This window comes from Symsagittifera roscoffensis, chromosome 1, assembly GCF_963678635.1.
Source record: "Symsagittifera roscoffensis chromosome 1, txSymRosc1.1, whole genome shotgun sequence".
Taxonomy (NCBI): domain Eukaryota; kingdom Metazoa; phylum Xenacoelomorpha; order Acoela; family Convolutidae; genus Symsagittifera; species Symsagittifera roscoffensis.
In genome coordinates, this window is record NC_087062.1 from 82,919,768 (window position 1) to 82,991,856 (window position 72,089).

Consider the following 72,089-nt stretch of genomic DNA (forward strand, 5'->3'; position numbering starts at 1 on the left):
GAAACATCTAAACATTTAAGAGTACGACATGAAATCACACTACTCTCTAGTTATTTAAACATTATTAAAGAAAATTTCACGAAAGACGACGTTTCACAACATACCAAACACGATTTACAAAAAATTTTAGCATGGTTCATAATAGATTATTTCACACACAATATTGATTTAATTGCACAAGCAAGAAAAAATTTTAGACCCCAAAATTCGAACGATGATACCGCTATCACAGAACAATCAGATTATGTTTGGGACCCCGAATGGTCTCATCCAGCATTTATAAGCTTCCCACAATCAATCTCAAGTCAAGCAATAAGTACAATATCTTACATAAGAGATTATGTAAGAGTAATACCATTAACAATTGATGCAACACCATTAAACTATAATACATTTTTACCCGATACACAAAATAATAGTTTAAACTCTACAGTCATACACAATGAAAACCTCAATGGAACTAGGAATCTTACTCAACAAGATATCCAGACACCATCACACTTCATAAATGAAGAAATTGTACACACAACAACTACACAACAAAGTATTTCACCAATACGCCCAAATTTAACAACACCAAGAAATACAAATCCTTCACAAACACAGGTAACCTTACAATCAACCGTTAAACCTTCGGTTGCCCCTAAATATTCACATATGGATTACCAAACATACAAACCCATGACAATACCATCAAAAACACGCAAAACATTCACTAGAAACAACTTTGCAGACCATAATTATAATTATACACATCCATCAAAAACAAATTATCAACCACAAAGGAATTTTAATCAATATACAAAACCTCGAAACTGGGATAACCCAACGGCCCAATATAATTCCACAAATTTTCAACCAAATCCTCCACAGGATCGCAGTGGAAATTACCCATTTTTTCAACAAAATAAAAATAAAAAACAAACATCTTATCAAATGGATTATTTATCCTCAGATGAAGATTTCTTACAACCAGATATATTTGCACCAAATACTCAAGAATATCGTAGACAAGGAATACAGAAAACACGTACAAATCATAGAAATTTTTCTCCACAATCAATAGATGCACAATATCAACAACCAATTCAACAACAAAATCCAATTAATACACAATCTTTTCAACCAATTCAACAACAAAATCCAATGACTACACACTCGTATCAACCATCACAAATGCAAAATGAAATACCACTCCCGTATTATCTTCAACAACATGAAATAACAAGAAACCAACTTTCAAATTTTTCTCAAATGCCAAATGCAGCTGAATCATTACAAATGACAATGAATCCATACCTTATGAGTGGATCATCAATAACATCAAACAAACCTTTAATGGTTTTCACAGGAACAGACCCTGAATACTCTGTAGAAGATTACTTAAATGCAGTAACAGCAAATTTGATTTTAAATATAGGACCTGAACCAATTAATACGCCACTACATCAAAACTGGATACATCGACGCACAGCGTTGATACAAACAACCTTAGATGGCGCAGCACAAAAATGGTTTTCAGTACTACCTCAAGAAATAAAATCAAACTGGAAAAGATTTACACAAGAATTTTCAAAAATGTTTGACTCCGAAAGAAACAAACAACAACAAAGAGTTTTATGTAATGAAATTCGCAGATTACCAAACGAAACCATCAAACAAATAGCAGTAAGAATCGAAACACTAGTTCGAAAAGCATATTCACTAAATACACACGACTATAAAAACACTAAGATGACAGAAATCTTAATGATGACCTTAACACCACAATTAAGGAAAATAGCAATAAAAAAGAGAGCATCCCATCCTTCTTCAATTCGAGAACCCGATTTAGATTTTAGAAAACTAGTAGACAAACTAGAACAAGCAGAAATCACGATGAAACTAGAAGAAACGGAGAATTTGAAATTACAATACGTTAACAAAATTGAAACGACTCCCACTAATATTAATAATATACAAGAATCAGAAACAGATCTCGTTGAAAAAATCACTGAAATACTCAATATTTACGAAAAGAACCCGAACTTTAAAGGCAAACCATCTTTCAAGAAATGGTGTAATTATTGCCGACGATACGGACATAGTATTTCCGAATGTAGACAAAAACAGCAAGATAGTCAAAATAAACCTCAAAAATACAAAGAACCAAATAAATCATTTTATCAATACATGAAAAAAGATCAAAATCTACCAAACAAAAATGTATACAGCAACAACAGTTCAGGAAAACCACTCCCGAACAATACAAGCTATACAAGAAATCAATCTCCATATAACTCAAGTTATAGAGGAAGATCACCAGAACGAAGAAACACGTATAATTCATCACAAAATCACTACAATAGACCGAATAGTCGAAATAACTACTCCAGATCAAATTCAAATACACAACGATTTGTTTCTAGATCTAATTCCCAATCAAGAAATAACTACTATCCAAACAACCAATCACGAAATTCATCATACAATAGGAATAGAAACTACTCCTATAATCGAAATAGAAGTTATTCAAACAACCGAAACCAGAATTACCCGAACAATCGATCAAGGAATAACTCATATAATAGATCGAACTATAACAGACCAAACAATAATTACCAAAATAGATCGCGAAATAATTCACAAAATCGACACCCAAGTTATAATAATCGTTATAGAAATTATTCCCAATCACCACACCGGAATAATAATCACTACAATAACTCTAATAATCGTCATAGAAGTAGTACACCTAAACATCAAAGACAAATCAATCAAGTACAAGCTAACCCAGAAACAACATCAGACCCCCCAGGTATTGATGACACAGTAACTGATACGTTACAACTCAATCAAATAAACTGTACATCATCAGATTCAGAAAGTGATACTGAAAACACTCTTGCTATCAATATGATAAAAGTCGAAAATGACTATGAATCTGTCATATATGAACAACCCTTTCCATCACACATATATGAAAATCAATCAGAATTTCTTCAAAATCATTACACTACACCCATAAATTCCACACCAACGACGCAAGAAACAAACGAGATTAACACTACAGATCAAACCAATAAAAATACCAAAACAAAATGCTTGAATACAAACCACATTTATCAAAATATACAAAAAGAACAACCCAAAGAAAAAATTTGGACAATACCATTTCTATTAGAAAGCCCAAGAAATAAAGAATTTCAACCACCAGACCTTGAAATAGATTTTTTAATTGATTCAGGAGCAGAATCAAACATAATAAACATTCCCACATGGAATGAAATAAAAACTTTACACCCAAAGCTAACACCTCTTGAAACCTCCAGTAAGTTAGCGACAGCACAAGGATCAACATTGATAAACTACGGAAAAATCCAATTATTTCTCCTCCCTACCAGAACAATGGAGTAAAGCAAACTTCTAAACAAGCCATTTAAACAAATATTCCATATTACTGATATTAAATATAACATCATTGGTATACCATTTATTTCAAAGTATATACCAACAATTAACATACTAAATAGTAAAATATTAATCAAAGATAAATATACAAAAACAAAAGAAACATCATTAACATTTTTTCAAAGATTAAATAAACAACCACCATTCTTTTCAAAATTTTATCCGATATTTAATCAACAAAGAAAACACCTGAAACCACTATCAGGAAACATCTATAATTTTTCAATAAAACAAGTTCATCAATATGATAAAGAACAAAACAAACAAAAATTTTATATGTCAGATTTTGAATTCAAACCTATTCATAAATTTTTCAAAATTACAATCTCTTCAATAAAATATTTGAAAAATTCGAATTCAGATATTATTTCCTTACATGTTTATAACAACACACCTTACCAAGTAACATTACCTTTAGGACTTTTAGGATATTGTGAAACTAACGCTACAATATCACCAATACACGAAAAAGCCTATCGCGTAAATAATATACTCCAATTACTAGATATTTGCCAATCTACAATTCTTAATGAAGAATTATCTATAAATAATATAATAAGTAACGAAAACAGAAACACGGATTATTTCACAAAAACTCCATATTTCAAACCTACATTCAACATCAGTAACTACACAGAGGACCAACAGAAATTTTTAACAATGTTTAATTTCCAACATTCACAAATAACACAAGACGAATTCGAAAAATTAGCCAAACAGCTAATTAAATATTCATCAGTCTATGCAACATCAAAATTCGATGTTGGCAAAATCAGTTCATCACTACATCTCCCATTAAAACCAGACGCAGTTTTCAAAAAACAAAGAGCAAGTAAAGTACCAATTCACTTACATGATAAAGTAAACAGATTACTCGATATTTTAGAACAGTACAATATTATATTACCAGTTAATAAAGAAGAACAACCAAAAGGCAACACATTCATCAACCCCGTTATCATTCTAGCTAAAGGAGAATCATTAAAAATCGTTCTCGATGCTAGATACCTCAATTCACTCATAGATGAATCAAAATGTAATTGGCCCATTGAACCAATACAAGTTATTTTAACAAAAATAAACGGCAAATACTTCACAACCGCCGACATGAATAGTGCATACAATCAAATGCCACTAGATGAACAATCACGACGTTTAACACAATTTGTTATCGGAAACCAACAATATGAATTCAACCGCTTATTCTATGGAATATCCATAGGACCAGCAGCATTTTCAGCCTTTATGAGCAAAATTTTTAGACCACTAATACTCAAGAAAAACGCAATCACCTATTTAGACGATGTTTTTATGCAATCACAATCAAAAGACGAAATGTTCAAAGTTTTAGAAACATATCACCAAATACTTCAGAATGAAAATCTGAAGGCCGCCCCCGATAAATCACATTTCTTTTTGACAAGAGTTAAATTCTTAGGACATAACATAGAAAGAAAAACAATAACTCCACTGAAATCACGCATTGACGCTATTCAAAAACTTCAACCACCAACAAATAAAAAGAAAATCCAAGAGTTCCTTGGAATGTTAAACTTTTTAAGTAAATATGTTTATAAAATGCAATTATATCTACGACCATTTTACAACATCCTTAGACAACAAAATAATTTTGAATGGAATACAGAACATCAAACACGATTCGAAGAAATAAAGAAACTTTTAACTGAACAAATTTCAAACACAATTCCAGACCCTGATCAACCATTTTATGCAATGTGCGATGCTTCGAACTTTGGCATCGGCGCAGCATTATTACAATCACATAATGGTACAAATAAAATGAACCTAATATCAGCAAATTCTCGATTATTCACTCAAGCAGAGCTACGACTCTCAACTCTAATGAGAGAATGTACAGCCATAATATATAGACTTACAGAATATGAATTTCTGATACTTGGATCAAAACATCCCACAGTTTTATTCACAGACCACAAACCAATCATCTTTCTTTTTACACAGAAATCTAACCCAAACCACCGAGTTTACAGATTTCAACTAATTCTAATGAAGTTTCCAAACTTACATATAGTTTGGACTGCAGGAAAAAATCTTGCATTACCAGACACCTTAAGTCGAAATACACCACCTGAATTACTTACACGAAAAACAACAGTTGAAATACCCAAAAACATAAAATTCTACCTTGCAGAAAACGAAACATCACCTCGATTAGAATGCAAATATGCAGTTAAAACTGATATTGAACAATCACAAATAAATAATTTACAACATTTCCCACTTTATTTAGATTGTCAAAATAATCATTATGAAGTTGACCTACTTGGAACATCAACTTTTAAACCAATTCCATATTCTCAATGGATAAAAAATAACACCCAACAAAAACGAACAAAACAACACCTACCTAAAAAAGACCATTTTCCACTAATTGAAAAAGAAGATTTAACTGATAAAATAAATTTATCAGGACCACAAACAAATGATTCAAAATACACAATAAATCAAGTTTTTGACCTTCACGACCCACTCGATACAATACCCTTATCTAAATTCGAAGTTGAAAACATTTTTCTCCCCCCAACAGATACGATTACAATTTCAACACTGAAACAATATCAAAATCTTGACCCGATAATTAGACAACTGAAATCATGGCACAAATATAAAACTAAACCTATCAAAGCAGATTCAACCATTCTAGGAAACAAAACACTCCTCCGATACTTTCGCAAATTTAACAACACAACAATTAACGAAAATACAGACCTTTTAGAGTATAACCTGAATGAATCTACAGTTCCATGTCTCCCTATAAGTATGATTCTTATAGCTTTTAATATTTCACATACACAAAATATTAAAGGACACTCTGGATCAGAAAAAACATATTCAAATTTTATACAAAATTTTTACTTCCCAAATGCACCAATTTGGATAAAAGTACTATGCAATGATTGTATAGTGTGTCAGCTAAATAAACCTTACCCAAATCAAAAACAAGTAGCACAAAAACAAGATTTTAAAGGACAAAGTTTATACTTTAATCACCGTATCTCATTTGATACTAAAGGACCAATTTCACCCTCATCAGAAGGAAACTCCTACATTATGGTAATTGTTGACGCATTTACACATTATGTAGCACTTAATCCAGTACCACATTGTAACGCTTATTACGCATACACAACACTCTATGAACACTGGATAGCAAAATTTGGACTACCAGAAATTTTAGTTACAGACAATGGTACAGAATTCATAAATAATGAAATAATAACACTATGTCATTTATACAACATTAAACACAAACCACGTACATCTCATGCACCTTGGACAAACGGCTTAGTCGAAGGTATGAACCGTTCATTACAAGAATATCTCAGATGTATCATCAACGGAAATGATACAAAATATACCGAATGGTCAGCAGATGTAAAATTATTTCCCTTAGCATATAATTCACAAATTACGACAACTTTAGGAATGTCACCATACGAAATGGTTTTTAACCAAAAGCCACGCAAACCAATAATGTTTACAGCAAATTCACATAAAAACGCACAAGGTTATTGTCAACCAAATAAAGACTCAATTTGTTATAACCTACCTTTACATACACACGATGAAGATCATTTTCATCACCCACAAATTCTTAAATTAGCCTCCGGTACACACACCGAATGGATTTTAAATAGAGATAAAAAACACAATGAAATTTATCAAAAAATAACAAAAAAGTTATTACAAAGACAAAATATTAATGAACAAATCAATTCACGTTTTACACCAGCTTCCGATTTAAAAATTGGAACATTTGTTTTAATACCTAATTTTAATACTCACAAAGGAATTTCTAAAAAATTACAACCCCTCCGAAAAGGACCCTATCAAATAATTGCAAAACCCACAGATGTCACATATAAAATTATCGACTCAAACAAAAAAGAAATCGTTCAACATCGAAACAACCTATTACCTTATTACCCAAAAGAATACGCACTCCGCGAATTAACTCAATTGTATTCTTTCACAGGATTAAAAATCATTCAAAATGAACCACATCTAAAAAACACAGAACAAAATGATAACCCCACCGAAACTCAAAACACAAAACCAACCGCCACCAAAAACAATACACAAAATCATAAAGAATCTCCAAAACAAAGAAAAAATAGAAAAATGACAGAACAAATAATACCCCAAGAAGAAATAGACAAATCAGAACATAGAAAGACAACAAGACTCCGAAATCAACCACGTAAAAACTACAAAATGTTCATCCCCCAATCTAAAATATTAAAGAAAGTAGAATTTAAAAAGTAATTTTAACATTCTATACTTCACAATCTTGAAACCTCCGTAACATTTTTCCTTTCCATTTTTCAAAATAACATGCTCACAAAGTACGCAATAATTCTAGTTCAAAATAGACCAATAGGATTCATCCAATCCGCCACTTTCTCTAACTCAAACTAAGATCAATTAGACGAATAATCTAGAACTCCAGGCACATCTCTAACTATAACTTTACAACCTCCAGGTCAAAAATAAGCAAACCACTCCAACTTGACAGCTAAAATAAATATCACCATAATACCGTACCCCTCCCTTATCTAATAACCCAAAGATCAACAATATTTCCCCAACTCAGACCACGAATACCCCCAAAACAAATTTGATAACTTAGCCTAAAGTCACAAAGTGAAGATTTTAATTAGCCTAAAGTATAAAAATCTCACCATACCCCGGATCATTTGACAAACAAAAATAAAGAAAAAGACGACCTCCCAGTCACCATGAAAATTGCCCCCAACAATTTTTTACGAAACTCAACCCACTTGTCAAAAAACTAATAAATAATTCGACCACACTAGAAAATCGCCTCAAACAGCAAAAAAATATTCGACCAAGAGATCATTTCTTAAATGCTTTTCTCTCAAACAGTCGCTCAAATATTTATCAATTTTAAACATTTTTTTTCAATACTTCAAGCCTTTATAATATTTCTTTTTGATATCATTGAATCTTTTCTAATAATCATAATAATTTTTTGTAACATTTTTTTAATTTTCTACACAATAATTGAACTATTCCTCCAACTTTCCAAAACCCTTGAATATATCCACAGGTACGATTTTAACAACTTGTCTAAATGATACGAACAATTTTCAGTAGAACTGATATTTTTTTATTGTTTGTAATTTTCATAACATTTCTATTATCCCTCATTTTGACAATATGTAAATGTATAAAGAAAGCAATCATCACATTTGCCCTAGCAACAATTTTTCTAATTCTTTTTTTAGAAGAATATTATAATAAACATAAACCTTCCCACTAAAGTAACAATTTAAAAATCCATCAAAAATTGCTACCCAACAGTCACAGAATCAATCTTCACCGACATCATCCCAAGATAATCCAACACCACCTTCAACTACTCAAAACCCTCAAACATCTACACGAATTTCTTTTCAAGACAATCCATACACTTTTGAAGAACGGCACGCTCGTTTATCTGAACCACTAGAACCAGTTCAACGACAGGCATCCCTAAGTGAACCAACATATAATCTTTACCCAACACTACCACAAGAACTAAGTAGAATACGAAACCTTAGTCAAAACCAAAACACAGCAGAAATAAATAGACAAATTATACATCCTCGACGAAATAGAAATTTTCAAACTCCCCGAGTTCATTTTGATATACCTCAATCCCCAACACAAACCACTCCAGAAAACACCACTGGTATCACACCAGAAACTCCTACACTTTTTTCACAACGAAGCACTTCCAGTCTACCTTCAGACTACTTAGGTTCAACACCAACATCTGAACAGATACGTGAAAATCCCTTTAACCCCCCAAACCTAACATCACGACTACCATATTGGACTACAAATTCATTCACACAAGGTGAACCAAATTTAGTCAATGACCCCATAGATATTTCTACGGATACAACAACATCCTCATCACTACCAGAAACATTATCACTACCATCAACACCATCAATAAGTCAATTTTCACCACTACCCTTTAACTTAAATTTTCCAAATAATCTCGACGCCAGATATCGAGAACAATCATCTATAAATATTCCTTTAAGATTAGATTGGAATACATTCACAGCACCTCCACCATTATTTGGACAACATCAAGAAAGTAACCGCCTTCATAACTGGGCACTTAATAGATTACAATATCGCCAAGATATTCACAACGATATCCGTGATCACAATATTCAAATACTCCAACAAAACAGTTTACAATTAAAATTTGAAATCACAGTTAAGTTAAATAATATTACCCAACATCCCTACCCATTAAATCCACCTAACATAACAGCTCAATCACTACCACCACCGTTTATAACTACTGAAGTAATATACAAATACGACAGATACACCAAAAACACAATTGGTTACATTACATTTTATAATCCATACTCAGGATTATCATACACATGTATATTCTAAAATTATTAATTTTTCTCCAAACCCTTTTCCTAATAACCTCAAATCAAAACATAAACCCTTCCCCTCGTACAGGACCACAAGATTTATTAGTAACACATTACGATTGCGAAGAAAATGAACAAAAAACACTACATAAATATGCAATCAATCAGGTATCACAATGTGAAACAGAACCACAAGCTATAGAAACCACAGATATAATAGCAACACTCTATTCAAAAGCCCGAGCTACAACAGTTACAGGTTATAAATTCACAGCAACATTTTCCGAAAAGAAAGTACATTGTTCACAAGTCTCGAACGGAAACAAAAACCGACTTGACCATGAATCATTCTACCAAAGTAATATAGAACGTCTTTTACATCTCAATCCCGACGATTGTAAAAATGAATTACTTAGACTAAACATCACACAAAATAAAAACTCCCAAAGAAAATTAGTTAATTTTCAAGTTTTTTCAGACTCTGTACATCAATCACAACTTGAAAGACACCAAGGACATATAAAACTAGACGAAAAATACCCGTATAACGGCGCACACGGACGATTAACCTATGACCTACACGATAAACATTGGATACCACACATTGGTATAAATAACCCATCAAACTGCAAAGCAGACACGAAAAATAAAGGATACCAAGAAATAATGTTTTTCGATTGGAAAATACAACTCGAAAAAATACAACTCACACGAGATTTATCTGATAATACAATGATCTATCAAGGAATCCGACTACCTTGTAAAAATGATCAAGGATATTGCGACCCTACAACAAGAACACAAGCAACAATTGTTTGGTTCCCCGAAGACACATGTACAACATTTCAAGTAGCAAAAATACACGCTCGTATGATAAAATTTCACGAAAAATATTTCATACAATCAATTCCATATGAACAAGTCCATCCATCACGCAAACTAAGTTCCGATTTTAGAAACATAGACAATATAGAAAATAAATTGACACGTTTTCAAATATATCAAGAAACAGAACTTGCATGTAAATACAGGAATCCACTTCACAGAACACAATACTCTGAAATATTAGTTGAATATGAAAAAGGATTCGACATGACCACTGGTAAAGTAAAAATCGACCCATACGCCACAGGTCATCCTCTAAACGAAGGAACATCCTATATACCAGTTAATTTTCAAAAAAGCAACGGACAACCTGGTGGACATCTAAAACCTTCTGACACCAGAAGCACACGCTTACAAGAATTATCACTAATGAATACTACATATTTTGGTAATATCCACTATGATATTCATTTGGATATGAAACTAGACTATACAATTAGCCGCATTTTTCAAGAAATGTCACTCTCCGAATTAGAAACACTACATCAACTATGCGAATTAGAACGAACACAAATACTACAATCACTTGCACTAGCAGTATTAAAAATACCCTACGCAGGATACTTATTATCAGGAAATAGATCAAATTTTTTAGACTACGAAGGAAACATTTTATGGTTTTATACTTGTACTAAAAAAGTATCACCACTATACGTTTTTGAAGATAAACGATGTTATAAAAGAATCCCTATCTTTTATAAGAATAAAGTACATTTCGTGGATACACTTTCACGAAGAACCTATTTCTGGGATACCGCAGTCCCATGTGGATCAGAAAATAGCCACAATGTAGTACAACTAAACCCTGATGAAAACAAATACTATCTTCTCACTCCATATCCCACATTAATGCAATCACTCAAAAAATTTTCACCAGAAAGCATTCGCGCTATTGCTCGAAACCCAAATATAGACTTACAATCAATAGGAATCTATTCAAAATCAGATATTCAACATCACATTAGAACACAACAATTCCAAGAATTATTAACACAAATGGACACTATACAAAGACAATCAATAGACCAAAATTTACGCAAACTTGCAGAAACTGCAGGATTTGCCGATATCTACACGCAAGACTATAGCGGATATTTTAAAGACATTAAAGATTATATATATCTAAACGGCGAAAAATACCGTCCCCAAGATATATCACCAATTAACATTTTTAGCTTTGTTACACTCAAAAATGAGATCCTCGATTTTCTAGGATGGCCCTACTACATCTTAGAAAAATTGACTATTTTATACGCAATGTTTAACTTTATTGGATTTCTTTTCTCACTCTTAAAAGGAATCTACAATACATGTGCTATACACACACAAGTAAACAGACAAGCAAGCGTAGCACGCATACTTTTTGCAGGATTTTTTGGAATTTTTTCCACATCTATAAACAAAATTCTTTTAGACGCACAAATAAAAGAATATAACACAAAAATAACAACACGACAAAATACATACGACGAAGAACATAACAATGTCGACCCACAGCCAACGGCACCACAATTACCACCCCTACCAAATAACCATCCACTATCCCTAGTCCCACGAAATTTTAGAAATTTAGCAATCACACATAATCCAAACTTTAGACTCACCACATTACAAAGTCCCGTCCAACATATAATGACACATCAATCACAAGATGATAATACTTACGAACAAATTATTGAACAACCACATACCACCGCTTTTCAATCTCAAAATAATAATTTTTTTAGCCCACGATGAGCCGCCAACTTGGATCACTCCATCGATCAAATTCCCATCCAACCAACCTTACCTCTTCAATCCCAATAATACCACTTTTTGCTTTTCCGCCACCCGATTTTCCATCTAGCAATGTAACATCAGGCATGAATTCCGACACTAACTCACAAATTTCAGTTTTATACTCCATTTCACAGCTAAATAACCCGAATATTGAAACCCCCGACGAATTTGCCGACTCAGAACCATCTCCATCCAATAATTTTCATAACCCTTCTAATTTTTCTCAACCTCCTTTTCAACCCATATTGTCCAATAACCCTGACCCAATCACTCCGACACCCTCTTATGCTTCCCAAGTTACCCCAACCTACTCCTCATCCCATTCTGACCAATCATCTCCAGACACCCCCCGAATCTCCCCAGAGCTAGACAATTTTATTACCCTCCAACAACAACCCTACCACCTTAACACCCCGACCATAAACCAAATCTCCTCCACTACAACTTCATCCAATCCCCCTACACCCTCTTCAAATTATACTGAATCATTAGCACCATCATCCACATCAACTGAATCCTCACTCAACACTAATAGAGCTTACCGCACTTTTAAAAGAAAGTTCCCCAACCATCCTTTCCCAGCAAAACCAGGAACAGCCCGTGAATACATCAACCACCCCCAGCATACTAACACTAGAGAATTTTTAGCTATCACTTTACCCTCATTTCCACAATACACCTTAAACACCCCTCATGACGCTAACGAAACACGCAACTTTGTAGACGAATACGTTTTAATGCCCACTCTCTCTTGGACCTCATACTATCATTTCACTAACCCTCTTTGCTTACCTTTAACCAACACATCCATCGATATAGACCGAAACAAAGACATGCTATATCGACTAACTACACCACTCACCGCTAGACAATTTACTTACGTAGGATATAAAAAATCACTAAAAATACACACTGCACCTAGAGCTAATGAATATACACTAGAATACTACGATCACAACATCATCAGAGCTAACCAAGATCAATTCTTAGACGACGATCGCTTCGCTAACCCACAAATCACCGAGAAATTTTTCATCAAGACACCATATGTATTTACACTAAACATCTTCGACCGAAAGTTTGATCACATTATTTCAGAAGCACTAACAAGCACACAAGCGTACGAAAGTTTTAAAGAACGCTTCCAAATCTTTTCACTAACCTTTCATTTCCTTGCACCACACGAAAGAGATTTACACTGCTCACACGATATTATGTTGCGAACTAAACAAACACATACATACAGTTACTATCGTTTCATCCAAAATCACTTTGACCTCCACACACCCTCTAGACAACCACACCATCGCTTTCAATTCATCAATTCAAAATACACCTCACCGTATTTCCTAAATTTCACATATTGTATTAAAGATACTAACCTTCATGGTATTCTTCGTAACTATGACCCCATAACCCAAATGTACATTTTCTGCCCCATCACCAAGACCTTCAACGCCGAAGAATCCCGACCCTTCCTTATCCCGCACGAGTTTGTACAGCCTATAGAAATCCCCATTTTAGAATTCATCCACAACACTAAATTTAACCACAAATTATATAACTTAATCCAAAACACACCTTATGAGTTTGCAGTAGGCACCGAAGAACTAACCACTATTAAGGCACTTCAATTGCTTTGGCCACTGCTTCAAACTAAAAATATCATCCGCATCTTAGCTAAACTACTAACAACTTCAGAACTAATTCACGATATCTTCCCCCACGGTTTTTTCCCCGACGACTAACAGGTAAGTATGAATTAAATGAATATAACTAACTAATTAAAATATTAAAAAACTCACCATTCTTTATTCATGTTTTCTTTAGATTTTTAGCCTTCATCTTCGATCATCTGAAAAATTCACAAAAGAAAAATAAAAAATAGCAAACTTCTTCAAAACTGTTTAAGACCCTTTTAACTTTTGCACCAACAATTAAATAAATATAATACCAATGCAGTAAATTAATTTATAAAATTTTCCCCCAAAGCAATAAATCTACATATGATGAAAATTTGTATCTTAAAATTCCCCCATTACTAGCAGTAAATTTCCAAATTCTATGCAGTAAATTAATAAAATGCAATTGCAGTACTAACCTTTTGATATTTTCATTCATTCGCACAGAAATTCTATCCACACTCACACAGCTCGCCCACGAAGAATTGTTTAAAATAATGAATTTCAGTTTCAAGTTTTCACACTCAACAACTCTAACATATAATAACAAGTTTCAAACTTTCCTTTAACCCGGTTGGAAAGGAATCATATACTAAACAAAACTAACCAACGCAGCTTACTAAATACCACAAATCATAAAATAACAGCATGACTTAGAAAAGGAAACCAACGGTACCCAAACCGGATTAACCCAGTTTAAAACTGGATAATTTATTCTTTTGAAGACTATTACAAAGTCTTAGAAAGAGATAATAAAACACAAAAAAGTCGAAAGACAAACCCATACCACAAACAATTTGCTTTTTGGAAAAAGTACATAACCAACAAGACATAAGTAAAACCACAACAAACCCAACATAAAATGTTGTCACATAACAGGACTCCTCATAAAAACCGCATGAAATCATACTCCCACACCTGGCCTAACCCACCAGGAAAGGACGTCCTGAGCATGCTCTATAGCCGGCCTAACCCACCGCGCTACATCCACGCTTTGTGACCACACCTTTATTTTTAATAAGAGCTACTCAAGGGTGAGTAACTCTTCAAAATAACCAAACTAAAACAAAAAGCTTTTGTGAAAACAACTAACTAAAATCATTATTAAAAAATATTAAACTAATAAAAGTTTTATAAAATGTAAAATCACATGATGCAATATATAGATCAGAATACAACACCAAGGACGAACATCAAAAGACAAGACGACCTCACTACACTCGAGAAAGAATGACCAACTACAATCGATATGCCGCTCACAATCACAACTCAAAGGATTTAGAGTACGACTTGACTTCGCAGAAAAGGACTTCATTGAACTAGACCAATGACCACCTCGATGTTCAAGTATACGTACAGATCTGAGTAACCAGGCATCCCCTCCATGCACAATCTCCACGCCATTCCCGAGCTAGATCAAACACAAAAGAAGTTCTCTCCGAAGAACAGAAAAACCTGACATAGCCAACCATTCTGAAACCAGAATTGATGCTGTTGCAGAGACTCAGTCGTTGTCACAAGAAGAACACAACGTCTTGTGTCCTCAATTCCAGATCCCTGGAACTTCCTTAACAAAAAGGAAACAAAAGAAAAATGATGTTCGCCAAATACCAACGTCCATCATCCATCCTTGAACTACAGAAGAACTGTTCTAAAAAACTCTGTAAAACCCGGATGGGTGGAACCTGATCTAAACTATATTTTATGATTGGATAAATTAAATGTTTTACCAATGTAAAGTATTTAATATTAACCAATCATGATCCATCTAACTAACAACCCACTTATTTGTAAGTGCTGAAGTTACTTGTAATTTCAGCACCAGAGAGATTTGAATTTAACTTAGAAATTAGTTGGACTCTCCCGAGCACTTCAGCAGCCGCAATAAACCAGTATACCCTAGATCTATTGAGCCTAGCAGAGACTAGTTAAACAACCTGAGACTAGATAGTATAAGAGTAAGATTAGGATCGGTATTAGACTAAGAAGTTGCACGAATCTATCCGGCCGAAAATAAGATAGCGTGACGAGCAGACGGTGTACCCTATCCGAAATTACTCTATGAGTTATACACCCCAGACATAACTCAGAACAGCAAAAGTGTAAAGGTCGCTAACTTCTAGCTTCGAATGTGGCATTTTCCCAGCAAAACAAAAAATTATTTATTGATCCAGTTTTCTCAAATAAGGTCAGTTTTATCAGAAAAGTGTCAATCAAAAATTATTATAGAAATTCAAAGAACTTTAAATAAATCATTTTTTTATTTGAAACTTGAAAGTTGAAGATTTTCAAAATACAGTCAGTATTACTTTTCTGTTTACTTGCATTCATTGATTTTTTTCCAACTGTCTGTTGGCTGTTATTGGATGACGTTTCAGTCGATTAGGAGCAAAGTTCAGTTCGCTAACGTAATTGGACAGAACTTTGTATCTCCTATAATTGTGTTATCAAAGATAGTAAAGCTAATTTCCGTTGCTTGATTCGTAGACAAATGTTGAACTTAGACTTCACCGTTTTCAGCTCCATTTTGTTGCATATATTGACCCTGTTACCACGCTTTTGATTTTGTAATTGATCAAAACTTTGTTTGATAACTATGAGAGTACTTTAAGGCTGCTTCTCAATAATTTAGTATTCAGATTTTTATAATAACATAATTTCATATTTTTTCTGCATAGTAAACATTCTGGATTCAATTTAATTCGGTTTGAATTCAATTATCACATCATCTATGAAGCGGACAATAAAAGCTTGATAAAAATATCCATTTTTCAGTACATCCTGACTTTTGAAACAGACATTTTTTTCACGGCATCCGTAGCAATTTTTGAGTAGATTTAATGAAAAAAATTCAAATAGTTGCAGTTTCCTGCTGTTCTATTGAAAAAAAACTTAAAAAAACCAGGCACCTGTAGGAAAAGTGTTTACTCGCCTTTTCTAATTTGACGATAAACAGTTCTGTCCGTTTCAGTGCTTTAGAAAATTTCAGTAATAATCTTTATAGAAGATTTAAATTGAAACAAGACTGCTCGTGTCAGGTCGAAGCCCTGAATGTTCCGACTGCCTTTTAAGATTTATTGAGCAGCAATAATACATAAAAAAAATTAAAAGAAATAAAATAAAATGAAAATCTTTTTTTCTAAAATTTGAAATTTTTTATGAAAATCATCCCCCCACACGCCATATAAAGTACAAAAAGATAGATTTTGTTCCGTGTAACAAATCAATTATGGCAAATGAGCTTCGTTCAACCAATTTGGAACGATTTATAAGACGGATTAAATCTCCGCTTACGCGTTAACAGCGCGAATTATATTGCGCGTTAATTGTCCCAAATTGGTCAAAATGGCCAAAATGGAAATCTTTAAACCCTCATAACTTAACGAAAAATGATCACAAGTGAAATATCTTTTCAAATTTAAGCTCAGGACAACAATGCCTTTTGAAAGATATAAAAAAAATTCCGTCTAAAATGGCTAGTTAAAAAGTCGAAATTTGTCTGAAGAAAAAAAAAACCCACCCCGAGCACAAATATTCCGTTACTTTCGTATCGAAAGTCGGAACAATTAACAAAGAAATAATTTAGTCAGTGAAGATGCGTGCTTTTAGTTTTTGTCATCTTATCAAAACTATTGCAAAAATCTACGCCCCAATAACAGTTTTCAAAAAGCTGAATTGAACATTTTCCACGCAATATCCTGCACATGACGGATACCTAACACTGCACAGCGGAATTATAAAACGAAAAATACGCACACAGCCCCGCAGATAGTTGTTGTTGTTCCGACTTTCGGTGCGAAAGTAACGGAATATTTGTGCTCGGGGTGGGTTTTTTTTTCTTCAGACAAATTTCGACTTTTTAACTAGCCATTTTTGACAAAATTTTTTATATCACTCAAAAGGCATTGTTGTCTTGAGCTTAAATTTGAAAAGATATTTCACCTGTGATCGTTTTTTGTAAAGTTATGAGGGTTTAAAGATTGCCATTTTGGCCATTTTGACCAATTTGGTACAATTAACGCGCGATATAATTCGAGCTATTAACGCGTAAGCGGAGATTTAATCCGTCATATAAATCGTTCCAAATTGGTTGAACGAAGCTTATTTGCCATAATTGATTTGTTACAAGGAACAAAATCTCTCTTTTTGTACTTTATATGGCGTGTGGAGGGATGATTTTCATAAAAAATTTCAAATTTTAGAAAAAAAATTTTTCATTTTATTTTATTTCATTAAATTTTTTTAATGTTTTTACTGCTGCTCCATAAACCTTAAAAGGCAGTCGGAACATTCAGGGCTTCGCTCTGATACGAGCAGTCTTGTTCCGACTTTCGTAACGAAAGTAATATAATATTTGTGCTCGGGGTGGGTTTTTTTCCTTCAGAGAAATTTCGACTTTTTAACTGCCATTTTTGATAGAACTTTTATATCATTCGAAAGGTATCGTTGTCTTGAGCTTAAAATAGAAAAAATATTGTGGGTTTAACGACGGCCATTTCAGCCAATTTGGGACAATTCACGTGCGACATTTTTTGCGCAATTAACGCGTAAGAGGAGATTAAATCCGTCTTAAAATCGTTCCAAGTTGGTTGCATGAAGCTTATTTGCCATTATTGATTTGTTAATAGGAGCGAAATCTTCAAAATCACGTTGTACTTTATATGGCATGTGGGGGAAAATTTCCACAAAAAACCTCAAATTTGAAAAATAATTCATTTTATTTGTTTATATTTATTTTTTTCATGTTATTACTGCTCCATAGACCTTAGAAAGCAGTCGGAATATTCAATCCAAACCGAATTTTAATAGAGAAAATTCGATTATGATGAATTTTTGTTGACGAAAATAATGCCAAACAATTGATTATCATGGCACAATTAGACAACGCAATGGATTTTATTCCATTTTTATCGATTAGTTTTGAAAAAGAAAAATCCATAAAAATCCATTATAATCGATTATAATTCAGTTTTGTTGTCAACAGGATGGTTTTTTTTGTAAGTAAAATCCATGAGAATTGGTTAAATTTTGTTAATAGTGACTCTGCTTTCTGCAATTTTCTGCAAAACTCGAACAAACATCCAGGGGCGGCCAATGTGTAGTTGTAGTAAATTTAGAAATACCAATATGTAGTTTTTCTCCAGAAATTTGCCTGTAGCGCTAAAAATTTGGTCGAAATACGTTCTTTTTAGTATTGTGGGACTTTTTTGAAAGCGCCGCCCCCTCCCACGTCCCCCACACGTCCCCCCATACGTCCCCCCACAACACGCCCATACCACTCCCTTACTTTAAACAAGGGTTTGGTGAATAAAACTCAATTAAAATAATAACAAAAATACGTAACTTTTTATAAGGTTTTAATAAAAGGTTTATGATCCATTATAATCGGTTAAAATTAAATACTTTTCTTCAGATAAAATTTTTTGAAAAAAAGTTGAAGATCATCGATTATAATCGATTATAATCCATTTTTTTGGATTTTTTTTTGCTTAAAAAAATAGTATGATTATGATTCATTTTTAATCGATTATAATCGATTATTTTTGTTATTTTATAGAGACTGACAATGAAAATCCAATACAATCGATTATTATCCATGAGGGCATCGATAAACTTCAGTGCGGGAGGGCTTCGCCCTGATACGAGCAGTCATGTTTTGTATAAATGAACGAATCATCAATATCAGTCATATTTTTCAGTAAAATTTGAATACGAATACTTTATTTGGCGAAAACGGAAGCTTCCGAATACTGTGGAATATCGTGAAGTTTTTCAGAAAATTCTTTTACATTTAAATCTTTGAGCTAGTAATTTTTATCGATAATAAAATTTCCAAGTTTTTTATCTATTCGAGAAAATCACGGATTACCTGTGTTGCCTTAAATTTCTGGAAGATCTTAGATTGCTTTCAAAGAACCTTCGCGGAAACAACTGAAAGTCTAGAAAACCTTTTTCTTTTTGTTCTCTAGAGAAATATTATCTAAAAACAGTATTTGTGAACTCATACGTAACCCGTTGAGACAATTTGCGGCAATCCAAGCTTACATTGAAATTCACTTCGTAAAACGAACGAAATCAAGTACGATGAAAAAAGTTCAGCAAACCCGCATCCAGTTTCAAGCGCTAATAATCGATTATATTACGATTTTAGTACCAGTCTCACTATAATTGAGAAACAATCAGTTTTAATCAATTAATAATCGATTATAATTGATTATTTATTCGTCTATTTTTTTATACAATTATAATCGATTATAATTGATTATAATCCATTATTTTTATTCAAATTTCTATTTTATTAGTTTTGCACAAAAATCCATTATAATTGATTATAATTGATTATAATCCCTTTTGTTTGTCCATTTTTGTCTTCGAAGTTGCATCTAAATTGCTCATATTTTATGCTTTTTGTGTACGTTGGTTCCTATGAAAAATGAGAAAAATGTTTTAAAAGTTTTCCAATTAATTCAAATTTAAAAAAAAAATTCATTTCTTCCCCATTAGAGTTGTTTTGTGATGCATATTTTAAGCTTTTTTAAACACCAAAACATCAGCAGATTGATTTAGTTGCATGATTGATTCGGAAAATTTAGTTTTCATCTACCGCGAGAACCTTTCCATTCATATGAAAGGATCTCTATGAAACTTTTGTTTTGTTTCGTGGTATAACTTTGTGTTCAGATGAACCAAAGTGTTCAAGAGATCTCTCTTTCATTTTTTTTATTGACACAAAAAAATAACCCATAAGATATATTTCGAATATAAGAAAATTTCGACAAAATGAGAGATTATACTCTATTATAATTGAATTTAAGGGTTTTTAGTAAGAACTATAATCAATTATAATCAATTATAATCGATTATAAGAGATAATAGTCTCTTGGAAAATATCACGATTATAATCAATTATAAATCCCTTAAAGACCTAACTTTGTTAATTATAATCAATTATAAGAGATAATAATCTCTTGGAAAATATCACGATTATAATCAATTATAAATCCCTTAAAGACCTAATTTTGGTAATAATAATCGATTATATTTGCCAAAAAATCTTCATAATAATCCGTTATAATCGATTATTTACGCCTAAACTTGGATGCGGAAAAATTCAAGCTCTTTTTACAGTTGAGGAACTAATCATTTCAGCTGATTCGCGTAAAATATTTGCAGAAGAAATGTTTGCAATTGCGATAGTCGAAAATCATTGCTGAGTTGAGGATAAATTCAACTAAAAAAATAATTACGGGAGAAAAGTACGCTGCGCTTTCGGTATTAACAAAAAGTGTAAATAAAGACACATGACGGTGCCCGCAGCGAGCACCCATGGATCATAATCGATTATATTGTCATAATATGGTCAGCATCTATAAAATGACAAAATAATCGATTATAATCCATTAAAAATGGATTATAACCCTAATATTTTTTATCCCAATAAAATCCATTATAATCGATTTTTATCGATTATAATGGATTTTTTCGAGGAGTTATTCATGAAATTTACAATTTTGTTCAAAATTATTTCATTTCATGTTTAGTGTAGTTGCTACGTGTTATGTTTCATAAAATGTTACATTTAAGAAAAACAATTATATATTTTTTTGTCTCTACTTTTTCTAATTCATCGCAGTTTAACACTTCATTTTACTGTTTTTTTACCACAAAAAGTAAAATTAAATTTTTATGGCTAAAAGCAAGCTTAAATATGCTATTGTAAGCCGACATGCTCACACCATATTAGTTCGAAATTAGAGCAAACATCAAAAATTTAAAACCGGTTTTTCTCGACACTATAGAAAAATGTATACAATTTTCTAATGTCGTTCGAATCACGATTGAAACAGCTTTGATAATTTTATCACCAGACCCATTCCGATAATTATTTGCGGTGGCTGGTTTTGCGTGTAAAACAAAAACAAAATAAAAGAAAACTAAAACTTAGCCGAATACAAAGTGCTTTCGCTTTTATCCAATGATCGGAATAATAAACACGGCAGACACTATATGACAGACTTAAGTATTGCCTGTGGCTCAGAAGTTATGATTTTCTTGTGTCCGGACATTTGTGTCCCAGACAAAATTGTCCAAAAGACCGAAAAACACCCCGACAAAACATCTCTAATCATTTGCGTTCCGAAAATTCTCTTGAGCCTTAAAATTTTTGAGTTAGTAAATTTGCACAATAATATTTTTGATTCCTTTCTGAATGAAAATTTATGTAATCTTTCAGGTTTGAAATCATTTTTTGTAACATTTTCCTAGGTTACATATTTGCCGAACAAAACGTCACACAAATATGCAAAGACCCAACCCTCGATGCGAATTACTTTTTTATTATTATTTGTAGGTCAATTATACCAATTGCGGCGGAGATTTTTGTCCAGTTTCTTATCTTTTTTAAGCTTAAAATCTACTTAAAAATTTAAAATATGCAACTTAGATCATTTTGTTTTCGACATAAAGTTTGGGGACTGATTTTTAAAAGATAATCATAAAATTCTTGGAAAAAATGTCATCTTTTTTTTCAAACAAAAGGTAATCCTTAATTTAGAGTTAATTTAGTTTTTAATAAAAGTGTTGAAAAAAAGTATTCACAAGACTGGAGCCAATTTGAAGTGAATTAGATTTTTTCAGTGGTTTTTACTAAAACTTGATTTATAAATTCAAGGATTAGCAGGTCTAAAGAAACGAAATTTTATCACTAGTGGTTTAAAATTCAATAATTTCCTCGATATTGATAGTACCAGCAAAAAATGAGTCGTCAATATAATCAGTAGTGTATGAGTCAGCAGAGCTGGAAGGGGGGGAGTGGGGGTGGCTGACCGACACATAGCTAGAATATCCGGTCATCTAGCTCTTTTTTAAGATAGTGAATATTTTCCCAGATATTAAGATAGTTTTTAGGCTTTCCCCATGTATTAGAATGTGTTATACCAAGTTTCAGATAGTAAACTTCAAAAAAAGTTTTAGCATCCGTATTTTCCATTATGTAATAGGATAGTGTATAGACTTGTTCATGTCTTAAAGTTGGTATGAGAATATCCATGTATTAAGAAAAGGTATAGAGTCTATAAGAGTCTATATTTAAGATGCAATAAACATGTCCTCCATGTTTTAAGATCGGAAAGAGAACATCCGGTCACCTAGCTTTGTATTAAAATAGGCAAAAGATTTCCGCTGCATTAAGATAGATTTAAAGTTTCCCAAGTATTAAGATGTGTTATGCCAACTTTTAGATGGTAAGTTTCAAAAAAATTGGGCGCGCGAATTTTTCGTGCATTAAGTTATGGTATATCTTTGTTCAAGTACTAAGGTTTGTAAACTAACTTTCATATGTTAAGATATAGCATAGAGTCTGTAAAATTTTAAGATGCAATATTTCAGTATCATGCTAAGAAAATGGTAAGAAAGTTGGATTGCTTGTGCAGAAATCTCAAGTTTTTGGCTAATTTTTTTCCCTCGCTTCTTATCTCATTGTAAATTTCACTAATGCGACACACATTGGAACACAAATAATATTTTTCTTCATTTACCCCTAAGATTTTGGAATTCATTAAAATATGATCTAATATGAGCTAGGAAGCTTGTTATATAGAGTCTGAATATCAAAAGAAAAGCAAATTTAACCACCCTCCTCATATTTTTCGATTTTTCGATTTGGCTTGTTCGTGAGCAGATTATTGGTGGACCATGTTAATTTTTAATCGCTACGAGAACTTTATTGAATTATTTATTAGCCAGGATGAAAATACTTTTGAGAAATCTACAGCGGGGTACACTGCGATTGCACTCTACCTTTATGCTATTGGAGGTAATATACCGACAGAGCCGTATGCTGCCTGTAGACAAAATTCCAGAAACAATTTTCAACCAGAAAAACATCGTCTTCAAACTGGTGAAGGAGAAGGCGTTTATTTCATTTCGAAAAAACAACCTTACACAAACAGTCCCTCGTGGGTTGTTTCATCAAGAGTTTTTTTATACACGCGTCAAGAAAGGAAAGTTGACCCCCCATACGTGTTGTCAATCCTGTTGAATAGTGTGAAGATTTTTAGTTTGCTATTAATATGCACACATTTGTTTTCCAAATGAGGTTAAGTAAATGATGAACAAAAAAATTCAAAATGATCTATTGAAATATTTTGACTTTTAATGTTTTTATACATCCTAACTTGATTCGGGAAAACCGCCAGCACGAATTCTTCAATATGATGCGCGGCACACATTTTTCCTTGAGTCACAAAGTCTTTTTAAACTAAGGCAAAGTGATTTTTACATTTTCAAGAAAATTTAAATTTTGTTTCAACAAAACTTATCTGTGGTTTTATAACTAAATTTTTTTCATAAAACACCAAATAGATATCATTCTTTCTAAAGCAGTATAACACTGACGTGAGAACGAGGGGCCATTTTAAAAAAAATAATTGGTGTAGTGTTTATTTTTTAGGGTTAGTTAATCACAGCGATCTTGTTGGACATATGAAGAAATTTGCGGTAGGAAATGGAATCATAAAAATGGTTGGCGCTGTATGTTGGCTAGTTATTTTGGTGAAAAAAATCTTCTCATGGCTGACTAGATTAAATGGTGCGTAAGTTATTGTCTGGTGGTGATCAAGTGTCATTTATTTATTATCACAACCATGCAAAACCTTCCTAGAGTTTCTTGACTTTGTAAGCTACAATCGCAGACTTCAAGATTTTGATGTCGACAAAACTGTAACTGCACAAACATAAAAAATCCATGGAAACCGTGCCCACGAGATAAAATTGATCAATAAATCAAAATTTGACAACACGGTGAAGGTCAATAAGACAGCTCCAACCAAGAACTCACCGAGATTCAAGTTCAACGACGTAATTGATAAACATGTTTTCAAAATGAAGAGTTCAAGAAAACAACATCTGATGATGAGCCATTAAAAATTAGATTTGTCACCCTACATAGTGCAAAACAGCGACTGTTGGAGATTAAATTTCACTTTCTAGGAGGAATTCCACGTCGATTAACAAGTAGAGCGAGCTACTGAATTAGATACCGCCTGAATTTATTTGGCCTTGACAGTATCAACTAAAATTGAGTGTATGAACACTGAAGCAAACAATGTTTATTCTGAATGGTTACAAAATTCTAGCGATGAAAATTTTTTGCCTATGATGTGTTTAAATTCGTATCGCGTATTTGTTGCGAGAAAAAAAAACGTTGATAGTACCTCGTTACTTCAAAGTGGAATGGACTGGAACCGAAAAGATATACTGGATAAAAAACTAGATTTAAAGGGCCTATTATGAAAAAAAAATTCACTCAAAATGACAATGAAAGGTTCAAAAAAACACTAAAAACACACTGGAAAGAACGTGCTACAAATTAAAAAACGTAACGAGGGGACAAATTGTGGTTTTCGACTAATTGACAATCATATAAAAACATACGAACAAAACAAAAAATGATTCACGTTTTTTTATTGCAATCATCAGGTCTTAAATGATCACTTTTCTAGAAAAAAATTTTTGAATTGCATTTTTATTGCATTTTGCAGCTTGCTTAGATTACTGAAAAAAACAAGTGAGCTCAAAATTCAATTCAAATCATTGTTAGTACTTGTTAGGAACCATTTTCCAGACAAAGAAAAATAGTTTTTTGAATAGTTTTGACGTGTTTTTCAATTTTCTCTGAGACAAACTTGATTTTGTTCCACTCAACTACAGGTGATGTTTGTCGTGGATTTTTTAGATTATAAATTTTTATGAATTTTATTTCTATTATGAATATACAGCTCGTATATAAAATACGAGCTGAAGAGATTACTCCAAATACGGCATTCGGGACAGTCATATTTTGGACGCCAGCTGCAACTATTATTGACGTCATATATTGGTAAATGCTTTGAGGCCGACTAAGTTTAAACTGTCAAAACCAGCTGGCATAATACGGACTAGATGTTGAGTGCGATGCGAGAACACCTTACGAGTTTTCACGATTGAGGTATTGTGCCAGTCGGTCATATTCTGAAGCTTGGCTTTCATTTTGGGGGAAAAGATAATTTTAAAAAAACTTGAAGTGGCAAAGTCATGCTCAACTTAATTGCAAGAACTGAAAAAATTCAATAAAATCCATGATTCGAGATATAATTGCTGGAAAATTGACCGAAAATTGTTTCAGAGTAAAATTGCTATTTGCAACTTTGCCGAAATCGATGAGCAAAAGAGAACCTTGACTGGGTAGGTTGACGGTTGAAGCTGTCCAATGGTCAAAACAATAAAACTATTTGAGTCAAAACTAGTTATTCCCTAAAACTCCAAGTGTTGCTAGACTTACATTTTTTACTCAATTCTTGAGTCGCGTCACCATGTAAGTACTCATTTTAATTTCTTGAGCGTATTTTCACACATTCATGCCCAGATAAGGCGGGTTCTAGGTTGATCCATCTGAAATGAATCAAAAGTCCACTGTCAAATGTCCAATGAAACGAACGCTATACTTCCGCTTCCGTTTTCAACTATGTTTTTAACAACGCTCGTGTATTTTAGATATTTAGAGAGACCTAGGCATGGGGTTTTCTTATTTCTAGAGTGGGAAGGTATTTTGGTAGTGGCGTTTAGGCTGTAGCACGATTTTGTAGTCCCATGTCTTAAGCGAACCCAATTGGCTCCGTCAGATTGTGGTACAAAAACACAAGAGCTAGTGTCCATGACCCATGAGCTACTGGTTATCCGGCCTATTTCTCCTAATCTAATATGTAACAAAAGCGGACCACTGTGACACTAGTGAATATGCTTGGAGTGATTTTTCTCGAGATTGGGACAAGTACTTGCCGCTGGTGGTGTAACATACAATAGCACGCAACACTCGACAACGGGGATCAGTCCATTCATGATGCTGACTCTCAGAAAAAGGGCAATGCCATTGAAAATCTTTTACCCAGAACACGAGCGACAAAAAATTATTTACCCCAGGCTTACGTGAGAGAGGCTATTATGGACAACAGGAGTTGAATGAATTGTGTAGACGTAATACATCTCAAGCACAGATGAGACAACGCAAGAAATACGTTGAGAAGATACTACGGGCAAAACCGTACACTGTAGGACAGTATTGCTGGGTGTTTCAGAATGCCATCACGCCAAAAGGAACAAAGAAATAATTGAAGAAATGGAGAGGAACGTTCATGATAACAGGGATACACCAGCAGGGTCGGTTCTATCGCTTGAGCAAAGAACCTGCGGCGCACTATGAAAATCTAAAGCCTCATGTCCCGAAACCGGAGGATTGCTGCGTGCCTCAAAACATAGAAGAGCTGGAGTACCCGATAGTGGAACCGGTATGCGAGGTGAACGAGAATGATACCAGAGAGAAGAACGATGGTAACAAGAACTCAAGCATGGGTGACAATGAGAAGATAGAAGTCCACTCGGATGAAAGTTTTTTTGCTTATGAGGATTGGAAGGAACCGGAGCAGAATGAGGGGCCGGAGTAGGTGGAAACAGACAAGTCTATGTTCATGCAGACAAGAAGAGGCGAACGCAAGAAAAGCAGTCTGAGATACAACAGTTATGGTGATGACTTCTTGATTGACAAAAAAGCCAGACGAGATCGGGGCAGATTTGGTGAGCGTGGGTGACTTAGTCCCGACCAAGGAGTGGCAGATCATGGTTGATGATGAATCATTCTGGAAGGGGATCACAGTATACCAGAAAAAGAGATTGATCTAGAACAGAGCGTACAAATTTGAGAAATCTAGAGTGGATGTATGACGTGCCAGTAGGCGAAAAAGGAAGGACAAAGCAAGCAACAAGTCGACATAACTGCAGCTAGACACACGAAGATCGAAGCGGCCCATACATGATCGAAGGAAAGTGGCGTATGCGGAGAACCAACTGAAATCAATGGTGTATCGCCTAACTCAAGAGAGAGGGAGATGGCCATTCTTGCGCCGAGGCTGGAAAATGTGACTGATGAGACAAAAGAGACGGCGCCCCCAATGATAAAAACAAGTGTGAGAGTTCATGCAGCCAAAAAGAAGACATTGGCGGTGGGAACTTTCGTCTCCTTAGCAATTGACACGAACATCAACAGTTTCTGGAAGGATCACGCCACGGCAAAATTTAGAACGAGGAAGGCGCATGAGATCCTAGAGTTATTGAGTCCATGTTGGGAGACAAATTACATGGATAGATTGTTCTCTGCGGGGAAGACCATTTTTGATAGGTTGATCCAGGACCTCTTGAGTATGTCAATCAACTTGTTGCTGGCATTATATCTGGTGTTCGCCAGATACTTTATTCAAAATGGACCGCGCCTTTATTTTTGAAGGGGTTTGGAGACCCCGAGATTGACGGACACTTTACGCTGAGCCTCCTAACGCAATGGAATTTTGCGTTGTTCCATCGTTTGAGGAAGTATGTGGACCCGATGGCCATGGCTAGAGCTCACCCAAGTCTTGAGACCTACTCCTACAAAAGTGCTGCGGGACTAGAAAGGCACCTGGTGGAGTATCTCTTGATGCAAAACCAACACTTGGCAGGAGAAGAAACGGACCCGGGAAACAAGGAACTATGCCTTGCCAGACCTCTTGATTACGGCATACCGACACTCAGTGAGACATGTGAGCTTGCCAAGCAATCTAGATGGGACAGCAATGAACTGGTACAAGCAAGGACACCTGAGAGCCCAAGTGAGCGAGACAGTTTTGTTTGGAAAATCAAGGATCTCGAGTTGAAGGTGCTGAATTTTGGGGGGAAAGTGCAAGGCAGGATGGGGGTAAAACGTAAGGGCCCATCGGGGCTTACCCGAAGTTTTGGAAAATGAACCCTCTGAGAAATATGTTAGACAAATCAAGAAGTTACCGACCTGGAAAGAGGCCTTCGACTTGATAAGAAAGGAGCTGAAGATGATTCTTGAGCCGGATATGCTGCCAGACACCTTTCCGGAATTCCCTACGGCGAAGCAATGACCTTGAGAATGAATAATTCAATGCCAGTACCGTCAATACAAGCTACAGTGGTCGTGTTCACGCATGCTTGGTGTCCCCTGTTTATTGAGTACTCCGCAGCTGCATAATTTGACTCAAGTGACTTCAAGATAAACTCATCGACAAACGAGGCATGGAAAATGAGGTGGTCAAAGCCACTAAGATGCGACGTGCGTGACGTGAACAAAATGTTTGAGAAAGTCGGGTTCGAAAACAAGGAGCCAGTATATGATGATGGCTGAATAATAGTAGAAGAAGGACACTTGGGCCTGAATGCGGAATCCAGCTGCAGCACGAGGAAGCATCTGGCACCCTAAAGACTAAAAGACGTGGAGCTACAATATGAGGGACGTAGACTTGAAGCGGCTGGCGCTCTTGTTGTACCCCTCACGGAATGCATGAAGCCATAAACCAGTCACGCCTTCCCGTCTCTCAATTGGCACTCCTGGAAACAAGAGAAATTTTCCAGTGGAGAATAGGTTCGAGGATGCCTTGAAGCGAGAACATTCCCAAGCGGCCGACGGAGAAAGAATGGATAAAGCTCTCAGTGAATCCGAGGGGGACATGGTCACAGGCACGACCTCAGCTGAAGAGGTAGTGGCAGCGAACTACAGCCCTGGCACTACGCTATAGCTGCTGCAAGACCTGAGCGTAGAAGAGTGGGCAGAAACCGCGACACCACCTATGGAATCCTCTCGAAAAAATCTGGAGTTACAACTTAACAGTCAACCGGTAGACATGGGCATGGTATTTTTAAGAAACGAGAGCAAAGAGGAGAACACCTTCGAGGGGAATAAATTGAGGTTCTTGAATACTCTGGATCGAGGAGGATGGCAAAAGTTCCAGAAGGTGGAGCGGAGAATAGATGTTGAGAAGTTCAAGGAGTAACTGTGCGACATAGTGATGGAGTTCGGAGGGCCCATCTTGATGGGAACTGGACAAGACAAAGTGGCGAGAGAAGAGTTGCTTAGCAAGATGATTCATATCCGGAAAACGACGCCGAATACTGAATCCAGATCCTGTAAATACAGCTCTACTCTGAAAAGAAAAGTGAAAAAAATAAAACTAGGACCAAGATGAGCAAAAAAGGTAAACCTATTTTTATAGCTAAACTTAATGTTATACCTAAGGCTAAAAAGGGAAGAAAGGTGCTTGAGACAAGAGAACAGGGAAGGCAAGAGTCGGGAGAAGAGGAGGCTGCTTCGGTGATGATCGTGTCTACACCTCCGAACAAAGAGTCACGGTCGATGAAAAGGAAGCGAGAGATTGAAGAAGTAAGTCCTTCAACGGAGGCGGTGTCGGAGGCGAATCTGAAAGATACATCTCGTTGGTTTTGGCAAGATGGAAGACTGCAGCTTACAGGGTCAACTCGAAACCCCTAGAAATTGGCGGAAGTGATTGTCGACATGGAACCTGCACCTAGCCCGGTGACAGAAGAGGATTAAAAGCAACAGAGATTGAAGATGAAGAGAGGATCCACCAGTTGAAAAAGGAGGTGGGAGGTGGATGTTGGAAAGTAATGGGTCTTGAGAGCGTCGGACAACAAATATCGAAAGATCTCCTAGAGAAAAGACTCACGAGGAACAGTGCTCGTTTTTGGTCTATAGCTCTAGAACAATGAAGGCGCTAGATAATTTTCTAAAGAACCTGGATTGTGGAACATTCAGAAAGCGCCGGAGTTGAGCCACGCATCAGAAAGCAAAGGTGATCAAATTGAAGCTGAGGAGCCAATTAAGGCGAACGTGGGAAAAACTACTGCTGGAGTACTTCGAGAACGAAATTAAGGCACCCTCATCCACCCAGCCTCTGACGGCGAAACTTGTTGTTCACGTGATGCTTGGCTGGAGTTGCATAAGCTGAAATTGGGCGACAAAGACCTACATCTATAACGAATGATGATGCAACCTGAGCTCGAGACGACTCCAGGCTGAGTCTTGCGAGGAGAAATGACGCTACTTGTTTCTTGTTTCTTGAGGCGGAATATGTCAGTAATACTTGACGCCGTGATTCAAACATATCAAGGGATGGAAGGATGAAAGTAATGATGAGCAAACATATCAAGACATGGTTGGTCGGCTGGGAAGCACAAATGGGATTCCCAGTGAGTTAGGCCTATAGTTTTTCAATGAACGCCAATTCTTCAGTGGAGTCAGTAATGGCAAATTTCTGCGGGAGCCATTACCCATTACAGATGTAAATGGTTGAGACGTCACGCCAGAGGGTTACGATTGACACGGCCTTCTCGATACTCAAAAGCGCACAACTGGCAAGTTTCTCACATCAAACGCACCAGCTGCTTAAGAAAATGTGGTGAGCAGTGCCTGGACTCAGGATAGAGGACTTGCGTGATACCTGGAGAGAAGGGCTCTTGAGTCTTGAGAAGGATAATTCTAGTGACTTTGAAAAGCACAGTTCGAACTGCAAAGCACTCAATAACATCCCAGCTGTGGACCAAAAAGATTCGATACACACAAAGATGATAGAGTTCCAACCTTTGCTCGTATTAACTTGACACATTGAGACAGCCCAAATAATTGTGTAGCACAGAACAGTGGTATCCAAAGGAGTCCAACATCTGCTTGATATGGGACGTTGAGAAAATTCGGGCGATAGGGTTACTAGATTGGGCGACAAAGGCCTACATGTATACCGAATGAAGATGCAACATGTTGCTCGAGACGACTCCAGGCTGAGTCTTACGAGGAGCAAAAAAACGCTACTTGTTTCTTGAGGTGTATCACGTCAGTGATACCTGACGCCGTGATTCAAGCTTGCTACCAGCTTGAAGAGTAGGGCGTTGGAGAACAGGGTGTGGAGCATCTTCCTAAACGTATACCAGAACGCCTCAAGCGAATTTGAATAAAGAGATCACAGAGCGGATAAAGTTGTCACCAGGGAAAAATGGAGACCTGGGGAACCAGAATGTAATAGACAAACTGATTTTACCTCATCGTGAAGAGTCCAAGGAAAAAACGAATAAATGTAGAGACTAATCACTAAAGAAGATGAAGCCGGGCACATGCCTCGATCTGTCAACCGGAAGCGGAGGACACCCTTCTGACGGACGATCATGCGTGAGAACTCAGTCGTTCCAGAGTAGTGATGTTGCATTGTGATTTGGTGACATTACAGAGAGAGAGAGAGAGAGAGAGAGAGCGAAAAGTGAGGCGCAAATTCTAGCTGACTGTTACGCGAGTACCACAGTGAACTTGGCACATGCACAAGAAATTTTCTCGAATATGTGTATTCTGGAGTCGTTAAAGATACTAGAATCCGAACACCATCTAGCCACGGGATTCTGTGTGGAATCCTGGCCTGGAGTGTAAAATGATGAACAAACATATCAAGGGACGGAAGGTCGGTTGGGAAGCACAAATGGGATTCCCAGTTAGTGAGGCCTATAGTTTGTCAGTGAATGCGAATTATTCAGTGGAGTCAGTAATGGCAAATTTCTGCGGGAGCCATCACCCATTACAGATGTCAATGGTGGAGGCGTCTAGCCAGAGGGTTGTGGTTGACAAAGCCTTCCCGATACTCAAGTGCGTACAACTGGCAAGATTGTCATAACAAACGCACCACCTGCTTAAGAAAATGTGGTGACCAGTGCCTGGACCCAGGATAGAGGACTTGAGTGATACCTGGGGAGAAGAGCTCTTGAGTCTTCAGAAGGAGATTTCTAGTGACTTTGAAAAGCACAATTCGAACTGCAAAGTACTCTTGAACGCCCCAGCTGTGGACAAAATTGATTCGATACCCACAAAGATGATAGAGTTCGAACCTTTGCTCGTATTAACTTGACACATTGAGACTGTCCATACCATTGTGTAGCGCAGAACAGGTGGTACACACAGGAGTCCAACCTCTATTTGATATGGGACGTTGAGATAATTCGGGCGATAAATTCACCAGATTATCACTCAAATGTGAACGTTTTTGTAGTGAGCTCAATGTGACCCTGCGACGGATCGAGGAAAACGTGATAAAAAACCGGGAGTCGAAAGCACCAACTGTCGATGCGATACATGCGATTGATTTTAGCAGGAGGCTTGAGTTGATTGAGGCTGCCTGCAAGGTATTCGCTATACCGATAGAAGTGAAGCTTGTCTTGAGCCGCATAACAATTTTTCGTCATGGCTTAGGGCGACGTTGACTTTTTTGCTGTATGACTTGGCGAAAAAGCATCAAAGGGAGTATTGTCAGCTCAAGGCAGAAATAGGGCCGGAGGCTTTTGATGAGGCCGCTGCTTACCCGTCGCCCTTTCATGAGGCAGCCGCTTCTTATTGTTTGTTGCAAGTCATGCAACACCAAACTGTTTCAGCGACGTTTGCGTAATCGAATTCCGAGGTGTCACCACCGCCTAAGTGGTACCAATTCATACAAGATTCACATTCTACACCTTTAGTTCGATATGTCACCTTTTTCTGGCATCCAGGGCAGACTTCCTTGTTATCCTCATTTAGCGAAGTCAATTTTAGTACTTCTTTCATTAATGCAGGTTCGTATCCTCTGAGCCACAAATTGGCCAGTACTACTGCAAGGGATGCGCCCATCGCTAAAAAGTCCTTTTGTACATACCACAAACCATACCATTTAAAGTGTACCGTAATCACTGCCAAATTCAGTAGTTTTTTCACAGTTTCCGGAGGTTTGATTTGCTCATATATCCTCCTCAGGGCTATTTCAACAGCTTCCTTCAGCGGGACATTAGTGTATAAAGTCTTTATTTCAAGGGAGATTATACTCTCATCAGAGTCCAACTCTGTTCTCTCGGGCTATTTGAGTGTTCGTTTGTATGTTCGTCCTCTCAGTTTTATCAAAGTGTTTTGCCAATGTTTTATTTATGTGGTCATATGAGCTACCAGGTACAGAAAGGACGGGATGAAGTGGTGTGCGTTGTTTGTGCACTTTTGTTAATCCATACAGCATAGCCGGCTGCGCTCCCGATGATCTCAACCTATTACACAGCGCTTCGCTAGTCTCGTCCTTCGTTTTCATGGTGAGTAATTATTTGCTTATGTCTTTTTCAGTTTAAAGATCACGCTGTATGTCAGATTCTTCCTCTCACTAAACTGTTCTGCCTGTAAAATATTTTTCAATTTCTTCTTACAATTCACCCCATTTTCATTACACAAAAACCCACTCGATTACTAAACGACACTGCCAGAAGAAGATTGTCCTTCAAAAACATTCTCTTTTTTTTCCTTGAGTTTTCCTCGTACCCGATAATTTGGTCCAAAACTTAAATCTTCCCACACCCACAGCGGCAAAATCACTTCATTTAGGATTTTGACTGACCTATCATTCAAATTTTTTAATGGTCCATCCTGCTTTTTGAGTTTTTCTCGAGCTTTTTATGTGTCGGCTTATCTGGTTATTGACAGTACACCTTGCGTGCAGGTTCAAATAGAGTATTAACGAAGGCCACCACTTCTCATCTATACCCCTTCTCACTACCCCCCTAGATGCTTTCGCTAGGTTACATGATGCCGTAACCCTTTCCGCATTTGCATGGCTTATCTCAGATCTCATGAGTCTCAATTGAAAGCTGAATTTCTCAGAAGTTTATTTGTCAAGAAACTGCTATTATTTTTGCTAAAATGTTTAAATAATCTAACACACGTTTCCAAGTTTTTTTCATGACCAGTCTTTGGAATGGTGATAGCAGCAAAATTGTCTTCATCTCTCCTTTGCAGGCAACGAACACTTAAATTCATGTGGCACTCGCAAAGAAAAAACAGCCCCAACAATATCCTACAACCTTTTGACCGTTCGGCTCCAGCTGAAGGTCCCAAGCCGACACCTCCGCCCTCCGCGCCTTTGCCTGGCAGCATCTCTACGATATTTTTTTGGTCTGGGCCCATATCTTTGGGAAAATGCCTGGCAGGTGGTCTAGATGGGAGAGCATCACCCGTAGTGACTTCAGTTCCAATTCGCTTGACTGGTGCAGTTGGAGACGCTCTCTGAGGACCGCATGATTCTGTATCTTGCTTCTAGAGTTAAATTTTTCGGTTGTCTTTTTGACGATCGCAGGCTCTCAAAAATATCGGCACTGCTCGTTCTCCTGCAGTAGACAATGGCACTTATTTGTTTTCGCTTCGATTGTAGATACCCCAGTAGCTCATTAATATGTTAGTGCGATGGGATGATATGCTGTTGATCAGCACATCGTGCCAAAGGATGACCTGCTTACTGGCCAGATGTTGCTTTTCCAACAGTACTCGCTTTTTCTACTCCCTGTTCTAGGTATTGGGGTTCAAAGAAAGTCCGGGGACTGCGTGGACTTTCTGCTCCGTCTCTCTCCGTTCCTCTAGCTCAAGATATTTTAGGCTGTGATAAAGGGAGCTGGCAGCTACAATCAGCGCCATTTTAACTAAAAAACTATTGACATTATGAACAAATTCTAGGTAGAGGCTTAGGGGAAGAATATTGAGAATTAAAAGTCTTTGTCTATAGTCCATGCCTTCAAACCCAAGCATCCAATTCGTTACCCTTTTCTGCACCCCTTCAAGTATGCGCTCGGCTGACTTCAGTGGGCACCAACTTTCTGATGCAAAAGTGTTATAGGTACAACCATGCTTTTGTATAGTGCCACTTTTGCAGCATGACCATTGATATTTAAGAAGAAGAAGAAAAAGAAGAAGAAGAAGAAGAAGAAGAACTTGTATTTACACTCGGTTTTTAACAACCAAATTTATAAATTCATAATCAAGCAATTAGTGATCGTAGTTTCTGATTGCACGGTTCAGAAATATAGTCAAGTCTTTCTCAATTTTTCTCTTAGACTACGCACGGAGTCTGGTCCTTAAATTTTCCGAGTAATCGGTTATTTTTCGACTATATTGAAATAAGGGATTCTGTGAGAAGAAAATAATGGAACGAAGCCGTTTTTAATCGGTTTTTTGAACAATCTGTCTGACTGGCGTGTATTGTTTGATAATACCCAACTATTTGGCCTTTTGTTGAACAGCATCGATCTTCTGCAAAATTTTGCATCTGGTTCCGTACCGAACTGAGAGACCATAGAGAAGTTTACTAAGCTTTAGTGACGAATAAAGAAGTGAAAGCTCTTCTTGGGTGTATCTGTTTCAGTCTTAACAGTGAAAATAAATCTGACGTGGCAGAACGTGCAGTTTTTCTATATTTGACTTGAACGTCAGCTGTGAGTCCAATGTTTTACCAAGAAGTCTGACTTCTGAAACTTGCTCCATGTTGAAAACGGCAGGAACGGCTATGCTAGATTTCCTGAAATAAATAATCATTTGGATTTAGAGCTATTCAGCTGGAGATTCTGCCTGCAATCGGTACTTCTGACAAATCCGCAAATGACTGATAAGTCTGTCAAAGTAGCCTGGTTTTTTCGGCGTATTGTCGTCTGCAAGAACACTGAGCTTACCATCCAAATCATTGACACTGATATCGTTTACTGAACTACTGTAGTAAGTGGGCGCGCCAAATGTTCCCTGTGGAGCTCCCTGGTTAGTTTGCATCACTTGTGAAGTACACTCAGAAAAGAAAGTGTAATGACACCTGTTCGTAAGAGAATCTGCAATCCAGTTGACAAATGATGCATGCAAGGTTGGTTCTGACTTTGTTAGACCACGCCAGATACTCTCATGCGAAATTGTATCTAATGCTTTACGCATATCTAGAGTAAAGAGGCGCACATAATCATGGGTTTGACAATAAAAACTGATATCATTCAAAATTCTTACGCAAGCCACAGAGGTAGATCCTTGTGCTTGGAATCCGAACTGTTTGTTTCTTGTTGTTGTTGTTGTTGTTGTTGTTGTTGTTGTTGTTGTTGTTGGGGATTCACAGCACTACTGTTGGGATTCTTGGTCCCGGCGTCTTCTCTAAAACAATGTCCACTTGTTTCTGCACGTGATACAATCACAGAATAATTGCCACGTGCACGTTGTCATTTCTGAAAATCTCTCGTTTACAAATTTCCACATCGTGTTTAAAATTCTCGTGTTGAGGCCGATTCGTTTATCAAAATGAATATATGGTTCTAATCAATTTACAATCCTACTGGTTCTGAAAACAAATTCGTTTCTCGCTTTTTCCCTTCTCACTTTTCGCATCTCAAAAATTTCTGTATTTCTAGCCCGTGTGGTTCGCCTGTTTAACACTATTTCATTTCGTTCATTAGAATCAAGACTGGCAAGAAGTAAGATGTTATTTAGCTGGATGAACATGGGCAGGGGTAAAATGTTTAGCAAGCGTAGTTCGTTGATGTACACTCCCGTTTTATTTCCAGTGATCCAACGGATTACTTTCTTTTGAAATCGCTCCAACTGCAATTGATCCCCCCTCGATATATGTGTACATGAGAGTCCGTATAATAACACTGGGAGTATTAGTGACTTATACAGGTATACAGGCCTAACTTTACAAATGTATTTATCTTTGCTGATAGGTTTCTTCTCAGGAGGTACAGTACTTGGTTTGCCTTCTTTAATCTTGTTTCAATGTGTACCTTCCAACTTAAATCGCCCGACACAAAAATTCCCAGATCTTTCACAACCATCGATGTTCCAAGCACTACACCAAAAAGCATAGAGTTAGCGTCTCCGCCCCCTAAAACTTACTTTTGCACATTTATCTAGTGCTAATTCCATTTTGTTTTCAGTTACCCACTGCTGAATTTTGTCCAGATCTTCTTGAATTTCAATTGATGTTTTTTTGATGGAAAGTAGTTTAAGATCATCCGCAAAAATATATGGTTCAGAGAATTTGAGTACTTCAGGTAGGTCGTTAATAAAAATCCAAAAGAGCAGTGGTCCTAAAAGTGATCCTTGGGGAACACCACTAGTGACTTCTAAAACTTTTGAGCTGATATTGTCTACTCGTACAAACTGTTTCCTGTTTTTCAAATAGTCATAGAGTACCTCTAACATGCAGCCTCCTATTCCTATAAGTGCAACTTTCTTAAGTAGATCAAAATGCGGAACTTTATCAAAGGCTTTTGCGAAGTCAGTGTAGAATGGTACAATTTCTGCGTTTGAGTCATTGTCAAGCGCTTCATATATTTCTTTCAGGAAAGAGAGCATGTTTGTCAAAACTGATCTACCTTTAGTAAAACCGTGTTGATGTTTCGTCAAATACCAGGCAAAGTAAGGGTACAGGTCTTTGTATATACATTTTTCAAGGACTTTGCTGTCAATATTTAATAGCGATACTGGTCGATAGTTGTTCACCATTTTTCGGTCACCTTTTTTGTGAACAGGAGTAACTGCAGCTGTTTTCCATGAATCAGGTATTTTTCGTAGGCGTTTTACGTTTCTCAAAAGTTTGTTCATCGGTTTGCATATATTGCGGTTCGTTTTCTGAAAAAAGCTAGGTGGCAACCCATTTGGGCCGCGTGACTTTGTTACGTCCAGAGTTGATAAAATCTCACTTACTGTCTTTTTCGATATATCAAATTCGTTAAAAAGAGATTTTCAAATTGAATATCTCTAATACTAAAACTTTCTTTAGGATTAAAAACTGAATGAAAGAAGTCGTTTAGCATGTTGACTTGTTCGTTTGGATTTGTGCTTTCAACTTCATCTTTTATGAGTAACTTAGGAAGACTTGTATGTTTATTCAAGTTCTTTAGGTGTTTAAAAATTACATTAGTGTTCCGTGTTCTAAACAATTCCTCATGGTAGTTTTTCCTGTCCAATTCCGATGATTCAGTTACTAAATTTTCAAACAGTTTAACTTGTTGTCTTCTGTAGTTGGTCGGTTTGAGTATACATGATTGCCGTTTTGTTTGTAACTTTTTGATCAAATTTGAAGTGCTACTTGTTATCCAAGGTGGAAGTGATTTCCTATGTCTTGTTCTGAGAGGCACAAAACTCTTAATGATTTCATCCAAATATTGGGTGTACTCCTCATGCATTTTGTTAATGTTTGTGTGGCATACTGGTTCAAATGGGTTCTCGTTTATAAAATTGTTTATTCCTTCAAAATCTGCATTTCCAAAACTTCTAAAATTTTCCAAGTATGGTTTCGGCTCTGATACCGTGCATTCAATAGACAACATTATGGCATTGTGATCTGAGCAGTCATAAATCTTGGAAACGTTAAAATCTTGTTCGGCACTTGTATAGCAATTCCGATAAAAGGCTACGTCTAGTATGTTCTTCACACATGTTGGGAAATCTATCGCCTGCCTAAAGAGTCCATTTTCAAAAATTTGCAGTATTTGGTTTTCTTCCTCGTCAGTACTGGTGAGGGTGTTCCAGTTTGTTTCTGGGAAATTTAAATCCCCACATAAGAGAAGCGGTTTGTTTTTAGGAATGGCTTTGATCAGTTGTTCAAATTCATGCACTTTGTATCTGTAATTACTGTTTTTTGGCGGATTGTAGAATGAGCCAATTATCATTTCAGTTTGATGAAGTTTTATACTACATAGCACACATGAATCAGGAATGTCATGTTTGGTGGATAAGTCCTCGGTAATTAGACTATTCTTGACAGCTATTAGGCTGCCTCCGTGACAGTTTTTACCACTCACAATAGCTCTATCAGATCTATAGATGTTATATTCACTTAGAAAAAGCTCTGATGATTGAATATTCTCGTTAAGCCAAGTTTCGCTTAAGCATATGACCTTAAAATTTCCAACTGCAATTGCATTTGCTAGCTTAGTTCTTCTCTCTATGTTGATTAGGCTTCTAGTATTTAGTTGCAGAATGTTGAGGAATCCTAGTCAATGCTGGGGTTCCTGAACTTCAGTGTCACTAGTTACTTTCACACCATCATTGAACAGTTCTAGAACAAAACTGAACAACTCATTTTCAGCTTTTCGCGAGGAACGCCTTCATCTAGTAGTTGTCTTCGTTTCTTAAGGATTTCGTTCTCCTTAATTGCACTCTCTTTGGTCAATGCTGGTAGCAGGTAGACCTCTTTTTCGACCAATTGTTCTCGCTTTTCTCGGCTTTTTGCTAGTACTAGTCGTGCTTCATGTTCGCTAGGTACAGTTACCAGCAGTATTCTTGGCTTCATTCGATTACGATCAAATTTTCCCAGTCGTTTTAGTTCTATTATTTTCGGCTTCACTCCAATTATGTCTAGTATTTCGTTTACTCCGTCATTTGTTGGGACAAGGTTTTCTCCTTTTGTTTTCTCAGGGTCCTCTTTGACCCCTTGTATCCTAAAACTTTGATTTATGTTGTGATCAGAGTTAGATCTGGCAGCATGTTGAGTGGTTTGAGCTTGATTTATCCGGGTGGTGGTTTCAGCAGCTACAACGGCACTAAAAGTTTTTTCCACTTTATCGCATGTCGTTTTCATTGCATTTCCAATTTTTTGATCTACTAAATCGGTAAGTCTTCTTTCCATGCTTTTAAGGCTTTCAGATACATCAATGTTTGAGAGCTTCTCGTCTATGTTGGCCAGGGTTTTGCATCTTATAAAGTTGTCTCGTTCATTATTTTGCACACAAGTATTACAAAGCAACATGACATTCGGCCCTAGTTCTTTTATTCCATTTATGGCCACTAGAGACAACCCAACACAAGTTGGTTCCAAATGCATTTGAGCGTTGCATGCGACACAAGTGTATGTTTTCTCGTTGCCGGCAAAGCCTCTTTTACATGTTTTGCAGTTTTTGCCCATTTTTGCTTATACTATGGATAGAAAAACAGTTAAACCTGGTGGTTCCCGAAAAGGGGAGGCCTGTGGCTCACTCAGGGGAAAAAGAAGAAATAGACAAACCTGGTGGTTCCCGAAAAGGGGAGGCCTGCGGTTCACTATTTCTACTTACGTTAATAGGGGCACTGACAGTTCTTGAAACGACACTCGTAATATACCAGATGTCCTTCTGTATTGCAGATGTTCGAATGTTTATCGTATAAGATTTTATTCTTGAGAATACTTTTAATGCCCTTCAGACCTTCTTCACTGAGGTGCACTTCGTCAGTTTTCAAATGATATGAGCTGTGGATTTTTTCACTCACTCCTCTAAACTTCCAAGTTCCTTTTATCTTTCTCAGGAATTCGTTTATTTTTGCAGATCGAGCTCGGTTCTCACTACGATGAGGGATTCCGATGACGAAAACTTTTTTGGCTCGTTCACACAGCTCCTCGGCTAGCTTCGACAGTTCTTCAGCAATGTCGCCTGCAGGTATACTGGAGGGGTCTTTTCCGTTGAAGGCGTCGTTTCCGCCGATGAGCAGAGCGATGATGTTGAATTTGTCTTTCTCGGGTAAGAAGTTTTGGACCGCACCAATTCGGGCCCCAGGTAGGGACAAGATATTGAAATTTGGAAAATCAAGATGGCGTGCTTGAGAATCCGCAATCAGGAGATTTTTTGAAGATGATGTCTTGAGCAAGTGATATCTTCTGTCGGACATTTTATCGCGGGGCAACCATTGCTACCCCGGTAAACATTTCAAGTATCTGAAACTATTTAATAAGCTTAAGCCTTCTAATTGATGACATATTGGCCGGCTTGACAAACATGTTGATATCGATGCATTCAAAGCACCGAGCAATGATATCTGTTTTTGAAACTGGTCTGTAGTCTTTTGGTCTCGACACTTTTGCTCTTGGAACGATCTTTGAAATCTTTAATCTGTCGGGAAACAAACCGGCACGAAAAGACAGATTAAAAACATGGGTAAACACTTCTGCTAAGAAAACCGCATTGTTTTTGAAGAACCAAAACGGAATACTGTCGGGTCCCGTTGCTGACTTCTTGATGGATTTTGGCGCATGATAAGTTTGAAACACGTTGACTGTTGGCACAATTGTTTATTTAGCCGGCATTTTTAGAAGCTCCACGGCAGCTGTAGTTGTAGATATGCTATGGTAGTAATTGTTAAGATCTTCAGCCGTAAAATCACAGTCTTGGCTGAAATTGCAGGTCGTGTTTTTGCGACTGACATAATTCACTCGTTCCCCCCAAGACTTGCTACTTTTTGTGGCATCACTTCTAGTATTAATAACAATATTTTTCCGCTTTTTTCCTGATGTTTTGCGGCTTCGAATCGCTTACGCCTGAGGTGAGCGTGTTTCTGTTTTCGCAGTAATTCAACTAACCGTGGGACTGAAACGGATAAAAGAGGGCCTTTGTTAGACATTGTAACACGCTTGAGGGGACAACATAGACTATATATGTTACCCAAAGACGCCATTAAGCTGCTAACTACTAAATTCATGTCTTCGGTGTATATTACATCGCTGAAATTTGCTATTGATAGAACACATGAAAGTTTTTCTTGGTTTTTGTGCTGCTGGTCTCTGAAATATGTCTTGCGCGTGGTTTTTTTCTTAGCAGTATATTCTGCGAGTAAGCCAAGGTGATCAAAATCAATTGTTGGCTTAAAAGTTTCAATGTTAATCAGAAAGCCAGGGTCAGTGCAGCATATAACGTCAAGTCTTTTTGAACCTCTTGTCGCATCATTATTCAAAATATGTAAATCGGTTGCGCTAACGAGTTCTTGGATACAGAAGTTGTTGATATCGCCACAGAACACTATTTTCGGGCCTGTTGGGATATAACTTTCCAATTTTGTAAATGTTACTCACAGATTGTAAACCATGAACATGAAATTTCTAGGTAGAAAATTACCTAAACAAGTTATGAATTACAAAGAATTTTTTTTCAAACATGAAAATCTACCTTGAATTGATCACTAAAACAACCGTTGCAAATTGAATCATATGGTTGTTCTTTCTTTCAGCAATATGTTCAACTTCTTGTTAGTCTGACCAGTAACCTGAACCGTTTGATTTTTCGTTGAACATTTGAAAATTGGTGCAGATTTAGAATTTTGGTAAAACTTCGAGTGACAGTTTCCATACGATCTTCAATATAGGCATTTCGTCAACTCATTTTCTTTAAGTGTTTTCGAATAAAGAACTTGCAAAAATGGTTTCTTAGTACAGCTGAATATAATAGTAAAATAATCTAGAATGTTCCAGAAAGTTGTAACAGCCAATTGAAGTGCTAAAGGCAAAAATTGAAGTTTTTCAAAGATTGAAAATTTTTTGTGAGTCAAAATTTGTTTTCAATTTTGAACACAGACATGAACTAAAAAGTTGATATGGCTAAGTGTTCCCATTTAAGTTGTTCTAGATTTTTCTAACAAGTTAAGTCTTTAATGCAATAATTATGATTTTTTTGAATTTGTAAATTACTTACTCCATTAATGAAGCATTTTCGAATAAAAGGAGAGGGAGAGTGAACAATGATCAGGTATATGTGTATGAAAGTTCTCGAATGATCTTCAACATTAAATGAACAATCTAGAAAATTTGCTCCTGCTGTCTTCCGCACCATGCCCACCCCTCCCCCGGATTGTGAGCAGGAGGACAACTACGACTCGGTACATCGTTCTGAAATGATTAATTCCGATCAATGAGTAATTCATTTCTAGCTACTTCAATAACAAGAAAGCACGATAATCGTTACTCTATAATCGTTTTACAATTTTCTTAATTCCAGATGTCTCAGGTAAAGCGTAGCACATACATTGATAACGGCTTCACGACAGTATTCCTGTTGAACAACTAGTTTTGAATCAAATTTATCATGAATTAATTGGATATTGACTTAATGTTACTTGCTTTTTTTATAGAGATCCACATATCGGCTTGTCTTTTCAATTGCGAAAAGTTCAATCTATGAGTTTCACTTCCACTCATTGTAGGAAAGGCAATTCTTACATAGGAAAGGCCGAACTTTTTATTTCATCAAGAAGTATTTAATCACAAAGATCAATTTCTCGACAGTTTCTTCAAGAATCTTCGATCGACCAGTGAGAAAATTTTGCAGATCAGAAAACAGTCGGTCGATGTCCATCGAAGCTCCCGGAACAAAAGCATACATAGCCATATCTGTTTTACTTTGAACACCTTTTAGCGCTCACTTCCTCCAGTTTTTCAAACAAATTCCAGCAATTGGATTTACGCTGTCGTTCAATTGGAAGCTTCCGAGACTTTGATCATGTCCACTAAAAATGAAAGCTGTGCATTGTAACCCACTGGCCGAAATACTGACTCCATTGCTTCGCGTACCTTCCCAGCAGCAGCCGATTCTCTTAACGGTATTCGCTCCACGAAAGAGTATAACTTGCTCTACTATTGCAAAACAAATGCAACGGCTCTCAATCAGGTACCAAAACGTGTAGGCACAGGTGAAGTCAAACTCTCGTTGCTTGGTTCATTGAACGTTTTCCTTGTTATTGCGTCGTCTAACACATTTTTCGAACATTTTTAAAATATTTTTAACCAAAGTGTTTACTTCAAGGTAAGTGTCAGAAATTTTCACAAAAACTCTGGATAGCATGAGAGTCTAGCGCGTGACAAGAACAAGGGATGAACGCATCCCCTTAGAGCCTTTCAAAAGTTAACTGATGAAAAATTAATTGCATTTAATTGGAGTCTCTATTTCGGTATTTTAGGATAGTTTTTAGATTCAGTCCTTGTCTCTGTTTTGTGATATTACGTGCTAATTCCCAACTTCGAATAAAATCCGCAATATTGGACAATGCTAAGATCTCTAGTTCGCATTGGAATCCCTTAAATTTAAATAAGACTGCGATGCTAATTAATTACAACTTAAATGTTATAATCTCAATTAGTTTTTGAAAGGCCCTGCCCTTTAGCGAGTTGGCGGCAGAAATATTGTTAGACAACTCATCTGTGACAAATTTAAATTCGATAACATTTCCCAGTTTTCCGAGAGCACTTATAATTGTCTGCTGCACAATTGTCGCGTTTGGAGATATTTTTAGTCTGGTAATTTGGACTAAATAGGTTTATCAACGTTGTCTCCAGATAAAACGCCCATAAGAACAGAGTTAGCCACATCCTAGTGCAAAATTTTTTATCGCCTTTACTCAAAAAATTCAAAACTTGGGTCTTCGAAACGTATTGGCAAAATTTAAAAAATCGCAAAAACTTTGGTTTTTTCTTCTCAACTTTTCTTAAATGTTTTTCCGCAGGGTTTCTCTCATTAAGGGGATTGAACTAGGTAGTAGTTCAGTACGCAGATGCTTTTTGCCGTTCGGGAAAATTCGGATATCCCAAAATTTGGGGTTAACAGTTGGGCCAAAAATTGGTTTTTTTCGACAAAATTTGGGTCTTTCGGGTCTAGTATGGAAATTAGATACTTCTCAACTTTACTTCTCAACTTTTCTAAATTTTTTTTCTCAAGTTTTCTTAAATGTTTGTCCGCAGGGTTTCTCTCATTAGGGGATTGAAGTAGGTAGTAGTTCAGTACGCAGATGCTTTTTGCCGTTGGGAAAAATTCGGATATCCCAAAATTTGGGGTTAACAGTTGGGCCAAAAATTGGTGTTTTTCGACAAAATTTGGGTCTTTCGGGTCTAGTATGGAAAATAGATAATATATAACACCGGTTATAACCTGTTAGTAGTCGTTAATTGGTATACTATACCATCACTTACACCAAATTATCCGAAATAAGAATCTTAATCCGGAAATATGCCACAGACGGAGGGTACAATGGGACCGATCCAATTGTTTCCCCCACCACCTACGTGTATTGAAATAGTACCCTAACGATACCAAAAGTATGCTAACGATACCCAGCAGTCGTTGTGGTTGTTTTAGTTGATGACCCCTGTTGTATCTGGAGCACGTTTGTCAGCTTTCCGCTCCACTCTCCGATCTTCGGCAATTTTATCATTAACGCGCTTAAGTAGCCAAACAACAATCAAGGGAGGGTACCTAACCAACAACCAAATCACTTGATCTTTCGATCAGGAATGATATGAATCACCAAAAAACAACAACAAATAGGACGGTCGAATCATATGTTGTCAGGAAACAATATGTATAAACTTTAATTTTATGTTTTTTAATGTTTTTGGTTTCTTTTTGGATTTTCGACTGTTTTTTTTTCGTTTTAAGATCAATTAGTTTTTGGTTTTTTCGTAGTTATACACCAACTTTGTTTAGTTTTACGGTTTCTTTTTAGTAGTTTTTGGTGCCAGAGCCTTGAGAGAAGTGGGCTAATGACTTCCCACCTAACCCTCCGACGCCCGCAATTTTCAGTCTTAACTTGGTTGAAAAGTTGAATTGTACTAGCCGGAGGGTCCGTCCGAAGCTTCCGTCTAGTACAACACAGGATATTGAGGACTCTAAGTCAGGCATACGCCCGGATCGGAGCGGAGGGTTCGTCGCCAAAACTTTTGCTGATTGTGATGATTTCTGGCCTTAAACCGGCCCAGCCAGGAACGCTATGAAATTGTCTATGTGACATTCTTCAGAAAATAAACAACGACGAAGGTTAGAAAAAGTCCTTTGTGACAAGTGGCTGACTTAGTTACCTTAAGTCTACTCGTTTTTCACCATTCCGACCTAGCCAGTTGATTTTCCGGTCTGTTTAAGGGCCAACAATCAAGTTTACCGCTTGTTGGCCGTCAGCTGAAATAATTTTATTCAGCTTTCGTTTGTATGCAGAAATAACCTCATAGCTTGGTATCGGATCCCCAGGAAACGTGATAATTACTAAAAATAGTGCTAGAAAGTATAAATAAAGATAATTTTAGTGACAGTTATATATTAGATCCATTAGAGATGGATTGACCATTTCCTTGCACCTAACTAATAATTCTCTGGAGCTAATTGAATTATTAATTTGATGCCCCTTCAATCCAGATCCGAAACGATTCAATACAATTTTGAAAGTCCTGTCCGCTTTATCACCTTCTTTCTTTCTTGGCAACCCCTCACTTCAGTGCTTTTCCCTCCAGATTGCTTAGTATCACCGTGCGTGCTTGTTTTTCATCATTGGATTTGTATTGCTCAAGATGTAGCCTCATCACTTCAACCCACGTATCTATGCAACCATCCGAATCACCTTTGAACTTTTTGGCTTCTTGAAAGTCTTTCTCGACTTGCCACCTCCTCTTTTGCTTGACTCATTTTTTCTCTTGGCAATTGTTTTGAATATATCGTTCATCATTTCCCAAGTGTTTGCCCATCTCATGGCATCTGGTGCTACACTCGCGTGTACGTTCGATTCCCTTGGGGCTCTCGTTGAATTTGATGCACCTCCTTCTTTCTTTCAATTATTCAACTGTCAATTCGTTTCTATTACAAGCTCATCTTCTTGTCGCACCAGTGTTTTGCGTGTGTTATCGGGATGTTCTGTGCATGACACGTTGTTGCCGTCTTTTCGTTTTTCTGAGAAATCTATTGGCTCAAATCGAACTTTTGAAGTGTATCACCCAAAATATTTCTACCTTCCTTTTCCTTACAATTCAGCACTAAGGCCTCTCACGCCGTTTTATCCGTTCGATGGAAGGTTCCGCTGTGGCATCCGGGGGAATGGCCCAGCTGTTAACACTAGAGGAATACATATCAGGAAAGAGAAACCAGAGTACACTGAAATTAAAATCCCAGAAATTTTTTGCTACTTACACAAAACGTAAAAAGAGAGATTTTTAATCAGAAAAAAATTTCAAAATTTTTGCAAGTATGTGCATGGTCAGGCTTTTTACAATAAACTTATCTAATTGACAAAACAAGATCAGTCAGCTTACAAATGTTATTGAAAAAATTTTCCTTTTTCCTTCAAGACTGCATTGCTGAAGGTGGAGGCCTGCCGGTGGGTCGGCTTTCTTATGTCCCTCATATCTAGTGGTCAAAGACATATCGAGCAGTTTATCCGACATAGGTAGAAGTGCACTTGAACGTTGGTTAAACTTCGTAACCTGCTTGCAAAAATTTGGCTTTGTTTACCTCTTTATTGCACCATCAGCATGATATGAATCACCAAAAAACGACAACAAATAGGAAAGTCGAATCATATGTCGTCAGGAAACAATATACATAAACTGTCATTTTATGTATTTTACTGTTTTTGGTTTTTTTGGGTTTTCGACTGTTTTTTTTGGTTTTAGGATCAAATAGTTTTTTGGTTTTTTCGTAGTTAAACACCATTTTTGTTTAGTTTTACGGTTTGTTTTTAGTAGTTTTTGGTGCCAGAGCCTTGAGAGAAATGGGCTAATGACTTCCCACCTAACCCTCCGACGCCCGGATCTTTCAGTCTTAATTTGGTTGAAAAGCTGAATTGTACTAGCCGGAGGGTTCGAAGCTTCCATCTAGTGCAATACAGGATTCTGAGGACCCTAAGTCAGGCATACGCCCGGATCGGAGCGGAGGGTTCGTCGCTAAAACTTTTGCTGATTGTGATGGTTTTTTGCCTTAAACAGGCCCAGCCAGGAACGCTATGAAATTGTCTATGTGACATTCTCCAGAAATTAAACAACGACGAAGGTTAGAAAAAGTCCTTTGTGATGACTGGCTGACTTAGTTACCTTAAGTCTACTCGTTTTTTACCATTCCGACCTAGCCAGATGACTTTCCGGTCTGTTTAAGGGCTAACCATCAAGTTATCGCTTGTTGGCCGTCAGCCGAAAGAATTTTATTCAGCTTTCGTTTATATGCAGCAATAACCTACTAGCTTGGTCTCGGATCCCCAGGCAACGTGATAATCACCAAAAATAGTGCTAGAAAGTATATTTGAAGACAATTTTAGTGACAGTTAAATATTAGATCCATTAGAGATGGATTGACCATTTCCTTGCAACTAACTAATGTTTTCTGAAATAATCAAATGATATCGAGTTTAATTTATAACGTTCAGGGCTACAGTATCTAAATGGGGTGATTGTTAGTAAAGTAATCTATAGAAACCGGGCCTCCAATTTCATTTTTTTCCAGTATTAACGTCGTTATCTCTAAGTTCTCTCTGCTCGGCAGGCTTCGGGGCTGTCCTGATTATCTCACTGAACCTTCCGATTCCACTTGCTCGCACAACTAAGCTTCATTTTGTGATTGCACGTTACGTCCAGAAGCTTCAACTGTCAATTCGTTTCCATTACAAGCTCATCTTCTTGTCGCACCAGTGTTTTGCGTGTGTTATCGGGCTGTTCTGTGCATGACACGTTGTTGCCGTCTTTTCGTTTTTCTGAGAAATCTATTGGCTCAAATCGAACTTTTGAAGTGTATCACCCAAAATATTGCTACCTTCCTTTTCCTTACAATTCAGCACTAAGGCCTCTCACGCCGTTTTATCCGTTCGATGGAAGGTTCCGCTGTGGCATCCGGGGGAATGGCCCAGCTGTTAACACTAGAAGAATACGTATCAGGAAAGAGAAACCAGGGTACACTGAAAATTAAATCCCAGAAATTTTTTGCTATTTTTTACAAAACGTAAAAAGAGAGAGTTTTAATCAGAAAAAAAATTTCAAACGTTTTTGCAAGTATGTGCATCGTCAGGCTTCTTACAATAAATTTATCTAAATGACGATACAAGATCAGTCAGCTTACAAATGTTATTTCAAATAATTCACAAAAAAAATAATTTCTAAACCGTCATGTTAAAAAACCTAAATAATTAAAAGGTTTCAAATTATTTTGTCTGGAAGTTATCGAGTCATAGTTTTGATTTCGACAAGTACGTTTTTAAATAAAAATTCAAAAAATTTTTGGGACTAAATTTTGAGTGTAATTTCCCTGCTACTAGATCGAACAACCAAACAAAACTGTAAACACTAGAGGCAATACATATCAGGAAAAAGAAACCGGGCTTGATCACGCGCGATGAGTTTAAGAGCAGTGAGTTAACACTGAAAATTTAGTCCCAAAATATGTTTGATTTTTATTTGAAAACGTACATGCCTACACCAAAATTATCACTCAAAAACTTCCAGACAAATTAATTGAAAAATAATTTTTCAAGTAACATCTGCGCTTTTTCCTTCACGACTGCATTGCTGAAGGTGGAGGCCTGCCGGTGGGTCGGCTTTCTTATGTCCCTCATATCTAGTGGTCAAAGACATATCGAGCAGTTTATCCGACATAGGTAGAAGTGCAGTTTATGGCAGTTTATAAACCACTGTTGACTTGAGTTCATAACAAAATGCGGACTTGAACATTTGTTAAACTTCGTAACCTGCTTGCAAAATATTCGTTTTGGTTACCTCTATATTGCACCATCAGCATTGGGGGCTTCCTATCTTTTGAGGACTGAGTTGAAGAATTCCTCTCACTATCCATGGGCTTGCCCTTGCCCTCGATGATTTAGCTCAGGACGTCTGCCGCCACCTTTGCGGACCAGTTTTCAAGGTACATATTTGTCAGCCATTGCGCCCTATTAGTTTCCATAGCCTTATCAAATTGCTCCCAATTAGATGAAATCCCCAAAATTGTGCAGTACCTTGGATAACACTACGCTTATACTGAGTTGGAGCGCAGCTTCTTTAGTTCAGTATAGTCGCAGTATCCGTTGGTTTTTGATATCAGTTGCATCTTACACCCCTATCCAGAGATGTTCAAATCCAGGGAATGACAAATTCCCCATTGAATTGGTTTCCTCTAGTGAACTGCAGGTTTGGATGAAGAGAAGTAGCAGCATCAAGAACACAACTCGGCTCACCTTCTTTTGTTCTAAGAATGTCAGCTTCATAACTGAGGAACAATTTTACTTGTGGAGTATCCCTCTCCTTGTTTTTAGCGCGGCTGCAGATTTCACAATACCAGACTATCTCGGTTATTGATGCGTATACATCATCAGATTTTTATTCGCTTTTTTGGTGATACGAGTTTCGTCAACTCCCGCCTTCAATCAATCCCTTCGATCTATGTGTTACTTTCCATCTGCAACATGGACATAAATCGTTTTTGTCATTCATCGGCTCTATCTTCGTTCCCGCAGGTGTTTCTTGCTTTAGAGCAAACTCGTACTCTTTCAGCTTAAGTTTTCAAGAATTACAGCGAGGGAAGCGCCTATTGCTAGATCATCAACGTGCATATATCATGAAACATTACATCTGAAATATAATTTGCTGACCGCCTTATTCGAAAGCCTTTTTATGGTTGCACTTTGAATTTCAGGAGGAGAATCTTGGCTGTACAGCTTCTGAAAGATAAATTCAATTGCTTCTTTCAGGGGAACATTTGTGCATAATTTTCTCTTATCAAGAGATATTATGGTTTCATCCGGATCAAGAGCAATGTTAACTTAGCTAAACCTTACAAACGGGCGGGTTGCCCCCATGTTGACCTCATCTCAAAACATAATTGATCACTTATCTCGTCTCTTTTGTTTATGGCAATTAATTCTTTGTCAAGTTTCTTCTCAATTTTCAGTATCACTTCATTAGAGCTGGCCTCTTTTTAAAAAACTGTCATATTACAACAAAGATTTCAATTTTAATTCAAACATTTGTTTCCTCATCATGCAATCAACAATCAACACTGAAAATTTAGTCTATAAGTATGTTTCATTTTTATTTGAAAACGTACATGCCTACATCGAAATTATCACCCAGAAACTGCCACAGTTCCAGACAAATTAATTGAAAATCTTTTAATTAATTTTAGAGGTTAAAAATTGAAAGTATTTGGAATAAAAAAATTTTAACCTCTGAAATTAATTTTAAAATTTCAAGTTTATTTGTCTGGAAGTTTCTGAGTCATAATTTCGTTTTAGACATGTACGTTTTTAAATAAGAAACCTTGCATATTTTGGGTTTAAACTTTCAATGTTAACTCCCTGCTCTTAAACTCATTGCGCGTGATCAAGCCCGTTTTCTCTTTCCTGATTTGTATTGCCTCTAGTGTTAACAGTTTTTTTTTTTTTTGGTTGTTCGAGCTATCTATAATTTCTCAAGTAACATTTGCGCTTTTTCCTTCAAGACTGCATTGCTGAAGGTGGAGGCCTACCGGTGAGTCCGCTTTATCATGTCCCTCATGTCTAGTGGTCAAATGTCGAACAGTTTATCCGACATAGGTAGAAGTGCATCCACTACATGGCAGTTTATAAATCACTGTTGATTTGAGGTCATAAGAAAAAGCAGACTTGAACGTTGGTTAAACTTCGCAACCTGCTTGAAAAATATTGGCTTTGGTTACCTCTATATTGCACCATCAGCATTGGGGGCTTCCTATCATTAGATGACTGAGTTGAAAAACTCCTCTCACTATCGAGGGGCTTGCCCTTGCCCTCGTTGATTTAGCTCAGGACGTCTGCCGCCACCTTTGCGGACCAGTTTTCAAAGTACATATTTGTCAGCCATTGCGCTCTTTTAGTTTCCATAGCCTTATCAAATTGCTCCCACTTAGATGAACTCCCCAAAATTATGCAGTGCCTTGGATAACACTACGCTTAAACTGAGTTGAAGCGCAGCTTCTTTAGTTCAGTATAGTCGCAGTATCTGTTGGTTTTTGATATCAGTTGCAGCATACACCCCTATCCAGAGATGTTCAAATCCAGGAACGGCAAGTTCCCCATTGAATTGGTTTCCTCTAGTGAACTGCAGATTTGGATGAAGAGAATTAGCAGCATCAAGAACACAACTCGGCTCACCTTTTTCTGTTCTAAGAATGTCAGCTTCATACCTGAGGAACAATTGAACTTCTGGAGTATCCCTCTCATTGATTTTAGCGCGGCAGCAGCTTTCACAATACCAGACTATCTCGGTTATTGATGCGTATACATCATCAGATTTTTAATCGCTTTTTAGGTGATACCAGTATCTGCAACTCTCGCATTCAATCCCTTCGATCTATATGTTTTTTTCCATCTGCAACATGGGCCTAAAACGTTTTTGTCATTCATTGGCTCTATCTTTGTTCCCGCAGGTGTTTCGTGTCTTAGAGCAACCTCGTACTCTTTCAGCCATAAGTTTTGCAAGAATTACAGCGAGGGAAGCGCCTATTGCTAGATTATCACCTTGCACATATCATGAACCATTACATCTGAAATATACTTTGCTGACCGCCTTATTTAAAAGCCTTTTCATGCTTGCTCTTTGAATTTCAGGAGGAGAATCTTGGCTGTACAGCTTCTGAAAGATAAATTCAATTGCTTCTTTCCGGGGAACATTTGTGTATAATTTTATCTTATCAAGAGATATTATGTTTTCATCCGGATCTAGAGCAATGTTAACTTAGCTAAACCTTACAAACGGGCGGGTTGCTCCTTGTTGACCTCATCTCAGAATATAATATATCACTTATCTCGTCTCTTTTGTTTATGGCAATTAATTTTTTGTCAAGTTCCTCAATTTTCAGTATCACCTGATTAGAGCTGGCCTATTTTTCCAAAAACCGGCCATATTGCAACGAAGAGATATTTCCTCGTTTTTTCAACGGCTTTGTCTCTTGGTGTTTGCCTTAATTTTTTCGATATGCCTTTGCCGAGGTTTCTACCTCACATAAAGTGTCACCAGATCCTTTTTGATTTTTCAATTTCGATATCAGCTAAAAAGAGAGTTTCGTTAAATTTGGTTGAAATTGGATGCTTTGGACCCATTGACAGCATTTCATTAACCCATTCAGGCAGTTCAAGGTTATCAAGCAACTTAAATGACCGCTCATTTCTCCCCTAAGAAGTTTATCTTGTCTCTCGGGCAGTTTTTTTCTAACTTTTTTTCCATTTTTCTCTGATGGTGTCTTCAAGCTTGCATCTACTTCACGCCTCACAAAACGGAAAATGGATGCCCACCACTGTTGGTTTATTTATTTTTGCACCAGTGGCCGGGCTTTCACTACCAACTCTTCATAGTTTTTTCTGTCCTCATTTTCCCTAGACATTTCAGTCCGTAGTAGTTTATGTTGAAAATTATGTACAGCTTGGTCCAAAAAGAACTCGTTTTTGGGATACCTAGACTTCAAAAAGTCCCTTACTAGATAGTTTTTAGACGGTTTCTCAGAAACATCAGTCTATATACAGATAATGGAGCTTTTTTGAAGAACCTTAATAGTCTAACATAATTTTCCAAGTTAGTTTTTCAAAAATTTGTCTGAGCCAAACAGCAGGCAAAGTCATTGTTTTGCAGGCCACGAGTAATAAATCACACTCTCCTCGCACCTGTCTTTGAAGCGCAGAATCTTCCTCTGCCTTTAGACTCTGCTCACGTCTTGCTTTTGCCTTCCTCCTTGCTGCGATGGTCTCTGTTGTTTGCGGCTGATATTGCCAATCAGTTCTGCCAGTCGTTCTTTGTGTGCCAGTACAAATCGCAGAGACTTCAGCTTCAATTCAGCACTCTGGTGCAGCTTCCAATATTCCTTGAGCTGCTCTGGGTCGTTCTGTTTGGTCTTGAAGAGTAGCCGTTTTGAATAGCTGAATAAACAAGTCGGGCGTTCCTTCCCTTCTGCAATAGATGATCGCCAATATCTGCTGCTTTGTCGACGTCAAATAATTTGTCAGTTCCTTGACACAGGTCGGGCGCGTTGTTGGTTCTGTGGCTGTTAATGGTGTTGTTCACCACGTCGTGCAACACAACAACTTTTTTCTTCTTCAATGGGCCGTCTTACAGTAATCTACGAAGGTTCTTCCTTGGTTCAGCGAGTTGTTTTTGAGTGATTGGCCAGGAGTTGCTGTAACAAGGCTCTCGTTTTGCTTTTTCTCACTTCTGTTGAGGGTGTTGATGCTGTGGAACAGAGAGCTAGCTGCTACCATATGAAACATTTCGGTAACTCAAATAAAAATCGGCCATATTCTACGCATCGTTAGAAAAATCACTTTAAAAATTCCCTATACATTGATAGAAGCCATTAAAATTTCAGAGTTTTAGGCTCTTCGTTTTTTGGTTTTTCGCAAGTTCACAAATAAAATTGAAGAGATTTTGGTTAAAAAGTAAATTTTAAATGTTTTCGCAATTATGTGCATGGTCAGATTTTCGAAAAATTTTACCTAAATAACGATAAATATCAATTTACACATGTATACAATAAATCACAAAAAAAATTTTGGTTATAAACAATCATGTGAAAAAATTAGCCAATCACAGTTGACCTCTAAAATCGCTATTCAGATAACAATACTTTCAACCTCCAAAATTAATAAAAAAGATTTCAAAATAATTTGTCTGGAAGTTTCTGAGTCATAATTTTGATTTAGACATGTACGTTCTTAAATAAGAAACCAAGAATAATTTGGAACTTAATTTTTGTGTCAACTCCCCGCTCTTATGTCGAACAACCAAACAAAACTGTTAACACTAGAGGCAATACATATCAGGAGAAATCGGGCTTGTACACGCGCGATCAGTTGAGGAGCAGGGAGTTAACACTGAAATTTAAGTCTACAAATATTTTGGTTTTTTATTTAAAAACGTGCACGTCTTAGTCGAAGTTATGACTCAGAAACTTCCAGACAAATTAATTTTGAATCTTTTATTTAATTTTAGAGGTTAAAAGTATTTTAAGCTAAATAGTAGTTTTAGAGGTCAACTGTGATTGGCTCATTTTCAACATGATGGTTTAGAACCAGTTTTTTCCTGGCAGTGCACATAATCCTGACGATGCACATAGTTGCGAAAACGTGAGAAATTTACCTTTTATTAACAATTACTTCATTTTGACTATTGTGTGATTTTTATCGACTTTCCAGCAATTGTTACTTCAGTTATGATTCTTGATTCTCGTATTTCAGTTGCCGAGAGAAACTTCCCGTTCAAGGTGGCTTCCGGTTCTGTCTCATTTTCCTCGAAAAACTCGTAACCGAGTTTTATGTAGTAAATTCCATGATAGTTTCTGACCTTCTGGTTTTTCTTCAAATTTTTTCCAATTATTGGGTTAGTTCAGCGTGCAAATTTTTGTTAACAAATTTGTTCTTTATAGCTTGAAACATGATTCAAAGATTTGTCGGAAAATTGTCGAATAAATGTGCTTTTTTTAATTTGTCGTTAAAATGTAATCAGAAGATCTGAACCAAGGAGTGCTAAATATAGAGATTTAAGTAATGATGGAAGTTTTTCAACCCTAAGTAAGCTCTGTAAGAACTTGACCATATGTACCGAGGACTTCAGGTCAGGTAGTTTTCTTGAGCAGAGAATCACCCTCGCAATACTAGTTGCGAATGGGTGCCGGACATCAAGCCGACGGGACTTCAAGCCGAATCGTAAAATTAGGGACTTCAAGCCGAATATTTCCTTTGAAAGTCGTGAAATATGATTAATTTGAAAATGTTTTTGAATAATTACTCAACTTTTACTTTTAGCCTAATTGTTGTGATAAACTTATTAAATAGATTTGTTATGTTTGATGTTTGTTCCTGTATGTGGAGCGCCCTCTGAGGGATTTTAGAGACAGGTCTGTCAAGTGGCTTTCTGTGCGGAGGTGGGGAACTGGAACTGGCTTGAGGAGTCTGGTGGTGCGCCGCTGGACCTACTGAGCTCGGGTGAGATTGTTCCTTGTTTTTGATTTTTATATTTCGATTTTAAAATTTAAATTAATTTAGTTGTCTTTTTTTATTTGCTGATTTGTAAAATTCCCACTAACCGCTTATCATGGGTTAGTTCAGTCCCCTAAAGTCCAGTCAAAATCCTTTTTTTTTACCTTTATGCTGCGCCAAGATGAGGAAAAACAACAAAGAGTGTACAAGCAAAGATTGCTTAAAACCTTCAGGACTCATAAATTGGATTAGATGTGATTGTTGTTCTAGTTGGTATCATATCAGTTGTGTAAATATTTCTCTTAGCGACTGTAAGAAAACCCAATGGTTTCAGTGTCCTTTATGCGTTGATGTAAAATCTGTTAATAAAGCAACAATAGGTAATGATTTAGTGCTAGACAATTATGTTAATACAGCCATCTCAAATGTCCGAGTACTCAAGAGAGTACCAAAAGACTCGCGTGTTCCCTTGGCGGAAACTCTGTCGGACAAAATGAATGACATCGTCTACAATGTAGAAGATGTTACAAAATGGCTAATTTTTCTAACGTCGTTCTTGTTTTTTTTGGAGCAACCGAAAAGAAGTGGACGCAAACAGACCACAAGCATGAGCTCTTTGATAAAAAAAAAATTCGAGCAAATGATGTGTCACTTCCAAAACCCCATCCCCAAGTTTCAAGCCCGCCTCTGAGTGACCTCGAGCAGAGAATAAAGCTAATAAGTAGTAAGCTCGATGAAGGAAATGTAAAGGGAGGAATAAGGCTTGCTGCGTCGGATGACAAAATAGCTCCTTTTTCAACTGATAACTATCAAAAATTGTTGTCTAAGCACCCGCAGCGAGCCAAATTTGCAGCTCCAAATCCAGAAAAGTTGGATAGTTTTTTCGTAACCGATTTCGACCTATACAAAGCGATAATGTCCTTTCCAAACGGATCAGCAGCAGGTCCTGATAAAATAGTTCCTCAAATTTTTAAAGATCTTGTTAGTAAGTCGAATGGCAGTGCAGGACTTAATTTTCTGAAATCGCTTAATAAGCTGATAAACCTCATTGGAGATGGCAAAATACCCGAACCACTAAGACCTTCTTTTTTGGCGCAAAGCTTATCGCCCTCATAAAGATAGACGGAGGGTTGAGACCGATTGCCATAGGCAACACGCTGAGACATATCGCGTCTAAATGCGCTGGAAGCAAGGCCCTCTCCGAGCGACAAAATTTTTTCGGAAATGTACAGGTAGGATGCGGTACCAAACGAGGAGCAGAAATAGCTGCGCACTCGTTTCGAAACCTAATTGAACGCGACGACAATCCAAAATGCACTGTTCTTTTAAAACTAGATTTTAAGAATGCCTTTAACTCTTTAAACAGAGAAACAATGCTGAATCATGTTTATTCAAATCGCCCCGAATTGTATAATTACACCCATTGCGCGTATGGTAAACCTAGTTACCTTTTTTACGGAAGCTCTGTCATAATGTCAGAAGACGGAACTCAGCAAGGTGATCCTGAAGCCCCACCCCTTTTTGCGGAAACATTTCATACACTAATCAAACAGTTGGAGTCGAAAATTAACATCTGGTATTAAATGATGGGAATTTAGCCGACGACTATAAGGTAGTACTCCGAGACCTCAAAAACATTCTGAAATCGGAACAAAATTACGGCCTGAGCTTAAACACTGAGAAGTGTGAACTTTGTTTTTTGGGACCGACTACTAGTACACAGTATAATTCAATTTTAACACAATTTCGAAAAATATGCCCCAAAATAAAAATAAAAACAAAAGAAGAACTCCTCATTTTAGGATCTCCAATCGGCGAACTTTGCCGAAAAGAATTGCTCGACGAAAAAATTAAGGAGCTTGAAAAAATCTCGTATGTCATTGACAAACTAGACGCCCATTATGGTTTTTACCTCCTGAAAAATTGCTTTAGCATGCCAAAACTCCTATATTTTTTGCGTACGAGCCCTTGTTTTTTGCAAAATGATTTTTTGGAACGGTACGATAAATTACTAAGAAATTCGTTATGCAAGGTCACTAACGTGAAAATGGATGATAACCAGTTTTTACCAGCAGTTCTCCCGGCAGCCAAAGGTGGCTTGGGCGTTTCTTCCGCTCGTCTACTCGCTTTACCCGCTTTCTTAGCCTCAGCAGTAGGAGCGAAAGATGCCTTGAGCGAAATCTTTGGCTTGGAGCATGTGGATGGAACCTATGATGATGCGCTTAAACGGTGGTTTGACCTTGGAAAAACTGAAATGGCTCCGGAAAATGAAATCCAAAAAAAATTGGACGGAGCCAATTTTTGATAGCGAAATTGCAGATTTGATTTTACGACTCGAACCAACGGACGTAAAAAGGTTCAACGCGTTCCACGATAGATTTGGCTCCCAATGGTTGAACGTCATCCCGGCAAAAATTTAAGGTTAAAACTGTCGAACCAACAACTCAGAATTGCGATAGGACTTCGATTAGGATCAAAAATATGCGAACGGCATAAATGCGTGTGCGGAAAATACGTTACCGAGGATGGTTGGCATGGTCTTTCTTGCCTCAAAAGTGCAGGGAGATTCTCTAGGCATTCAAACCTGAATGCCCTTATAAAGCAGAGTCTATCATCTACTCACATTCCGTCTGTTTAAGAACCACGACACCTCTACAGGGCCGATCAGAAGCGACCAGACGGTTTGACGCTCGTTCCATGGGATGATGGTAAGCAGCTCTTGTGGGATGTAACGGTAGTAGACTCCTTAGCTCCTTGTAGGATTAATGCCGGGTCTGTTTGTAACCCTGGTACGGCTGCCGCTGAAGCGGAAGAGCGAAAAATTGACAAGTATAAAGATCTTGTAAATGATGGATATCTTTTTCAACCGCTAGCTTTTGAAATTCAGGGCGCGGCCGGCCCCAGGACAGAAGTTTTTTGAGCAAGCTTTGTAAGAACCTAAGCATATGCACTGAGGAATCCAGAGCAGGTAGCTTTTTAAAACAGAGAATCTCCCTGGCAATACAGATTGCGAACGCCGCTTGCGTACTCGGAACAATATATGACAAAATAACTTTCGACGAAATTTTTTTACTTGTAACGCTTGTTTATTATATCATCTCGTGTCGAGTTGCGTGTTCTTATTGAAGAATGTAACATTCGCCCGGAAGATACATATCGACGGATAACAAAACTAAGTCTTAAGACGACTGGCTAGCGTCTAAACAGAGCTTTGCATGTTTTTCACCGTCTCTACCAAGCCAGTACTTTTCGGTGGTCTTTCTTACATCAGGCTGACAAAAACGTTACTGTTCTCCGGCTTCGACCAGAACGCTCAAATTAACTGAATTACATGCAAAATTAGTGAGCTCATGGCTGGGTCTCTGTATCCCCAGACCACGAGGTCACTCCTAAAAACAGGGCTACTACTTATTATATTACTATTGTTTTTGTTCAGTAGATAAAAATCATCATCTCCATCGAAGATGGATCAACCCTTTCCCCCAACTCCTAGCACCTCATCCTTGTCAAAACTAATCAAAATATCAGTTAAATTCAAGTCAGGACATGACAGGATGCTAAAAGTTTATGTGAGTTAATAAAAGTTTCCGTCCCGAGACCCTTCCGGATTCTTGAATCCGCCGAATCAAGCTCCTTACTCTTGATTTCTTGCTAATCCGGAAGGCTGGTTCTCACCCTTCACCGTTCTTGGCAAGGGCCTTGCAACTATTGTAGCAGCACAATAGTTGCAACTCGGAACGCTCTCTGCTATTCTGTATTTTGTTGTCGTTCTCTAATCTCGATTTTCGTACTGTTCGCAATCGCAGATAAAAGTTGTTCTGTTTTTTACTCGCTTTTTTGTTAAAATGGCCGTTTCAGCATTTCTCAGAAATGTGACGTCATCATTCGAATTTTTGAAAATTTAAAATACTAGAATATTCTAGCCCTCACCGTTTGGCTAAACGTTCCAATAACGTCGCTAATCCTTCGAAATCATCAACTCGGAAGGCTTACTGCTCAAAATTCGAATCCTGCATAAATTGCATTTTGGCCATTCTGGTCGAATGTCACATACTCCCCGGACAGTCCGGTCAATGTCCTCATTGAATCGCGCAATGTTCTAAATGGTCACAGTGTCATCGAACAGAATTTACAAAATGCACGAAATTACTTTTATCTACGTCACATCGACTCACTGCAGAATATAAATGGCATCATACTACATCACTATAGCCTTCAAATTCTTTCATTAATCTGCACATTGAGGATATGACTTAAGATAAAACATATTTTCTGACTTCCAGTGTCAATGTCCCGATTGAAACTTTTTCTCCTAGATTTAAAAGGTGTTGGCTTGCAGGACAGTCCTGCCAACCAACAAGCTAAAATTATCCTACTATGCTCCTTCCCTTCGGAAATCTTGCTTGTTTATTGTCCTGAATATTAAAACCAAGAGACCTTGTGGTTAGAAAGAACAATGCAACAACCTCCCTTCTCAAGAAGTTACTCAAGTTTTTCATGTCACCACAAAGTGATCAGTCTTCCTAAGTGATTAAAAACAATCATGCAGGCTGGAATATTTAAATATACTCTTCCCTCAAGCCTTTCTAAATAAATAATAAGTGAGTGTCTCTAAAGCCACTTCAACTAAAACCAAAATGCAAATTTATAAATGCAACAATTTCCAAACTCAACTAAATGTTTCAGTTTTCAAATACAACTTGGTTGCTTGGTTTCTCACTTGAGTTTTTCACACACATAAAACAATTCTGAGTTTTAACGTTTCTTCATCATCCCTTTGTTCTCTTCTTTTCTCGTCGTTTAGAAGTTCTAAAACTTCTAAATTCTTCTAATTTTCTTTCTTGCTGCCTCTTGTTTTCTTGACCATTCGTCAATGCTCCATTTCCTCCTCCTGTGACGCTGACTCCGCACTCTCGGTTTCCGTGTCTTGTAGCACGTCATTGACTATCCTGACGCTGTTGGAAGCCGTCCTCCAACACTTCTGCTCTTCCACCCTCTGTTTACAGCAAGGTAGGGGATCCACGTTTGATTCTCTGTTTCTACAGAAGCTGTTGTGGAGACACAACGTCACGTTTCTCTCCAAATCTTCTTTCAGCATCTCTGCCTTCTCATTTCCACTACGCTCGCTCGTCCTGGAAATTCTTTTCACAGCGGTGGTCACTGCATTCCGATGGGTCACGAAAGCTCGCTTGAAAGCTCCTGCCCCAATGTCCAGCTGATATTCACTGTAGACTCTGCCATGTTTCGACATATGCTTTTTCGCATACTCGTACAACCATGCAGTCATGTTAGCTCTGAACCATGGCATCAATCGTTTTCTTGCCCATATCTTCTTCACTTCCATCGGAATGTTTAGAACTTTGCACATTGTCTCAAAAAGATCTAAATCTTTTAGACAATCTAATTTCTGCAATTGTTCTCTCGTCGGTGCCTCCTGTCTATTATTTTCTCTCACATGAGCTTCATGCCATCGTATCGCCATCATAACTCCCACTATCACTATTGTTATGGGCTGTGATGAATCTGGTAAACCCATGGAGAGCAGCCCTCCAGAGTCCCAGATCAACACCAAATTACTACGCTTGGGATACCACCAGGTCTGCAGCAAGCAGTGGCAAGGAAACTCGTCATGTGTTAACATGATGCTCCTCCAATTGCGTTTTCCTGAAGCTTCCAGCAATGGTTCCACTTCCATCATCACTCGGTGTATTTCATCATTCTCATCTACTGCATTGTAATCTGTGACAGTTGATCCTCTCTGTTTCTGTTTTTCAAAGTCACTGAAGTTCCCGCTCACATATCCCATGAACTTCTTTCCCAGTATTGACTCCAACTCCTCTTTGGTTCTCTCTGGGACTGCTGAGAACATCTTACATAGTAACTCATAAGACTTTTCAGACATTCTCGCCAATCTCACGCACTTTGGCACTGAGAAAGCTTGATCCACGATCGTTCTTGTACTCTTCACGTCCACAGCCACGAAATGTACAGGGTATCTGCTCTTGCACATTGGAGCCAACATTGAACCCACCAAATATCGTGCTCCTGATGGTCTACAATAAGTTTCGCTGTGTCTGATGTTCATCTCTGTTTCGATTGCTTCCCTCCATTTTCCTATATACTTCTGCTCAGTCTGCAGAACTCCTGGGAATACTTCTACGCTGATGGCTGTGACCATCTCATGTTTCTGTTCTAGATTCAATAGTGACTCTAAAGAACCAAACATGCTGTAGAATCCTAGTGCTGTCACTAGATTCACATCGGTTCCTCCATGGCAATCTGCTATCAGTTCCGTTTCCGTTCTTGCTTTCATCACTACATTTCCAAACAATACTGTCAACTGCTTGTGTTGTTTCTCCAGGGTTTTCACACAGTCTAGACTTCCACAAACGTGACCCTCTAGTCCACAGACTTCCGCCAGACAGCTACCAGGTTTGACCCAGTCTTCTGGTCCCCAGCCAGGCAACTCCACTCTATCTTCTCCGTTGCTCTTAGAGGCTGTTATCATCACATTATATATGATGTTGAGGTCACGCAGGTTACAGTCCGCATTCAGTTCCCTCTGTATGTCTTGTGTCGCCCGTAATATTGAGTCAGCGTTGGGACTAGGACACCACGATGGCTTCATCAATTCCCACACTGCCATCAAGCTCGTTCTCAGTAATTCATCTGAGAATCCCAACCCAAATTCCACTCTCTTGTCGGATTTTGGTACTGAAGGTGCAGTCACCTCTTCTTCCAAGACCAATCCCAATTTGGCCTGTGGATTGTTAACGCTCTTAGTCGTCACAATTCTGGACGTCCAGAATCTTAGTAACACCGCCTGCTCATAATCAAAGAAGCAATCACGTATGTCTTCACTCAGGAAAGGATTGTACGCTATCCCTATGATCCCGGATACATAGCTATATGACTTCTTCTTGATCGGTCCACAGTATTCACTGGATTTCGGCAATGCTCCCATAGATTCTTTAGTGAGCCTCAACTCCTTGTTTGAGAATCTCCTGATCTCATCTATCTTTTTCATGGGTTCCAATTCTTCAGGTTCTTTCATGTTCACCCTCATCGGTTTACTTTGCTGCATATCCAGCATTGCTAGTAAGAACATGGCTTTCGTTCGCTCATCGCCTTCCTTCAACATTTTAACACAAGTACTTAATGCAGGTACTGAAATCTGCTCTATCAGGAATCGAATGAAACAGAGAGCGTCTCTCCGCTTTGCACACGCTACTGCTGCTCCCTCCTGGACTATCAGATCCCTCAGATTCGTCATAAGGAAAACTTTTTCCTCCTTTGATCTCTTCCTTTCTTCCGAATCATATTCTTCGCGAGTCAGTCCCATCATGCACCAGGCGAGCCTGAGTTGTAATTCTGTCCTTACGTAAGGTACTGCCACGAGAGCATGTATTCTTGGCGTAGTCCTCATTTCTTCTTCGAAATACCTCAATACTACTGCTTTCCAGGGAAGGCTCACTAACTGCTCGATCGTCTCCGCCTCTACGTCAGACGACGCCAAAGTTCCATACGCCTTCTGCTTGAGGATGGTGCCTTGCAACATCATTTCCAGATAACCCTCCATGGCTTTTTCGTCTTCCAGGGCCACTACATACCCTCTAGCCGAGTTCCGGTATTCCAACATCTCCATGTATCCACCGGTGGGTTCATCTATCGACACTGTCTCCGACACTGTTAGTCGGTTGTATTCCACTGGTGTCAGTTGTCCTGCAACACTCCCTTTTCCATGATTCATGGGAGATGGTTTGAAGTCCCTCATTTTACTCTCTCCACATTGGCTGAGTATTTCCATTTCTAACGTTGCTCCAGTCAGAGTGCGGTCACTCCTTTTGGATTTATAACCGGTTGACTTTATTCCCGCCATGAGAATGGGTGGCACCATCGCTATATCAGTTAATATTCTATCTGTGCCAGACAATTGATAATCACCTTGCCCCAAATCCATGACTTCCTCGACTCGTTTTCTTTTCGCTGAGTTACCAGCTTTCATCGATATTTCCGAATCCACTTTCGTCTTTCCAATCCTCCTCGGCATCACTCTGCTGCCTAACTTCATTTTCATCGCATTGATTTTATCAATCACCATTTTCGATCGCATCGTTCCTCTCCTGGTCCTTGACAGGTACACCACCTCTCCTTCATTGTCCTGCGGTGTTATCTTGATGGGAGAATTCGCTTCACTCTCATCAGTGGCTGAGTCGATCAATAACTCACTCAGTCTCCCTTCACACTCATCAAGCTTGTCAAGTACTTCTCTCATCAAGGGTTGATTGAGACCTGTTTTGAGAATGGACTGGGTCCCATAGCTCTGAATCACAGTCCAGACTTCTTCCATGAACGCCACTCTGTCCAGCTTACATCCCGTCCTACTCTCGTGGTCTCGGTGATGTACTTCCCATTCTTCTTCGGGCAGCGTTCCCAAGAAAGGTACTCTGGCTGAGGCCTCTATTCTTCTCCTCCGAGGTGATTCCATGAGGATTCTCTGATCGTTATTTCTTGTATTGCCAGGAGAGCTGCTCTCCGGCAAATTCCGTTTCATCTCCTCAAAGGCTGACGGAGGTTCCAGTGTCGAGATGCCTTCATCCGCTGGCTCAGTCGTTTCCAACGTGTCTGCATTATTCTCAAGATCACTGAAGATATTGAAATCCAGGCTGGATGTTCCTCCTGTCGATGCCCTGTCGTCCTCCCCGCCAGCTTGATCTTGTTGCATGGGTTCTTCAGTCTGACGGTTTCCACCCTGTCCGTCATCTCCTTCTGACTTGTCCCTATTCGAGTTCGATGGTCCTTGTTTGTCATTGTCAGCTTCTTCCTGGAACCTCGGTATGAGCAATGTACCGGCTGATTTATCTTCCTCTTCTCCATGGACCACTTTGATTTCTTCGCAGCCGAAGGGTGCTAGGAAAATTCTCGTCTGCAATACTCCCGCGGCTTTCATCTCTTTTCTCACACTGGTCAGGATTACTGAGGCTTCAGGCAATTCAGTCCTGCCTCTCATCCTCATTGGAGCTAAGCCTAGTCCCCTCCATTCCTCATCAAATCCTTCAGGCTTGGGAGTAGCAGCGTTGCTTATTCGCCTTCTCGTCGCTTGATCCGTGTACGCAAATCGTGTGTACTGTAACACGGCGGCATTTCTCCCCACGAAGTATGGATCCATCGTCGCCGAGAAATTCCCTACTCTCCTTTCATTGGTTTCGAATGCTCTCAACCTAGGAGTTTGTACTACGGAGACTGCTCCGAGCAACATCCTTCTTATCAGAGGGAATTCAGGGATTGCTTCGGGTAGCTTCTTGTAATCGCCCCAGTCCGTCGTCTCTTCTCTCACCTTGTGATACGCTGCTGTGAGACGAGGCACTCTGGTCATTTCGCCATTCGTTTTGTCATAGGGCCTCAGATTCCAAAGCTTTGGAAACACCTCGATGTGCCCTCTTTCTACTTCTCCCATGCGGTCACAGAAATGATCGTCAAAATTGATGACTGTCATCTCTGGCTCCGATATTTTCGCAAATAACAGATCTTCACTCATGAGCTCTCGCAATGCGTGCTGCTCACACCAGTTCAGTGTACTACCGTCCACTGCCGATATGAGGTTCAGGTGCAACACCGACCTCCTATATGCTTCCACTTTAACGTCAGGGAACGCAAAGGTGACTGCTGGTCCATAGATCACTGTCACGAACTCCGTGACTCCTCTGATCAGCGCCAAGGGATCGATTCTCATAGCTAAGCTCAAATCTGTTAACAGCGGCATGCCTCCAACATGTCGTCTAACATCTTCCTCTCTTTCAATTGTCTCGTCTTCTCCGGTTCCAAAGCGATTTTGCTGCAAGAGATACTGGATAAGAGTGTGTCTCAGATCTCTTATTTTGTTCCACGAGTCTGTGGATTTCTTCATATCCAGATTCCTCACTCTCTCTTTCATCTGCTCTGGACAACGTGCCAGTTTCATCAGTCCTCCCAAGTTTCCGTGGGTTATTGCGATCAATGTCAGAAGTCCATCTAGTCGCAGGTTCTGTATTCCATCCGTAAGCAGTATCACCGGTCCTTTCACGAAATTCTCCGCTCCAAATGTCACAAACAGGGCTATTAATTCCACTATCGATACTTTCACTACCGCTTGGAGGAATTCCTTTATCAAGTAGTGCGAGACTTTCGGGTAGACTTTTGCCAAGAAGGACGCGGTCCATCCGGCTCCCAACCCTTCTAGCATGCTGTCTGTCCTTTCAAATCCCTCCTGTCCTTTCACTTCCTGGGTCCAGAAGGTTTCCAGAGTAATCTGACACATTCTGTTCACGAACTCAGCTGTCTTTTCTCCGGCATTTTCCGGCAGGTTCACCTCCTTCAACAAGTAGGCGTGTATCTTAGTGATAATTACTGGGCCTTGCTGAAAAGCATCTGCACCCAATGCCGCTACTCTCGGATTCAGGTGTAGCCACTGGTTTGCTTCCGGCTTGGTTCTCAGCACCATCGCTTCCAGATGAGCTCTCGTCTCCAGTGAATTCTTTCTTCTCGTGTCTTCACTCGCCACTTCCATTGCTCGAAACCACAAGTCGTTGGACATCGCCGTGATCACTCGATGGTCGTCATCTATTCCTGGTTTCAGTTTGAGTTGTCGACTGAAGTTGGACAGTTCCAACCCCAGCACCTCGTCCAACACCAACATGTGTAGCGCGTGGTCCTTAAATCCTCTCATCGCGTTTGAGATATCTGACCATATTGCAGGCAGTTCAGCCTTAAGTGGCCTCAGGTTCTCCACTTCTATCATGCGATTCGGGGCTGATATGATCACATCATATTTTCCCTCCGAAAGTAAGGCTACCATTGCATACACAAATTTCAGTCCATCCGGGAGATATGCATATCCCGGAGACAACGCAAATACTACTCTCAATGTCACTTTGTTGAATGATCCCTCCTTTGTCGCGTCTACCACTTCACCCATTGACTCCAGGATGTCTTTTATCGCGGGCCATACTGCGTTTTCTGCTGTTGCAGGATCTCTGAGCCTGCTCAGAAAACCTCTACTGTGTAGATGGTCATTGATGCCAGCAAACACAATCGTTATCGGGTTCATTTCTGTCTGCCTTTGTACCCCTATAGCCAATGACACTGATTGCAATAGGTCTAGGTCAACTGCGGCCAGCATTATGACGTCCGGCCAAAACAAAGACTTAGAGGTGTACACGAACTCTGAATTCGCTACTACCATGATTTTGGCCTTTCTCATCTCTGCTTTGTCGTAGGCGGCGAAGATGGTCTCATCTTTCTTTATCGCTGTCAATCCGCCATATCTCTGGGCATCACCATCTTGGTTCACTAGTTTTGGGTACACTCTCTCCTTCACATGACCAGGTGGTGTCGTCAATTGCCTAAATATCTTCACGTGTTGTCCAATCGGCGCTCTCGCCGTCAGGAATCTTCCTGGCCTTTCTTCACGATTCCTCTCATCATGGTTCAATCTCACATCTTGCAACGGTCTTGCATTCACAGGTCCTATTGTGTTGTTGGAGGGCAGTCCCTCCAAGTCGGCAAATCTCAAGGCCGTCGTGGAGCTGAAATTTATGCTAGCGGCTATCAACCAGTCTACGCCGGTTATCGAGTACAATCTGCTGACGGATAGCGTCGCTCCATTCAGCATCCTCCTTGCATCTTCGATGAAGCTCACTCTCTGTAGGTCCAGCTTCATTAGTTCTTCTTTGTATATATGCCAAGGAGACGGTATGGATCGCGACCACATCAATGAGCCTCTGCTCGGTCTCTCCTCTCGACTGGTACTCGTCGTCTCCGATCTAGTGTCCGATCTGGATGTGCCTGCTACTTCCTCGATTGGTTGGTTGACAGGTCCTATCCTTTTCCTAGGATGGATTGTCCTCCTCATCGGTGCTTCTCCCAACCGATCTTGTACGTCTGTTCTTCGACCTGGTTCACTGGAGCTTTGTTGCCGGTAATTTATGGCGGCTGGGACCGTACCCAAGCGTATTTCCAGGTTAGGAGGTACAAAGGTGGTGATCACCGTATCACTCACCGTTCCCTCTTCCTTCAGCACTCCTGTGTCAAAGAGTTCTGCTTCCAGCTCATCCAACCGTTCTTGGAAGACTCGATTCAACCAAGCTTGTCCTTCGACACTGTCGAAGTGGATGCCATCTGTGGTCAGTCTGGCTTGATCCATGGCTCTCAATTCATGTTCAATGTCCATGAGGATCATTCTTCCGGCATTTCGATTTGCTAGGTTTCTCAAGATGTTGTTCCATCTCATGACTCCCTCGTTGTGCCTTCTTCCTGACGCTGTCAGGCTTCTTGCGTTCATTGGCACCGTGCAAACGGTCAGTACCGCGCAACTGAACTTCTGCCAGAGAGTAGTAAACAAACACACCATCATTGCTTCCCACAGTGCTTCCTGCCCATCTGATCCTCTGGAGATGTCATTCGTCCCAACTAAGATCATCACATTGGGTATCTTCCCTGGATTCATCAGCTCCACCATGCGATATAATTGGGCAATCGTCGCTCCTCCAAAGGCCATCACCGTGGTGACCCATGAGGTCCTCAAATTCGACAGCACTCTGACTAAGCTGTCTCCCAATATCAGGTGAGATGTCCCGAGTGGTGGTTGCTGCAGGTTCACAGCCGGGCTCCAGGTAGCTCGATTGAAGCAGGCTCTCGGATCTGTCTCCGGAACTCCCGTGAAACTATACTTCAATTGATTATTCTTCTGCACGTCTATTACACGAGACACTTTCTTCGCTGGCATCTTCCTTACTTTCCTCTCTGGGATTCTCGAGTTCCCCATGAGTGGTGTCACGTTACTCATCCTTTGTCTGATTACTGTCTGGGAGAGTTGTACTCTGCCCGTGTCGTCAATCGTTCCATAGGGTGCAGTCACCCCAGAACCTGGTGCATTCTTGTTAGCGACCAATCGTCCAGCGGTCTCTATCAGTTTTCTCACTGTCTGTTCTACGACGGGATCACCCAAGGTGTCACTAGGATCCGGGATTGTTACTCGGTTCGTCTCTGCTGGAAGCCGTGTCTCCGTTGTTTGACTCATTTCTCGAGGTGTCAAGAGCTCCATCGGGGACTGCCCACGAGGAATATCCCTTGCAGGTATCATTTTCTCAATGGACGTCGTCAACGCCACCTGCTCCGATCGCTCTTTGTATTCCTGCCTTAAGCGTTCGATCTCTTGACCCTGCTTTTTGTTGCAGTCTTCAAACAACTTTCTCCACATGTCCCGGTCTTCCTCCATCGCCAGCATGGTCTTCGTCATATCGTCTAACTCCTTCTTCGTACTTCTCAACTGATCGTTCATCTCGTCCAGATCTTGTATGGTTTGGTTCGTCTGAACCTTCTGTGTTACTTTCGCCCCTTTTGGTGGCACAGCTGCTCTCAGTGGTGAACCAGACGAGGTCGCCTCGCTGTTCATCTCCCGATGCATTCTCGTCAGCCCAGGTTTGGGCTTGGAGGGCATTGGCATCTCACCTGGTTGGTAAGTCCTAGAACTTCCCAACCCAGGCTCATTCGCCAAGTCACTCACTGAGAGAGCCCCGTTTCTCCACCTCATCACTCTCATGTTCGGGCGGTCTAGTACTCCTCTTTCTCCATATGCTGCCATCAACAGGACTTCCGTGGGGCGGTCCCCACGGTTGTCGTGCCCCAAGATGTTAATCAGGGCGGTCAGCAACATGACCACCTCTGGGTCCTCCAGAGCGAAGTCTCGTTCGATCAGCCGACGATAGATCGCATCTACCATCGGTCCTACATATGCCTCTGCCAGGTCCATCAATTCATCCAGGTTGAAATTGTCCCTACTGTTCTTTCCAAGTTTGATTTGATTTCGATTTCAAGTTTTGACTCAAGTGAGCAATTAAATGATCAATCAGGATCTAGAAAAGAAATCACGAATGTCACACTTGTCAATTTCACCTTAACATACATCGTTAAAATTTGCTTAAAGACAGTTCAGATAAAAAGATATTTATCCTAAAATTTATTAAAATCAATTGGTTTCTAAAATTTTGGAATTCGACCTAAGATTGGACAGTCCAAACTTTGGATCTATTCCCAAGATCGTCATTTAGTTGTTCATGGTCACTAACCCCTACTTACCCATGATCTTAATAACCTAACACATAACATAACATAACGCACCTCTCACATATTACACACAACTTAGTCTTTGGCCTAACACCCTCTCGCACATCACTCAGCCTATACTTAAGTAATATTTCTTATGTAGATATACTTGTATGTTCGTATCAGAGAATATCACGTGTACAAGCGCGTACAATTCACGAGGATGCAGTCTTCCTCTATTTGGATCGTACACTGGAAGCGAGAGCTCCTTCACGTCCATTTCCACAAGGAAGTCCCTCAGCCTCGTCAAAGACAAGACTAGGTTTTCTGGGTCCACGTGCTGCTTCTCCGTCGCCCTCGTTACCAAGAAGCACAAGTACTTTCCCGTTATCTGCGACACCGCCGGGGGTAAGGCTGCTACGCCCCCTATCCCTGGTCTTTGCTTCCAAAGGAATTCCACGTTTTTATATTCCCTCTTAAAATCTGCCGCTAGCGCCGTCCTAAAACTCATGTCTGCGGTGATAGCTACCGCACATGTTCTGTTTGTGAGTATGAAATCACTGTCTGTTAGTATTATGTTACTAGAATATTCATTTGGTAAATTAAAATATGACTCAACTACCCTGCCTATGTCAGGTTTCTTAGGTTCTTCACCTGTTTCTGCTTCTAAGTTTCCTGTTTCTCTTGCTATTCTCAATTTTTTTATTATCAAGTTTTCAGTGTGGGTAAGTCCTACCCCCACTCCCCGGACAAAAATATCCATCGGCGTCCCCGTCGATCGCATACCGGGTATTAAGTCAAGATTAGAAGCTGGAATGAGAAGTTGTCCTTCCTGGCCTAACGCTGGTCTTTTCAGGGTCTAATGTCATTTCGTTCAGCCACTCTAAGACACGCAGGTTCGTCAGGTCTTGTTCATTTGACTGCTGTTGCTCATCGTCGAACTCCACCTCGGGTTTCGACCAGTCGTCAACCCACTCATCGTTGTGATCATCGACTATGTCAATGTCCTGTGACACTGTTATTTCCTCTAAACCCACTACTTCCTCCACTATTTTCTTTAGATCTATCCTATCCACTACAAAGTCGTCACCGTAAGGATTGTATTTCTTTCTTAGTCTCGTCCCGTCTTTCTGACGAGTCTGCATCGTGAACGGAAGATCTGGTTCCATGTTCTTGGGAACCTCTGTCTGTTCGGAATCCTGCCAATCTTCCTCTGCGTAGGGCAAGGTTTCATCGTCCGCTTCGATCTGTTCGTTTGGATCCAGGTCCAATGGTGTATCCGTACCTTCCTCTACGACTTCGTTTCCATCGTTCTTCTCCCTGGTGCCTTTTTCATTGACCTCACAAGCAGGATCCATCATTAGATAATCCCCTTCTTCCATGTCTGCAGGTATACACCAGTCTTCTGTCGATGGATTGTGTGGCTTGATGTTCTCGTAGTGGGCGGCTCGGCCAGTACTCAGTCTATAAAAGCGTCCCTCTTGGTGCACCTCTGTAATCATGAAGAGTCCCCTCCACTTCTTCAGAAGCTTTTTCGTCCCTTTCGGTGGTATAACGTTCTGAAATACCCATACGTAGTCTCCCACCGAGTAAGCCTTTGCACCAGCTGCTTTCTTGTCGAATCTTTTCCTCTGC